Genomic DNA, 72,089 nt, shown 5'->3' with positions numbered 1-72,089 from the left:
AAAATCATTGTGGTGACTCATGGTGACGGGACGATCAAAGGATAAAGCTTGAAGCGCTGAACAACGGCGATGCCATAGCCGTGGCGATGCAGTTTTGGATGACGAAGCGACAGGCTCAACCACATCATTTACCGGAGACGTACGGTCATGACCTGCATGGCGGTGTTGTATGGATTCGTCACAAATGGCAGAACTGCGAAATGGTGCGCAAGCATGTCGCCCAAGGTCCGGTTGAAACGTTTGGTGGTACCATTGATCTGTGGGTGATATGCCGTGCTGGGGCAAAAGATGGGGGTACTGTCGGCTTTGCGGAGTACCTAATAACTTCGCAAAGGCAAACCCTTTCTCGGCCACTGAGGAGTTCACTGTGGGCCTAATTCCGCGAAATAAAGCACCGAAGGAGGAAGAAGACAACTTCGCGTGCAGTAGCAGAAGGCAGGGCTGCAGCCTCCGCATACCGGGTCAAGTTGTTGACAGCGACAACGAACCAGCGGTTATCAGCCAGGGAGTCGGAACGAAAGAAAAACGAAAACGTAACGATATTTATTACTTCGTTCAAGAGCTAAACAGAGAAAATTTCGTTTCGGTTTTCGGTTTGAGCGGGAATTTAATGTGTTTCAGGATTCATTATTTTTCCATTCAGCGAAATGGGAAATTGCCTTCGATTGCTGGCATGAAATCGTCTTTCGTCTCTATGGCGCCCACTCTCCTTCAGAAGGCTTGCTGCCTGCACCCATACTCTCTCCGTTTCTGCCGATAGGTGTGCTGCTGAGGTTCACGCATGATTGCCACGGGCATCTGGCTTCGATGCAGACGTCGGGGTCTTATTTATTTATTTATTTATTTATTTATTTATTTATTTTTATTTTTATGTATTGATTTATTCATTATTTATTTATTTATTTATTTACGTAATTTTTATTTAGTTTGATAAAATACCCAAATTATCCCTACAGCATTGTTTAGGGGGTGTGATACATAAGAAACCCGAATATTGTAAAACACGACATAAGGACAAGGAACAAAGCGTACAACCTTTTGCATGAACACCAGCATACACCACTAGCAGCGCAAAAAGCAGATTACAGCCACACACTGAGTGCAAACAGCTACAAGCCATGCTGCACTAGTAAGCAAGTGCTGCCAGAGCACAGCGAAAAATATTTCACAAGGAGCGCGGAAGCAACAATGTTGGGCAGGGCAATCCTATCTATTATAGTATTTTAGAAAAATACGCTTGCAATGCGGAAGAGCGCAATAATTATTCACCAATTATTGTTCTGTTATCTCTTCGTTCGGAAATACACGGTGGAAGTGGGGGTGTGGGGTTTTGCTTAAGGTACTGTAATCCATTGCTACTTACCCGCACACAATCTCTTTTAAGATTAAAAACAGAAGTTTTTCAGTGTTCCGTGAGACAGACCGTTTTAAATATTGAACAGTAGCATAACAACTATAGAAGTTTTCTTAAAATTATATTTTTCAAAACGATTATTAAGCATGACTTCGTCTTCTTTAACGTAATTTTACAATTCTCAAGTCTTTTTACAATTTCATAAATATCAATTTCTCTAGCGCCAACACGAACCGTTATGAACCGTTACGAATACTTATTTTTTTTCGTTTCGAAGCGGAAACGAAACGAAACTTTCATTTATGAAACGAAACAGAAACCGGAACAAAAGATTTCGTTCCGAAACCCTGCCTGCTGTGCAAGAAAGGGGTCCATAAATGTCGACGCCAACACGGTCGAAAGGTAGTGCTGGATATAGTAAGGGCTGCATAGATCAAGTTTATTGGCGTTTGGAGGTATTCTGGGTTGGAATTCACACAGGAACGAACGCACTGATGAGCTAAGACAGGAATGAACGTATCGACGAACGAAAGAGTACATGCCTCGCAAATAGTAACGCAAGCGCAAGCGCTGGTAGAATTTTGTTACACCAGCATGGGCGCGATTCCGCTACTTATGGAAAGAGCAACATATTTCTGAGCGTAGGTAGTGCGAAATTACCAAAAGCCCCTTCTGACATTTGGGTAAGTAGTTGCGAAGGAACATTATTTCTTCACTAATGGCGAAGTGTGGCGTTTTACAGCGCAGTGTATGAGATGCACCATTTTCCAATGAGCCTCGGTCACTGCCATGCTGCTACGGAAAGACGGAAAGATCATCAGCGTCATGGAGGTTCTGACCTAAGTGATAGGTGACATGAATGTCATATTCTATGAATCACAAAATCCAGCGTGCAAGTCTACCAGATGAATCTTTCAGCAAGGGCAGCCAACAAAGCGCATGGTGGTCCGTAGCCGACAGGGCGGCCGTAGTGATGCTGGCAGAACTTCTAATGTGCCCAAACAATATTCAGGCATTCTCTCCCAGTCACGGAATAGTTAGTCTCAGCTTTTGTTAGCGTGCGACTCTCGTATGATACGACATACTTGTCATATTCTTTCTTGCATTGAGCACGAACTGCTCCAGACCAACTCCGCTCGCATTGGAGCGTCAAGATCAATAGGCGCAGGATTGGCGGACATGCGAAGAGATGGCGCAGTTTACTAAATGCTTCGTCACATGCCGATGGCCAGTCAGAGCGACCGCCATCCATGGTGAGGAGCTGTATCAGAGGTGCGATGACAGATGCAAAATTGCGTAGGAAGTGTCTATATTGCGAAGAAAACCTAATAAAGCTAAAAAATAAAGGCGGCAGGTGGGAGTGTGTTACATATATTTGGACCATCCGTAACCTTGCCTAGGCAACTTCAGTGTGTCTGTTGTGTGAACCGGCGGTGTATGGTCACAAGAGCGGCTTTATTAGATAGTTTGTTGTCCCTCTCTTGATTCCAGTGTGCTTGTCATGTTTTTCAAAGCTGTTGTGGGATGTGTGGCTTGACTTCAGTGTACCTGTTCAGTGTACGTTATTGAGCAGTAGCAGCGGCCATCTGATTCGCGGTCTCCTTCCCAGCGATCCCAGTGTGGCCTGGAACCCAGCAACCGATCACATCGAGGTTTAATGCATAAGCTAACATAATGGGTTTATATACTACGTTAAGAACATGGTTTTAAAGAATTTTTTGGATGATAATGCAAATACGACACTCTGAGAATCCATAAAAAAGATTGACTTGCGTATTTCATGTTGTACTATAAGACATAAAACAAGCAAAACTGTATAGGCTTGCGTCGTAAAAATGCCGCATTTGGAGTTCGGGGTCTTAGAAACCCTACAGTCGGGTCCGTGCGCGGCCCACGACACTGGAAGGGCAGTTTTTGATGCGTTCCTAAAAAATTCGGCACACTCTGTACTTGTCTCCCAGAAACAAGAACTACTGCCGAATTGCAGTTGTTGGCACTTGATGTCTATCCAAGCAACAAACGACAAGTCACACGACACGGCACGAAGCTTCCATGGATGTAAAAGGGCAGACGGAGATGATTTGCAGGTTTCTCAAAAGGTGACACCAGGATTACACGCGTCATCTTTCACTCGGTGTGAGAACGGATCAAGATTACATGAACGGTTGTATTACAGATGACAGGTTTAAAAGGATGGCGGGGCAATGATTAAACTTTAGGGTCGTATGAAGGTGCATGTATGTTCGCTGGTGATCTAACCACCATTTGTCGCATTCGACATACAGGCTCTGTATTGGACTAGTGCAAAAAGCACCGGACGCAAGGCGAAGCCCCAAGTGCAGATGAATCCCACATTTTCAGAGCTATTATTGGTGCCGAGCCGTAAACCACACTTCCATAATCCAAGCAAGAACCCAGCAATCTGGTAAAAATTTGTAACAGTAGCTGCTTGTCTGAACCATACGACTGCTGATAGAGGACTACCAGTATGTTCGTTTATACATTTATGTAGAAGTTGCTTAATTTGCGCAGTGAACGTAAGTTTTTATTCCAGAATTACGCTTAAGAAGTTTTGTTCCAGCTTTAGACGAATTGAGTCACTTTAAGTTTAGTGTCATGGTCTGGCTGGATACCACGCCTTTCTGAAAATATGGCGGAGGCACCTTAGGTGGGGTTACTTTAAAGCTATTTCGATCTGGTCAACGGGGAAGCTTATTAAAGCAAAGCTGCACTCGTTCACAGACAGACAGATTACAAGATTTGAAGGGTCATTGCCCATCGTCCAAATGCACACTGCCTGCAAGCAGTCGGTGCTTATGGCAACAGCACGCCAACGAGAACTCGCTAGCGCGCCAGTGCCAGCGTGCGCGCGTTTTGTGAACTAGTTCGTGGAGCCATGAACGTTGCGGCCCAAAAAAAGGTGAACTCAATATAGAAAACATGGGCGGAAAACGAAAAAGCTAACTTACAAAAAAAAAAGAAAAAGCACGTAACAGCGGGGATTCGAACTCGTGACTTGCGAAGTACTTGCTGTGACTATTCAGCGCCCCAGACCACTCGGCCAAGGGGCGGGGTCCGCTGGCCGTGGTAATATAAGGTATATATTGTACACCAAGTTTACACTTTTATTTAGTTTTGGCATTTCGAGCAGCCTCGGTGACTATTTGTTGTATTGCGCTCGTGCAGTAAGCGTCGCCCGAGTTTCCACAATAGCTCACGTCTAGCAATTGCATTTCGTAGACGGAAAAGCGTTCGCAGATGCGTAGTCGTGCTGCTGACCTCTGTGCTTGTTCGCCCAGCGCAAAAAAAGTGCTTCCCGCACCCTAGTTTTACGCTGTAGGGTAAAAATATCAGTTCATTTTATTTCCTTAGTACCTATATTGACTTCGCTGACTCTTCTCCCGCCTTCAAGAGGCCTTATATTTTCCTACTGGCGTACCAGTCAGCGAAGCGTCGCATGTGCGCTTGTGCAGCGCTTGTGCGAAGCGACCTTGACTTGGAGCTAGATACAGTGTACAAACTAACCAAGTAAAGAAAGGCCCAGTCTTCCATTCACAAACGTGTCCTGGCTTCGTTTCAACTGAGCGAACGAATTGCGACGACCCGTCGGCGGCCGGCGGACGAAACGCTGGGCCGACTGACTCTGTCTGAAGGCCGGGGAGCCGTGCAGTAGCGCAGCCAATTACGAGCTCGGCTCCTCGCGACGTCACACGAAAACGCCGCAGAAAATGGGCGAGCGTAAAGAGAGGAGGACAGCATTTTCGAATTAATTTTTCTACTAAATGAAATCGCGTAAACGCGCCCAGGGTGGTCGAAACATGGCCTGGGGTCTCCGGACTACAATTTGCGCAAGTAATCCCGCAATGTTTACATATCACTTAAGTGTCCCTTTAATTATCTCCTCGAGCAGATTAGATCTATTCGGCAGATCTATTCTGCACCCTCCAATGTACTGATGGACGGGGAAGCAGTAGCGCGAGCGGCATTGGTCCCGATGAAGACGGTTGGCATCACGACCGCTGCTCGCTCAGTTAGCGTTGGTTTGATGATTTGGGCTGCATGAGGCAACCCAGGGGGGTGCCTCATGCAGCCCAAGTCCGGCTCGGGGTACTGAGTCCCTACCGAAACCCGACACCGCCCCACCTTTCGGAGAGCTGCGTCGGAGTACTTCCTCAGAGAGAAAGAGACTAATTTATTTCGCCCCTCTAGGAAGGAGATGTTTTCAGTGACATTGACGTTAATTGTTTTCTTTTTCTTTTGGGGCTTCCGGCATTTGCTGGAGTAGGCCATGTGTGGGCCTAGGCAGCCAGCACAGGTGAGGTAATAGAGCTGGGAGTCGAGATGTGCCGGGTACCACGTGATAGTATGTGGGTGGAGTACTCTACCATGGAGGATTCTATGAGCTTCTTCGGCGATGGAGCTAGAGGTGTATGCCCTGATCACCGCCCTCGAATCAGTGAACATTTGAGTTCTCTCTTCCTCCAGGCGTGCCAAAGCGATCGCTGCCTGCTCTGCCCTAGCCGGGGTGGAGCCTCTCATGGTGGCTGCGCAAGTGTTCTGCCTTCATGATTGACTACTGTTGGACGAAGCTAGATGTGCGCGCGTACTGAGCCGCATCCACGAAGCTGACCGTGTCAGGGGAGTCCTCGATCTGCCGGAGCAGTGCCACAGCCCGTGCTCTGCGTGTACCGGCATTGCGTTGCGGGTGTACGTTTTTAGGAAAAGGAGCAACCATGATGGTGTCCCTTAGGTGATCCGACATAGCGCACTTACGTTCCTCCACTGCGGTGGGGCTGAGTCCCAAAATCGCGAGGATCTCCCTCCCCACGGGTGTGCTGGAGAGGCGTGATATGCGAGCCGTTTCCTGGGCTTCAATGATTTCGTCAAGTGTGTTATGTACACCTAGCTGGAGCAGGCGTTCTGTACTGGCATTTACCGGAACTCCTAACATTTTATTGATGCTCTTACCGATTAGTGCTTCCAACTTGTTCTTTCAGATGCGTACCACTTGTGCATTGCATCCACGTAGATGATGTGGCTCATGAGGAATGCGTGGAAGAGTCAGAAGGTTATCCTCCTCCAGACTCCCCTCTTATTAGGGATTCTAATGATCAGGCCGATCATTTATTCCGTCGTGGTTGTGATTTTACTAAGTGTGGTAATGTTAACCCCGCTAGATTCAATGAATATTCCGAGTACCCTTAGAGTGTCTACCCTAGGAATGTTGGCACCACTCCTGGTGTGAAGCGTGATGTTAACCTCGTCGAGGGGCTTCCAACCCTTGGGCCTGGGACATTTTCTGACAAGTCTGTACAGAAGGAGCTCAGACTTTTTTCGTCGAGCACCTTAGCCCTGTGCCCTCGAGAATGGTTTTGGTTCGGTCGTCCGCCTCCTGGAGACTCGATTCCACCACCCCTTCACTGCCTCCGGTACACCAGCTGGTGATGTCTGCATAGCATGATTAACTCTTTCGATTCCCGAAAGGGATACCAACAGTTGCTTCGTAGCCAGATTAAACAATATGGGCGAGATGGTGTCCTTCTTGGAACGAGTGAGTACTCTTCCGATTTGTGTTCTCCGACCTTTAACGTAGCCTTGCGACCCTCCAGGAATGGCCTGACATAGCCGTGAAAGGCCTGGCTTAGGTTCAGTTCCAAGACGGATTCTAGAATGTGTCTGTGCGATATGTTGTCGAAAGCCTTCTCCAAGCCAAGCCCAAGAATGCCCCGCACGTTCCTAGTATCGTAGTCTATGATTTGAGTCTTGATGAGTTTCATTACATCTTGTGTTTTGAGGCCCGGTCTGAAGCCGACCGACCATGTTATAGGACAGAAGACCATTCTGTTCTACGTGATTTTCTATGCAATTGTTAATTACATGCCCGGCTACCTTCCCGACACAAGACGTGAGGGAAATCGGTCTCAGATTAGTCAAGTTGGGAGGTTTTCCGAGCTTCGGAATTAGTATTACCAGGGCTACGTTCCAGTACCGTGGGACCTCGCCCGTCTGCCAGGCCTTGTTGATTTGTTCTGTGAGCCATTGTATGGAGTCGTCTTCTAAGTTCCTGAGAGCCTTATTTGTGATGTAATCGGACCCCGGCGCAGACCTGGCATCGAGACATTGTAAGGCCTCCATGACTTCATAGGTTTTGAAAGGGGCGTCTAGCGCGGGGCACGATCTACCCTTGTACGTTGGGTAGTCGCTCCACCCGGCCGTGCCCAACGGTAGGTAGCTGCAGGCCAGGTTATCCAGGATTTTCGGCACGTCTTCTTTTCGTGTGGCGTCGTGCACGATATTCTCCAGTAGTTTTCTATGGTTGGTCTAACATTGGTTCCGTCTAGCAGGTGCTTGAGGAGATTCAACTGAGCGCCCACCCTCATTTGTCGATATACGGAGTTACATACCTCGTCCAACTGCTGTTTGATTAATAACCGACAGTGATCCTCTATGGCCTTGTTGACCACCGCAATCTTATTTCTAAAACGTCCATTGAGCTTTTGCGTTTTACACCTATTGGTTTCCGATTGCTTTGTTTCAAGAAGGTGAGCCAGCCGACTATCCACCCTTTCGACCTCGAGGTCTGTGTGGACTTTCTTGGTTGCTGCCTTAATATCTTCCCTGATCTGTTGCGTTCATTCCTCCAAATTAACTGTATTTTCCTGCTGTTTCCTGATTTTTCTAAAGGCGTCCCAGTAAGTGACAACGAATTCCATGGCAGCCTTACATCCTACCTCCAGAGTCGTAGCCATAATGTTTTGGTCACTTCCCAGATTTTAGCTGAGATTTGTCCTCGATGCAGAATTGAAATCCTGACGAAACATAAGTCGGGAGTAGTATCCCACTAACGTGTATTGCCAGTCCTAGTCGGGAACGCCGGATCCGTCAGAAGCAGAAGGATGTGGTTGGTTGTGACCTGCCACATGTCTACCCCTTTGTGGGTGGAATGCGGGTAGCCACACGCTTGGTGCGGGGCGTTGAAGTCTCCTGCCACCAAAAGCGGACTCGACCCCGCCCGACTGACTGCCTTATTTATGATACTGGCGAACCTCTGTTTATGGCCGCTGCGCCAGCTGTACATGTTAAGAATGAAAATGCTGATTTTAAGATGCCTTCCAGGTATGATTTCAATGAGCGAGTGCTCAACCTTATAGTATTCTGAGCCGATGTTGTGTGCGATGAAAGTGAGGTGACTTGCTACCAGGATACTGGTGCCCCTTTTCCCCTCGTGCAAACAAGTGTGAGCTTTGTAACCAGATGCCGAAACCTTGTCTGTCAGAGTTTCCTGAACCAAAATAATTTGGGCCTTCGTCTATGTGGATCAAACAAGCTGATTAAGGACATCAATTGTTCAGGTGAATCCTCTATAGTTCCATTGCCAGACTTTTATGTTATTGTGTTGGGCCGCCATGTTTAATGTTGTTAACGATTGCCTGTTGACCTTGGAGAATGCACCAGTTCAAAACTGCCGTGTCTATCCTGTCGCACCTTTCCATGAAAGTTTCAATAGATTCCACGACTTTGTTTAAAACGGCTCGCATTTCCTTGTCACCTTCTCGATCTTTTCAAAACGACTATCCGTCGCGGTTTCCAATTTGTCGATTCAGCCGGAAAGGACGCCCTTCGGCTGCCCTCCCGTCTGAGAGAGTGCTCTCCTTTTGGATTGAACGCAAGGCACCGACTCTACTACCGCTACTTCCATGGGAACCTCGTCCACAGAAGAAGGCGGCTGTTCAGGATGACTGTCACCCTCCCCTAATGTCTTTTCATCGTCTGTATTAGGTGCTGTGAATTCTGCCCTAAGCTGTTCGAGAGCAAGTCTCAGTAACGCGTTTTCTTTTTCTAGTTGTGCGTTTCTAGTTTCTTTTCGAGTTCTAGTTTCTTTTTCTAGTTTTCTTTTTCTAGTTGTTTCGTTTTCTGTCATGTTCTGGAGGTACACCCCCCGTTACTTTCTCGGGGTTGGTGGCGGTAAGTCCATCACTCGATCAGCCCAGCTGCTTTCCTGGCTGCTGCTGGCTGGCACCTGGATGGGAACAGCAGGAGGTCCCTTGGAGCGAGAGCGAGACCCCCCCTGGAGCCGTGTCTGGTCCTCAAAAGCTTGCGCCCCTTGGAAGACAAGCGCTCTTTTGAGCGTCCTCTGGATATGTCACCGGAGCCCCCTAGATCACCTGAACGGCTCCGTGACGTATGTCTGCTTCAGGTGTTGCTGCCGCCGTCGCCGCTCTTGCGTCTCTCTCTACGGCGTTGACGGACCAGCAAGGGCATCTGGTAACGTTTCTTACAGGTCTTGTCTGCTGTCATGTGAACCCCTCCCTCCCCCCTTCCGATGGTGCATTTTGGAGAGCAGTCGTGCTTGTTGTCTGGGTTGTTTTCGCCACACCCCCAGCAGATAACATCTTCGGGTGCCGGACATACATCGGCGCGATGGCCCAGTCTACGGCAGGGGTAGCAGATATCGGTGTGTCTGAGGTAGAGCGAGCACTTCACGAGGTTTGGGCTATATTTAACATAATCAGACAATGCCGTCGAAAAGAATTACGGTGATGCTCTTATTCTTGATTCGCCTCACCTCGAGGACAGTGGAGTTTTTGGGCTGTATTATGAGGCGCCGTAACTCCTGGTGCTCTATGGCGGGATCGATGCCACGTGTGACCCCCTTGCACGAGTTCTCGGGTGCAGAAAAGTAAGCATTCACCTCGTAACTGGCTAGGCCGATGTTGATGTCCTTCACCCCAGTATAAGCAATGGCGTTGAGCTTCGTGGAGGTACTCGCTACCATAATGTTCTGCATCAGGTTTGGAGATATGATGTCCTCCGTGACGTCCATCTCCTGCGCTCCTGCAGGTTGGCGGTGGTGATTAAGCTTGGGCGACCCTAAGATGGCCCACCTTTCTGATGTCCAGGCCTCCGCGGGGGCGAACGATGATTCGAATAGGCTTCTTTGGCAACGGGGGCAGCCTCGAAGCGGCATTGATACGTTTCTTCACGTTCACCGGAGCAGGGCCTTTGTTACCGCCTCGCAGTGCGGAGGAGGCTTGGTCGCCTTGCTCGGGTGTGTCCTTGCTGGCCGACTTGCGCTTGTTGCGCTTGTTGACCATGGCCGTAGCCATCATGGCGTGGCCGATCGGGGCGCGAAGCTCACCCACCGAGCGTTCGCCGGGGAGCCGGGCCTAGAACGGTAGGTTTAACGCTGCCGCGGCGTGGTCATACAGAAAGTTTTCTTGAAAACAGAAAAATACACCTACCACCACAAACGTAGTATCGACGTGGTGGTGCGGACTTCATGCGTCGCATGACACAAAAAATTCTGAAGATGTAAAGAGAATTTCTGGCCGAAACCATTTGAAGAAGCGCGAGCCGATGTCTCGATGTCTACACTCGTCGGCGTCGCCTTAGCGGCCCACGTTGGCAAAGGAGAAAAAAATAGTTCGGCGCTGTCGCTTTTCAGGGCCGATCACGTTTTGGGGGGTTAGAAAATGCCATATGTTGTAGTTTAAAGCAGGTAGCGGGAATACTTTCATCTACAGCCTTGCCCCAATAGCTGAAGAGTTCCCGCAACGCTCTGCTTCGTACTATGACAGGGAGCCCATCCGCCGGAACTTGACCACGGCTCCGACGGCCACCGCTTGTGGTTTATTATTCTCCACCTTAAACCTCCTGGCCGTGGTAGGATACAGCGTAAGTATATTGGCTCCGAATTCGTGGTGTCGCCAACGCCGTTACCTTATATACGCAAGGTGCTCCATGGGGGGAGGGGCACCCTGCTGGTCGTCGAGCCCTTCAAACTGCTCAGGTCTAATGAGATGCGTCCAAAAATTTGGAGAAACGACCACAATTTCATTCAGCTAACGAAGGCATCTCTGCAATTTGAGTCTATAGAGAATACTGTCCATCATCCTCTCGAAGATTGCAGGCCCATTGCAGAGGCCAAACGCAATAACTTTGAACTGATGGAGGCCATCAGGTGGAATAAATGCCTTTTCTGCACAATCACTGTGGTGAATGGCCACGTCGGCAATTGACCGCGGGATGTGATGAATGGCCACGTGAGAGACTGGCCGCGCAATTGAGCCAGTGAGAATAACAGCGACGACGGCAATGAAGAGAAGAGCCGCGTGAAAGTGATCGCGAGGGCTCGAACTTCGACGGCTGGAAGCCAAGCGGTGGAACAGGGTTCGGTCTGTGGAAACTACCCCGTGAGGCGCCTGGTCCCCGGGCCACCTGGAACAAGACCTTTGCTACCCTCTGTCAAGGCTCGAGAGCACGTTTGGGCGCTTTCATTGTGGCGCAGGTGCGCCAATTGCGGACGCTCCGTTCCGGCTGTTGGGCGCTGCCGTTCAGCATGACCGTGCTCGAGGCTTACGCAGACTACACGCTTCATCGCCGTGTGTCTACTCGTCCGGACTGCTAGAAACGTATCCCAGCCAAAAGGGAAACCGTTTACATACTTATTGGTGACTGTGATTCCTTCTTTGACTTTCCCATATGCCAGACTGTGTTGGGCCTTTCTCCGTCGTCGATGTTGCTCACGTCCGGTGCTTGTCCTTCATCTGGTTAAATATAGTCTTCAGTGTGTTAATCAGCATTCGTCTATGTGCCTGCGTGGTCTTTGCCCATTTCTTACAATCAGCTTCTGGCACTGGGATTCGGCAATACCCTGAGCGTTATTCAAGAAAAAAGAAAAACCTTAGATCTCACAGACAATCGAAGGCTTCATCAATTCGCCGCCAACAATATACATCCCTGGAAGTTACCTTTTTAGCTGTCGTTAATCGATGCGAAGCCAAATAGAACCGCCCTTGTAAGCACCACCGACGACGTACATAAACCAGTGGATGGTCGAATAACACCACGTTGGGCTTGCCTACACTTGTTCATCACGTAAGTGGCGTTCAGTAGGAGAGACACGATGATAGGGACGTTGCCCTAAGGGCACATGACTCCTTGTATCAATAGCGCATTCGACAACTTTAGTACGCCTCAGACCAGTCTTTACAGAATCAAAAGACGTCAGAAACCAGTGCAGCAGTGAAAGAAGTCGGCATCATTCAGACAACACAAGCTCGGTATCAATGGCCTGAGAGAAGACATCTACAGTATAAGGAATGTCGTCGTTATAGGATAGCACAGTCCACTGACCTCAATGTGCATTAAAATCGTCCGGTACAGAGACAGCGGCAATAGAATCGACAGGCTTGACGTGGCTGACGCACTCTCCGCGTAATAAGCTGCAGGGAAACCAGCCGTCGTTAGAAATCATAAAGGTAGTCTGGTATAACGTATAGAAAGCATCGACAAGGAAAGCAGATGGCTAGGATTGTAAAACATCTACGATTCCGTAGAGAGTACTGTGGCATTGGGCAGAGTTGGGAAAGGTACGTGAGGGAGGATGACAGAATGTGGAGGAATGCTGACTGCTTCCACAAGGACAATTTTTATAGCACAGGTAGCAGCCGAACCTTCAGTGGGGTGGCCATGGAGCAGAAACAGCTCCCCTTCAGGGCGGCAATAGTCGATTGCATGTCCATGCTACGACAGGAAGTCCCACTCTGATATGACACCGTGAAAGCACGAATGGCGGACAACAAACTAAATAGCGTATATGACTTCTTGAGAGAGAGAGAAAGAGAGAGAGAGAGAGAGAGAGAGAGAGAGAGAGAGAGAGAGAGAGAGAGTAAACTTTATTTGAAAATAGGAAGACGGGAATGCGGAAAGAGTTATGGGTGAAGTCCTATTTCCAGGACTCCAGTAGCAAAGGCTCCCAGCTTGGCTCTCTGTAGCAGCTCACGCTGTGTCGAAAGGTCCGAGCGGGACAGTGCTAAATCCCAAGACTCTCTGGAGGCTTGGTGAATAACGCTACGGGCACTGCACACACCAGTTGGATAAATAGGACGAGCTGATGACCTGTAGCGGTGCGTAATTATAGCCGTACGTGGAACATCGTGACGCTCTTCTGTAGACAGGGGCTAAGAAAATGGCGCACTTATGGTAAATCAATTGTATTCGCGGGGACGGGAATAGGTCTTGGGCAGATGTATGACGAAAAAATTCTTGCCTTCTGAAGTGCGGCGGCTAGTTTTCCACTTCCGAGGGAAGAAGACGATGGCGCATGGGAGACAGCGAGCGCGGTCGCGCAGAAAGAGAAAGAGATAGGCTGCTTGCGAATTCATGTGTTTCAGAATGTATAGACATCATGGGCAAATGAGCAGCTCCCTGCTGACTGAGCCGTGAAGGGGGTATAAATAGACCGCGGAAGAGTTGCGAGCAGTCCTCATAAATCCGCGACAGTAGTGTGCGACGTGTCCCTGAATCCCACAGCAAAAACATTTTGGACAATTGTTCAGCGTCCGACAATGTTTGAGAGCTGAAGACATGGACGTACCGGTCGACACACAGGTCGGGCAGGTGGTATAACGATACGAGTCGGATTCACCAAATCTACGTTGCCTTCAGTGTAGGGTCTCCGTAGGATTGCGTCCGGAAATGTCAGTGGATGGGGCTCGCAGTGGCTAGAGCTTGCGGAATAGTGTCGGCATAGTGCACGGGAGCAATGACTCGACTTGGCTGCCATGCAAATGGAAGGGCGTAAGAGACTTTATGCTTGATAATGGTCCTGAATTCAACGTAGAGAGAATATTTATGCTTCGGAACGCAGTGCTTGATGCGCAGATAACGAGTGATTTCCTCATGAACAAACTGCTTCATCCGGAGACACAAGGCACCATTGTCATCATTCGCGTCTAATCATCACACTGACTCCCCTTGTTCTACAAGTCGCAGAGTTCAGAGCGGGCTGCAGCCGCAGCTCGAGGAAATTCTGGCAAAACCTAAGACGTCTGCAACCGTTTGAGGGTTTTTCGCCAGAAGCATGTGGAGATAGTTGTCGTCGATGCCTGTAAAAATATTTTTGATCCATGCTACTTCAGCCATAGCGCAATCCACCCGGATGCGGACATCGACGACGTACTCAATGTAGCTAGTGAAATTTGCCCCTTCTGTTGAGCACGTTTTCAGCAAGCAACTCTTCGAGCGTAGTTTTCTGAGAGCTGGACGGCCAAAAACGTCCGTACAACCGTCTTTAAATTATAGCCATGCCGTGAAATCTCCTTTGTGATTTCCGTTCCAGAACTTTTCGGCGTAAGGGAGAAATCTATGTCGCTCAGTTTTATTTCATCACCCCATTTCTTGTGAACCCTACTCCTTTCGTAGGAGGAGAGCCAGCCTTCTACGCCTTTATCGTCTCTACCGGAGAAGATTGTAAGGTCGGGTTCACGAAGGACATCGAAGCGTATGATGGGCGGATGCTGTGGCGACACCTTTTCCTGGTCGAGTTCTCGGGATGGGGGCGTAAGCACTTGTTTGCTGCGTCTTTGAAGTTTGGGATTGTTTGGGGTGTATGACCTCCACGAAGCTGTAAGAACGCTTGAGGACTTTAATCAGCAGGTGGGGAAACTAGCCCCGGAGAACCGAGTTCGTGTTGGCTGGTGATGATGATGATGATGATGATGATGTCCTTAAATTTTTTGGCACGTACCCACAAGGGGGGATTGGCCAGGGCTAAATCGGTTAAAAACGTGGGGACTTCAATATACTTATTTCCGGAAAGAGGCTGTAAAAGGAAGCTCGGTCTACCAAGAACGAGCCGCTGCTTCGTCTTCTTCCCAGTGATCGCGATGCGGGTGCCACGAGTTGTTGGCTCTTCCGTGTGTGTGATATTGTGGCTTGTGGCTTGTGTAGCATTGTACATTCAAAGAGAATGACCAATGCTGGCTGGGTTTGTTAAATGAGAATGGCACCGGAATCGGTGTTTCTTACATTTTGCGGAAAAAGGCTTATGAAAATGTTTATCTTTCGTTGGAAAATTTTATGCTGGCGGATAAAAATATCTAGGAAAGTGTAGGTGATGATGGAATCCTAACATTCAGTGTGGTGCACCTAAAATGTTTCTTCCCACCATTTGCAGTTAATGTCATATCTTGGAGAAAACAAAAACTGGAAATACTGGAACTGTCTATATACAAAATAACTCATATCCGAATAAAAATCCGAATTTCAGAGACTTCCACAAAAAATTGCAAATGGCAATGCTTCGAACCAGATTTATTCAGTTATTGTAGGGTTTAACGCGCCGACACGTCACAGGAGAGGGCTCTGGATTAATTTTGACAACTTCGGGATCTTAAACGTGCGCCGAAATCTCTAACACATGGGCGTTTTTGCTTTTAGCATCTATCAGAATAGCGGCCGCCGCGGCCGGGAAGCAATGTTTTACACGCACAACTAATAAATTTCAGAGCAGTATGTATGACGTGAATTTTGAAATCTTTGCTTAATGTTTGTCCTCGATGTCTTTATCCTCAATCGTAAACAAAGCTATGCGTGTAATTTACAAGAAGCATTAGATACAAACTGTTTGGTGAAGCATCTTTAGTTGGTGGAAATACGATACCAAAGACTCAACGTTTTTATTGAGCCCTTAAACTCGGAGGACATACGTACCGAATGCACTGGCTGGCATTAAAAACCCCAATTACATTTTCAGAAAACCTATTATATTTCTTTGGTGGAGTTGAACTTCCTAAAAGTCATTTGGGTATACAAATCACTTGCAAGATTTCAACCACTGAAAGCAGCATCATACATCACTCTGACAAGTACACAGACCGACTAATATCAAAGCAGTCGAGGTTAAAAAGTGAACAAATGATTATTCTGGCTTGCAGTATTTAAATTGTGTCGGGCTAGCAAAGGCGTAAAAAAGTTTACAAAAACGTTGAATGCATAAACGAGTTAAAAGGGGATGATGCTGAAATGCAAGCAGCGAATACAGGTATTTGGAACTTTGAAGTACACCGCAAAAGACGAATTTATGCTTCTTCTGTATATGACAATGTCGGTCTACTCTACGTGAAAAATGGCTGATTATGGATGCAGGCTAAGCTCTTTTTGCAGAAAGGGGAATAGTTTTGAAATAAAATATTACGAAAATTGCCCCTATGAACACTCGCACTGAGACAGAAGAGTGCGGAGGCCCAATGTGTCTCTAAAATGCCTTCAAGCAAGAAGTTAATTATCACAACAAAACACCGTGTCAAAATTACTTAACGAATAATCTGTTTATTTGTTGCTGTGATCTGAAAAAAGTTTCCTGAATTGAGACGTCTTTACGGCACTGTAATGTCTGGTCAATTCTTTTCCCAGTACAGTCAAACCTGAATGTAAAAAACCTCTATGTAATGAATTCCTCGATTTAACAAAGTTTCCAAATTCTTCATAGTGAACCCCATTTAAGCCCGTATCTTTGCGACCTCTCTGTAGCGAAGGCGTTGCGTCGGTTAACCTTGATGTAACGATTTTTCTACGCCTATAAATCACTGTTTTTGTACACTTTTTCTGGCACATCGGCAGGAGAAATGCACTATTTTAGCGAATTTTGTCCGCGTGAGTGCGGTGTCGATTGGGGGCTAGGCCTGCCTGGCGGCATCTAGTCGCGCATCTGCACTGCTATTTGTGGTTTAGGCTCGTCAGTGATAAGTTCTGCTGCCAGAAAAGAAAAAGGTTTATCTTTTGAAGACAAGGGCGCAATTTTAAATGCCGTCGTCTACGGCGAGCAGGAAAAATGTCATTATTCGCTACGGCATCTCGGATGCCGCATGGTGATCATACGACCTCAGGACGAACTGATCTTCGCCCGTTACAGGGCAGCGGCCCTTGTGCTCCCAGTAAACAATGTAGCGGGCCTCACGCAAAGGGAAGTAGACGCGGCTGACTTGGAATACCTGCCTGCGCAGAATATTTTAGGGCTAATCACAAAAAAGAAACGGGGGCCAACAAGATAGCGGCGCTCAAGAGCATATACATAGAAGGACAACCAAGGAAGGTTGAGCATGCAACAAGTCACGTGAAAATTCGTGCAAGGGGGGGGGGGGGGGACACATGAAATCAAACCAGGCACCACGTATGAAACACTGCAGAAGTACCTCCGAGTCCCACACACGGTCATTATAAGCGCCCGCATGATGGGAAGCTCAGAAACGGCAATCATCACTTTCGAAGGCACCTATATACCACTGATGGTTCTTTATTTGAACGCTCCGTACCGCTGCTAGCCCCATCAACCTAAAGCCCAGTTCTGCACAAAATGCTTGGCTATAGGGCACAGAGCAAACATCTGCCCTCCGGTAGACACCATTTGCTGCAAGAAAGGCGGCACCAACCTCCAAACAGAAGATGAAGACCGCCCCTGCAAGAGAGCGTGTGTGAACTGTGAAGGAAAACACCCCGCCGATGACGCAACATGTCCGATCCACAGGGAAGCTGACCGGGAAGCAACTAAAGCCACGTACAGGAGAAGAATACGGATCAGAGAGCAACTACAAGAACATACCTCCACACGCGTCACTATGAGCGCATCGCTACCCGAGAGCCGCCATGAAAGCCGCAGTCAAGATCGGAGCCGCAGCCTGAGCAGGAAGAGGCGCCAAAGCCAGAGCAGCAACCAGGAGAGGAGCCAGAGCCGGAACAGGGAAGGCAGTCAGGACTGTAACCGGAGAAGAACCCCGAACGGCGGCCGGGGCCAGCATCCAGGACGCAGCTCGAGCCGGAGACGTCAGAACTACGCCTGCGAATGCAACTGCGCCACGGCATGCGTGCGCCAGACATCCACCAGCCAAGGCCGTAATGATGAAGACGGCCGAGCAGACGACGCCCCGGGAGAACAGGTGACTCGGCCAGCTGCTCCCGCATCCTAACGCTCATTCAAACACTCGACACATGACACACCAACACATAAAAGCGTACCTGAGCAGAGTAGGCTAATATGGCATACAAAAGCGTACAAAGAGGGTCTACTTGGACAAGCCTCTAAACTAACCATAACCGAAACCGTTGCCGGTTCTGATGAACAGGCACAAATGGACGTCCAAACCACGCAGGAATAACAGCACCATGGTGAAAGGAAACCCACCGCTAAACGGATAAGGAATGAGGAACTACTCGAAGCAAAAATCTAGCAACTGGTAGACCGACTGAATCAGCTCACGGTACCCCTCACTGCACTACAGACAACTACTGAGGAGCACGAGCGTAAACTAGCCACCCTTTTAAGCCTAGAGCGGTCCACTGCAAAACATGTCGAGGTTGTGACAACAATGCAGACTACTCTCGATGCATGGCAAGCAATACTGAGCAGACTAGAAAACAATACCAATCAAATAGATGGGCCGTCCAAGCACATATACAAGCGCATGCACCCCTACAAAACAGCCAACAGCGCAAGCTCAATCGGAGATGACCGGTGAAATACCCAGCGTCTCAGCCGAAAGCAAGAATGACAAACACCCGCCCGCACCCAAACAGCAAAACATCGTAATCTGGCAGTGGCTTCAGGAAGAAAAGGGGCCTCATCGCGCAGTACCTTGATTCCCTAGAGCAGAAGCCAGACATAATCCTCTTGCATGAAAGGATGGGAACTCCAGATATCCCAGGATAGACAACCTACGCAGCCCAGGTAGACGAAGGAAACTAAGTTAATATTGCCACGTTAATTAGCAAGGCCCTCACAGCCAGGAACACCAATTTTATGAGGCCAGTTCGTGAGGCCAGTTATTGGCAGTTCGTGTTAACATTCTGCCACTACATAAAAGGCAGGGAACGCTCCGGATAGCGAACGTTTACAACCCTCCAAAGGCATATGGGGTCACCTTTATAAAGGTCTTCGAGAACGCCTCAGAAAAAGGAGTTACTACCTTTATCGGCGGCGATCTAAATGCACCACACCCTGCATGAGGCCACCCTAGAACGTCGGCAAAAGGACGCAAACTTGAGACGCAAATTGGTAACATAGGCTACACCATACTGAACAATTTAAATGACTTCACACAAGAGAAGGCACCTCCGTAGAACGGGATTTTAATCCGGACCTTACGCTTTACAAACTGAAGCGGACATGCCTATGGACAAACACCCGAGAAACGCTAAACCACGACCATGCTTTCCTAGCGACAGAAATAGACATTAGCCGCCTTTGGAAAGAACGCAGACTAGTCCGCCCCACAAACTGGAGTGTATTCAGGAAACAATCATGTGAGGAAGAACCTGAGGACACGGATGAGAACGACAAAGCCAACACTGAGAACGGCAAAGCTAACCTAACAATTGGCATATTCGTGAATCAGTGCAACCAAGTTATTCACATGCTGGCTAGGATCACCAACAGTCACAGGAGTCATAGAGAAGATAATCAAATAGGCGCTGACCCCTTCCAGATTATGGTACTGTCTACCGTATCAAAATCCAAGTAAAACTGAAATTCAAAACTAGCAATCGTTCTACGCAAAACACACGAAGTAGCGCTAGGCGTTCCTGCCTACACGGCAACCCAAGCTTTGGAAGACACGGGTACCACGAACTCGCTCGACAAATTGATCACTGCACACAAGATCAGCCAGCTTCAGCGACTCCGGGATTCCGAACAGGGTATCCAAGTATTGAGAAGCCTCGGGTAAGAAGTGTAAGAAGAATATCAGCGCAAGACGCAGCTCACTACATAAAATAGCCCCCCTACCAATTAACATGAACACCACAGGGCACAAGAACCGGAGAGCACAGCGCACAAAGGCCCTCCTGAAAGTAATGAGAAATTAGATATGGATACTGGCATACTGTACACAGACGCCAGTTTCTCAAACGGGACAGATGTCATAACAGTTGCCAACAGTGAATTGGAGCTTGTCACAGCAGCCACAGAAAAGAAACTAAAAAAGCAGACGACCTTGAAATAAGAGTAATAGCAAGATCGATTGAAAGCCGCACACAGAAAGACGGTGGAATAACCTTCACTGAATCGTACGCGGCGTGTCGCCAGCTCATTAAACACCAGCTTAACAGGACTACGGCTCAAAACATAGAAGAAGCGATAGAGGGTAGCTCAACTCGATTCGAGCTGTTCTGGGTCCCTGGGCATGGGTGCATCCCTGGAAATTAGCGCGATAATGCTCTCGCCTGCGCACTCAACACCCGGCCATTAGCGGATGGTCATCCGAGGGCAATGCCCTTCTCAGGGAGCCGCTACATTGACACAAGAGAAGCTTTTCGGGAGGCACGCCTTTCCAGACAACTGTTTCGGGCACCTCACGGCATACTAACATGACGGCACTCAGCTATACTTGGACAAATACAGACCCTGACGCTCCCCACTCCTTACATGATACACAAATTCCGAAAAATGGAGGGTACACCCCAATGTCCACACTGCGGGGAATACCCGGACATGTATCACACACTTGGCACTTGCACGCAGAATCCCGCTGTCCCGCCGACACCTCAAGCCACTTTCGCCAAGTGGGAGGAGAGGCTGGCCGACTGAACCGCTCAAGGCCAGCGACAGCTGACGGAACGGGCAGAGGTGGCCCTCAGATCCTTAACCGGAGCCCCGAACTAGGGGCACCGTGTTTTAATAATGTTATCTATTTCTCTCTCGCCCGCCTCAAATAGTTCAGATAAGTTTCTGAGCTCGCAAAGTGGTTTACGTTTTCAAACTTGCGCTGTGCACGGTAGTCTAGCTTATTGAGTAATTATTTCAACGTATTTTAATCATTTTATACACCGATACTTAGCGCAGGCGCAACTTGTAGTTTGCCTTGATTCCAACTTTAGTGAGTTGAAAGTGAGTGAGTGTAGTGTAGTGAGAACGGCGCCACGGTCATTACGTTTTCATGTTTGGAGCTTTACAGGTAATGCCTGCAGTATTCTCAAAACCTATAATGTAATTGGGAACGCTTCACCAGAAAAGTAAAACTTTCAAGCTACTTTGAAGGAAAGCAAACAGCTGTGAGCAAGAAAACTATGTGTGATCTGTTTCGATACAAATACACCAGGTGTCACCACGTGCACCACCGTGGCCGGTAAGCCAGAATGCACGTACTGCAAATGGTGTGGTAAAACGTCTCCTACCGTTTTCAGCGGTAGATGGAACTCTTGCTTCCAGTAACACAATAAGCGGTAACGCAAACACGGTAACTGGTAAGACTGTCCAATTTCATGTGACGTTGAAAGGAAACACTGCTAGAACATGCGTTTCCTATACTCTCTATGCATTCGTGGAGCAGGTGAGATTTCTCTGAGAGCTCTGCAGAAAATGATCTTCGTGGGTGTTCATTCTTTTTACTTTCGAGCGTCGGAAGGACGCAAACATTCGCAAGTGTTTCATTTGTTGTTCTAGCAGATAAGCGGGGTTGCCAAAGTCAGGGCAGGAATCTTGAGCTCGCAAATCAAAGTATATTGCGTATGATTGGGGGAAGCGTATGTGGTGCGTAGATGTTCAAATGCGATGCCACATAACAGACCTTTAAAATAAATCCGCCCCTCCAACTCGCTCAGATATGAAGCACAATAGACAGCAGGTCATAATCTGCGAATGGGATCTTGTTCCTTATTGTAAGATTCTGATGAACCAGCTGCCTAAGCCACTTTACTTTTCACCAGAAGACACTACTCGGGTTTCTCCTGCAAGTCTCCCTCTAGCGTGCAGTGGAATTAACCCGTTATTTTGTTTCGAGGATGCTGTGAAGTTCGGGCTCCGCATGCAATTAATGAAGGCCGCCGGTGGCCCATGTATTGGCGTCGCCTCCGCTGGTAGCTACGATCCTGTGGCCCTTTCATGTAGCCGCACGGACACCAAGTTGGGAGCCGCGGAGAGCGTGTGTTGTGCCCGTGCTTTTGTGTGTCAAAGGACGGGGGTGCTTAGCTTGAGTATCTCTGTCGCGCCGGAGGTGGCTGGGTCATTCGGCATAACAAGCTGAAGGGAAGCCAGATTATCGTATCTCTTAGTGTTGAAAGCGCGCGCGGTGTAAGTTTGGAAAATCTTCGACTCCGGCAGCGGCGTTGGTCGTTGACGGGTCAATCGCCTCGGAGACCACCGAGTGGGCCTGAAGCGCGTCTTCCGGGGGGACTGGCGGCAGGCGGCGGCGCCCTTCGTCTGGGAGGGAATTAGCAACCCTCTTTGTCCCGCCGCGTGCGCAGACGCGGGAGGATGTTAGTCCCACAAAGACCGCTGTAGGCCGTCGGCTGGCTTTTGAGCAAGGCCGCCCGCTAAGCGTAATGGCGTGTCCACTTTAAACTGCAGATGTCCTGTATTTGCTGGTCGGGTGCAACAGCGTGCGTGGGAAACGCAGTGTGCATAAGAGAGAGGGTTGGGTCACGTGACTGCAGGTGGGGACATGTGTGTGATTGGCTGGTTCCTTTGGCCAATCAATGATTTGTATTAATTGTTTAGAAAGGTTTTTCTCTCTTTCTTGTACGCCCCCTTTTTGGAGGCGGGGATTTTGTTATCAAAACCGGAGTGTTGGGTTTTCTCGAGGGTCGGTCGAGAGGGATCTAAGCGTATAGATCTCGGCCGAACAGGCTGCTGCTGGCAGAGTGACAATGTAGCCGTCACTCTGTCCTGATGTAAACTTGGAGTCATGTAAATAATGTAAATAAACCTAATATCCAGCAAGGAAGGCAGTCCTCATCCCTCACCCGCCCCAAGCATCGGTCGTCGGTCATCGGAGCGAGTCGAGATCGTCCTCTCGGCTCGCGCATCAAAAGAACATCCCTATTTCGCCTCCATCAGTTCGCCAAGAAGATGGAGAGTTGAAATTTAACTGATGCTAACCTCAACCGCGTGTTAATTCTGGATTAGAGAGCTTTAACTCACCGTTTTTGACAGTCCGCTCCGCTCCCGACGGCCCGCTCAGCACAATCGGAGCGTCAGTAGCAGAACGACCGTTAGCTAATCAAGAACCGTATCTGCCCGCACGGGGAATTGTTCCCGTCACCATTCGTGCCTTGTGCCTATGTACACCAAAACTTCAGCCAAAAGAAAATGTAAGAATTGGTATTTTCGTCACTGAAAAAAAGAGAATTACAGGGTTCATTGTTTTAATAACCTTCTATGTATAACGTATACGCTGACACGATATAATTGATTTAAATAATCTAAAACAGACTCTTCAACTGTCAAACAGGCAAGACAAGGCTGTCTTTCAGGGCGCTGCGTAGAACTATTCTTCAGCTTCGGTCAACATTTTAGGTGGGGAGTACCTTAGGACCGCACAATGTCCGTCCGCGTCCATGCGCATAGCATTTACAATCTGAAAAAATCACACAGGCACCGGCAGGATTAGAGGCTGTGTCTGTAGACCAGACGGAGTTAGTGTCAGTCGTCTTACCCATTGGGCTAGGGCCGTAAGTTATTACCCGAGAGCCAAACGGCTTACTCTCTAGCCTGTAATGGTGCGGCGTACCTTAGGACCTCCCAACGTCCGTCCGCGTTCATCTGGGCACGCACGAAGATCAAGCGAAAAGTAAGCGAAATTCAATTTGAGCCGTGAGTTGCAGCTTCATTTAGGGAATATTCAAGGTGCAACTCACGGCTCAACTCGAATGACGGCAGGGACGCAAATCGGATGTCACTCGGGCGCAACTTAGTTGTCAATTCGTGTCCCCGTGCTCCGCACCCTCGCCATCACCCACGAGGTGATGGCAGTCTTTGAAATATTTGCCGCATGTGACATCTCATGTGTCATCTTTTCGATCATGTTTCGAATGCAAGAACGGAGTTTGCAGTAACGCATGCGCCTGGCTGGAGGAAATTCTCCGCTTTAACGGAGGATGAAGCGACGGTCCACTCAGCTAGCGGGCCTCGCGAGCAGTGAGCCCATGCTGCTCCTGTAACGCCGCTTGCTGCGGAGCGCTCCACCCTTGTAGAATGGCGCTCCCGCTTGCAATCGGTGCTGAGCGGACAGTCAGAAACAATTAAAACTCTTTATTATCAAGACAGTAAATAGCGGAATGAAGATACACTGCCCTTAATAAACAAGGCAACCTGAGGTTTTCACCTTCTTCCCCTTTTCACGTTGTTTAGGTAAGGTTCTGCAGGCCCTTTCAGTTTGAAACTAAGATTTTTATCACACTTTTCATGACCTCCTTACCTGTTGTAGCGATGGACATGCAAGAAAGAATATTTCGCAACACTATCGGCATCATACAGCCACTGGTTGTTATCATCCTGTTACTGAAAGTATCATGTCTCTCGTCACGAGAGGACACTCATACCGCAATTGAGACTGCGTCTTCTGCCAATGCGTAGCTGGAGTTAGAGCCAAAGAGCGTGATTGTGAGGGAGTTCATAACACCGATGTAATTTCTTATCCTCACTAAATTTGTGCACGGGTTTTAACACTCGTGGCTGTGACGCGAAAAAACAAAACCTTCCAACACCTCAGTCGATCCTCTGGATCGTGATAAGGGTGAATAAACGAAAACAAATCAAGATGAGGATTCTCTCATGATCATGTTCCACATTTCGCCTTCACTTGTGCGAAGCGAGAATGTTCGTGCATTTTTGTATTGCAGAAATTAAAACTTTTACCTTTTTTTTAAACATATGCCCTAAGGGATAAAACGCCTTGGACCACTGTACGAGAGGTGAAATTTTATGCAGCGCCGAAACGCCGCATTGAAGTTTTCCGCAGTTTCAACTCTTCTTTGTGATTGATATGCGAGTAAAAAAATGCGTTTTACATTTTTTTCTCTCTAGATAAACTCTTGCAGTCTGCAACCAGCTGCATTCAAAATGACCCACACCGGATTCACATGTGGAAAGACAGCGAAGTTACTGACATGACTCACCTTCCGTGGCGAGAAGTCCTTTATTTTCAGTGCTATTTGTTTCAATAAAGATCCGATTACTATAATGAAGACTTCTTCCGTCTTCCATTGCCGTATAGATTAATGATACCTGCAGGAATGACTTAGTTACAAAGGCAAAATATATACAGAAATGCTCCGACTTCCTCAGCAATGCGGATATTTTTAATCTCAGTGTATTCATTAGAAGTTTTTAACAGCAGATTCGGCTACGAAGGGCTAAAGTAGGCAACATTGTTTTAATTATTGGTATGCTATATTGAGAGACCATGAGCTTCATTACGTTTTATTTACGACGTATCTATTACGACGTATATTTTGTACGACGTAGCACAGATGTCGAAGAATTGTGCAACTTGGAGAAACTTTGCGTAGAAGCAAGAATATGAGCTTCTCCTGATGAGACCCTTGCAGAATCATTCAAGGGCTGCAAAGTTTTCGCCATGTCTGCAAAACATTCCTGTGTGCATTAAGCAGCGCTACCAAATTTTACGGGGTCTGAGGCACTGTACGACGTATATGCTTCCGCAGTTATCAAAAAGTTTATCGTAATAATTGCACAATGCCACATACACCTGACAGGGTGCATATACAATGCACCGCAGTTTGCGAGCCGAGACTTTCAAGAATTCTCAAGAGCGTTTGATTTTAGGCACACGACATAGGCACACGACATAGAGCAGACGACATAGAGGATAAACATCTTTATTGAGCAGCAAATTTGTATTGCGTCTCCAGCAGGTGGAGTCGTCAGCTCAGGACCCCAAATGCTTTGCCAGCCGCTGCAGCCCACTCCACCAGTCCAAGCTGCGCGGACAGGCATGAGCTGGGCAGGGCGCACCCCCGGAGCTTGGCAGAGTTTTACGGATTCGGTTTGTGGAGAGGGTAGTAGGGGCATCCACCAACCATGTGGAAAAGTGTGCAGTCTGCTCCACAGAAGGGGCAGCTAGGGGACGTTATTTGTTCGGAGTAGTGGCAGACACTTTTTGGGTGCGGAGAGGTATTTGTGTGCCAGGCGCGGTAGTGGTGTGCCTGCTCGATAGACAGGTGTCGGTGCGATGGGGGAAGGGTGCGTTGCGCCTGGCGTAGATGTTGGGTCATTTCTGTGAATGTCAGCAGCGGAGTAAATCTCTCCGAGGCGGCGGCTTCACTCCTCGTGCGGCGTGTCATTTTTCGCGCAAGTTCGTGGGCCGTCTCGTTCGCTCTCGCTGCCACATGGGCTGGAGTCCATACAACCTGGTGGATCTGTCGCTGCGGGGTGGAGGAGTAGAATTTGCGCGGCCGCAGCGTGCACCGTTCCTGCATGGAAGGGCCGACAGGCCTGTTGGCTGTCCGTCACTACAGTAGTAGCCTGGGTAGAGGAGATGCCAAGCGCGATTGCCGCTTCTTCAGCTTCAGCTGGTGAGCGTGTTTTGACAGACGCAGTGATAGTCGGTCCTCCTTGGGCGGGGCTTACCGCCAGGGCGAACACTGGGTAGGAGGGGTATGCCGCCGCATCTGCGAAAACTGCATCAGCATCTTGACAGTACTGCCGTGAGATGGTCTCCGTGCGAGCCTTACGTCGTCCACTGTGGTGTTCAGGGTGCATGTTACGCGGTAAGGGTGGGACTTGAATTCTTTCTTGAGTATGTCGGAGGAGGGGCAATAGCAGTGGGCCGTTGTAGCCTGGCGTAGTTATTTCCATCTTTTATGCACTAGAGAAGTTGACTGAATGTGCAAGGACCAGCCCACTTTCTGTGCGAGGACAAACCTTCACCGTTTTTACCGACTCTTTGGACGCCCTCAAAAATCTGACGAAGACACCTAGAGCCGGCACTTTGGCGCACAACGTGAAAGTCGCTTGCGCAACCCTTCACGAGCTCTCCGGCGTGATGGTGCGGGTGGACTGGGTCCCGGGGCATGCGAGCAGCATCGGAAACGGCGCCGCCCATGACGCCGCGAGCGAGCTGTTATGTTTCCGCTCGTCCCCCCTTGACACAGTCCCTCAGGCTCCGCTGCTCTTTGACCCGGACGAGGAACGCGAGCGGATGAAGGTGCAAGCCAAACGAGAACTGAGGGGGAAGGTGCTGCACAATCCCCACCCACTTCCCAAAGTGCTTCCGCGCGGTGCGGAAGTGCTAATATACAAGGCTAGCACAGGTGCTGCCCTTACGGAAGATGTTCTGGCAAAGTGGCGAGCACACGCTGCATCCAAAAAAGCTCGTGGCGGTGACCCACAAGCGGACATCACCGATCAGAACGAGGAGGGCGACCAGGCAGCTACTGCGACGTGCTGCACGTGCAATACCGGCGCCTCTCCAACGTTAAGGCACCTACTGTGGGACTGCCCCGGCCTTTCACCGCTTAGGAACAGGCACAAGGGCGCCGGCGTTACATCATTGGAAGAATGGACAACCCCGCCCCCTCACTTGGACGCCGCGAGCACGATCATTTCCTTGTGGGAGTTCGTGCGAGCGGCAGACCTGACCGGACGACTCTGATGGCCGCCCCACTCCATTTCCCTTCTCCCCTCTTCCCCAACTAGGCTACCAAGCCCCCTGTATCATTAATAAAGTTTAATTCATTCATTCATTCCCAACTGAGACAGGACACGGCGGCCGGCCTTGGGGAAAGAGAGCGGTTGGAATTGCTGTAACAGATGTCCCTCAACTAGTTCCCGACGTATTATGGATGCTGAGTTGAAGGAGGAGCGACGAGGTGGATGTGTTGGGGGGAAGGCATAGCACTATGCCTATGCCATAGTACTAAGATCATACAAGCGGGCACGTGCGCGCTTATATGATGTACGGATGGTTGTATTCACGCATTCTTCTTCGTGCTTGTTGAGCAGAGCACATGAGACTGCGTAAGTGACGCGGGAAATAATGAAGGCCTGCACGAGACGTAGCCCCGCAGGCTTCCCAAAGCTGCGCCTCTTCATGATGATCCTGCGCAGCATATAGGACAAGTGGTCCTTAGTTTGTTTTAGGCGAGTTACGATAGTGGAGTTTCGCTTGTCTTGCTGGAAAACCATTCCAATGATCTTGATTTGAGGTGTGGGGCGAATAGTATTACACTCTAGGTGTATCTCGACCGGTGGGGGTGGGTCCCGTCGGTCTGGCAGAGAAAGGATTGCCGGTAGTGAAGAGCATTCTAAAAAAAGACCAGAGAAGGCAACAATCGTTTTTGGTTGGGAGTGCTGAATTACAGAGTCTGACCATTGAATCACTGCAGGTGTAATACTGCACACACCCCAGCCTGCTTTCAACGGTGCGCCGCGAATAGCCGTACTGAAGCACAGCCCTTCGCGCCAAAGGGGTCCTCCACTCCAGCCCTTGCGCAAAACGCAAGTCGTCTGCAGGCGTGGTAAGAATCAGTTGGTTAACAAAGAACAATGTCAACCTGACGGGACCGAGGTCGTACGACGTCGTCACGGAAAGAGGCAACGTTTTGAGGCGTAGCCGACAGCACCTGCGCGCACCCGCAGAGCCTCTTAGCGCCTCCCCTGAAGACTGGGCTGTTGAGAACTGCGATGCACTGCCAGAACAAGCTAGACCAGTGGCCCCACCTTCTAAGCGACCGCAAGTGCCCCGAAGGTGGACCCTAGACGGGAGAGCACCACAATGACATTGCTATGATTAAAATTTTGTACAAATACCGCAGTTACGCTTCTGGAAATACCATTTTTTTCTCATTGAGTCAAGGGAGGATGTACTGTGTTTAGAGGGGCATCGAAACAAACGCACGTGCGCAGGCAGTGGAAAGAACGAGCGCGCTATAAACCGATGGCCATTATTCGCTGGGAACTGACTTGTCTGTGCTCCTGGGAAGCACGGACGAAACAGCTGCTGTCCTGAGACGCTATTCGAGAAGGCCCGGGATAGATCGTCCCCGAGTTTTCAGCTTTCTCGAGTTAATAAATTAGTGATTGTGGAACATCCGATAAACCTCGAGCTAAAGCAGCGCAATCGCGCGGAACACGCTTAGCAATATCAGCGCACCCTGTTGGTGTCTCTCACTTTGAAAAGTCGCGCCTTACGTAAACGTGCACGTTCAGCGCCCTCTGGAATCGAGTTGCAATGTGCTCTCCGTTGCGTAAAGTAGATAACCGCGGCATTTCTTTGAAAACTCCGTCGTGGTCCCAGACTTCTTTCAAAGTTTCGCCCTCTAGAAGCCGCGTGGGGCATCTGCCGGTTTTCTCGGTGTTCTGTTCTTCCACCGAATTGTGTTCGCTACGTGGTTTGAGGGTGGCTCCAGTGAGGCTCAGCGGAAGCCTAAACGAAGTAATCGAGTGAGTTCACTGTAGCGAAGGGAACGTGCCCTTCTCCGGACTCTCTAAACGCGGCCTAGTTTGTTTATCCGCGACGCCGGGTGTGGTATTGGAAATTGCCCCAATTCAGCGTGCGTGTCATGAGCGTGTATGAAGATTGACGAGTGGGTTTGAGACGTTCGAAGTGTTGCCACCAGTCATTTATTGTGTTTCCACTCTGTATGTAGACGGCTGCACTGGGAGCGTCTTGTCTTGGCCGGTCCTATCGTTCGGACTAGAGCGAACTCTTCATTCAGACCGAACACCCCCGCGAATATGGCAGCTTTTACTGATGGTTGCCTGTGGATTTCGTTTGTTCATTGTTTGTTGCTAAGCTTTTTTACTCGAGCATAAAATGCCATTGATTTCGTGATAGGGACGAGACCCCTATCAGCGAAGTCGACACCATTGTTGGGTGTCGCATCGGTCGCTACACCGCACCCAAGGATGGGCTGTGTGTATGATTGACACAATAACTCGGAGGAAACTCGGGATTGATACTGCACGGCCGTGTTGAACTCGGGAGGCTCCTTTATGCGGCTGCTGCCATGTCGTTATTTTTTCCCGATCGCCATAGGAGGCATATTTCTAGCCCGACAAATCTTTTTTTTCACGGCCTTCGTTTAAGCACTGTTTCACTGTCTTATGATGGCGCAACTACCTGAAACCCAAACGTTAGTTCTTCAAGGAAGTGCACTAAATTATTAGTCGTACTGTTGCCTAGGGTATCAGCTTTGTGTTCTTTGTGATAACGTTAGAGGGGGACGTCTGCTGGGAGATGGAAGCTCAAGTCGTAGGATGACACCTGCCTTTGGACTCGTGATAGTGGCGCTTACGATAAAACGTATAATGTGTTAAAGAACTGTTAACGATTCTGACTGGTAACTTAATAACACAACCCAGGCCCACACTATCATATAACTACACAAGACAGATTACGGAGTTGTTTAATTACATCTATAAAGACCTTCAACCACAAAAGCGGTTACACGTTTCTATTACAACTAGGCCAAAAAGCTTTGAAGCATTCAAAAGAAGTATGACAAGTTTTACTGGGAGGGCAGCACACTTGTGTTATACCTTTGGTGTTGAGTGCCAAGATTCTATTTTTAGATCACTGGTTACACGGCGCAATTCAGAAATTAATTTACAGTGCACGTGTTTTTCAGGGCGGTACAAGATGTATTTTTTTGATGAGACGGGAAAGTTAACCAACGCTTCCTAGATGTATAACTGTAGCTGGGGCACGTGCAACGAACGTATTTTATAGCATTCCCACGTCAAACTTGAAGCCAAAGGTATGGAGATATGTTTTCGTAATTATACCTAGTTTTCCCTAATTGGTAATTTAGAACACCACTTTTAAAGCCATAAAAATTCTTTCTTCCTAGATGCTCTCTGAAATCTTGGCGTGTGCTGTATGAAAATTTTCAACATTCAAAGTAGAAAGAAGACAGAAGCTAAGCAGTGACGGTTAGTTCAGCTTTGCATGCCGTAATGATACCGTCCTCCCTTCATGATGTCTGACAAGAATTTTTCCTTTGTTGTACCAAGCAAGAGCAATTTCTTTTCGCTTGCCTGTGCTGTGTCTTTAGCCTTCAACAGAAGTGTTCAGATTGACATGGTTTATCATTAATAAAAAATGAGGGGCTTGGCAACCCTTAACATTTTCGCCATCATACATGTCGTCGCAGAATTATTGTATTGCAAAAATAGCAAGTATTTTTTCAATCTTTGAACCCAAACGAGGCGCCGCGGCGACGTCACTGTCTCGGAGGTGGGTGACCTACAGTTGAGCAGACTTGATTTTTTTCCCCGAGCACATCTTTTTTATCTTGTGTACACGATTCCATTCCAAAATTACCATTCTGTCTGGTCATTCGACTTAGTTGATGTCTTTTTATGACCCATATTTTTTAAGTTCTTGACTGTGTATCAGCGGGCTGAAGTCACAGTTTTAAAATTTTGTTTCTGCGACATGTTTGTGCAAGTGTCTCAGCAGCGGGTCGCCCTTGTCGGTCAATATCTGAACGCTGCACACAAGAACACTTACTGTGGGCTCCAGCCTTCAAAAGATTCGCTATATTTCAGCTACTAGGATGACTTTACAGACCATTGGATTTTTTGTGTCAAAACTGCGGAGAATGGAACAGTGCCACTGTATTCAAATAGAGTCACTTTGTATTTGTGTGTTGCCTTCGAGGTGCCCTAACGGGCTTCCCTATGATACAAACAAAGGCTTACAAACTTCAAAAAATCCTCATCTGTCGTGGTGGTTGCTCTGTCTTCTCAAAGAGAGGGACCGGGGAGAGCCGTTGGTTGGTTTAACATAACGCAAAGTTATTCGACGAGAAAAACACCAAATCACACACTTGCAAACGAAACATCAAGAAATCAGACATTATTCCTTTAAATAAACATCATGAATAAATTTTAAAGTCTCAGCTACAGCTGCTACAAAGTTTTATGCAAAGAAACTACTTATCTCCTATGACTATGCCTTACCATCGAGCTAGCCCATCCCGGCCAGCAGCGCTGACGTGGCGTAGACGCGACGTCGCCCCGAAGCTATCATAGGCGTAGTTGACCGATGTCGTTGTGTGGCCGCCGTTGCCGCATGCTGTCGTTGCGTAGGCTGCGTTGACGCCGCACATCCCGGCTAGTGTGGTCTGTGGCTACACCTGTGGTAGCCTACTCAGGAATAGCGGCCACTAGTCTGGGGACTGTCGCTGCTTCAGTACGAGACATCCTGAAGGATCCGGTAGCATAGCTGAGCGGGGACCATCAGAGCATAGGCTAACGGCTGGAGATACTGTTGGCCTTGCGACTCGGAGGTTGGCATCGATGCGATTTCGGCCCACTCCAGCCCAGGATTGCATGGCGTTGTCGAGGCATGGACACGCCCCCCTGGCTCACTCTTCGCAGACCATCCACGTTTCGTTTGGCCTGCTCTTGCCGCCTTGCTCGCCCTCTCACAACCCGCTTATTCTGGGCTTAACCGTTTCTGCCGGAAGTCGTGGCATGCTCCGATAGTCTTCATTTGCTTCACCTGCACTTGTCATTGTCCTATTCGCCACTGGATCACACTTCTTCGCCGCGGCGTTCTCAAATGGGCCCACGTATGGGCTGCATATTTAAATTCCCATTTCGCCTTCTTTGTTTTCCTCCCTCTTATTGCACACGTCCTCCCCATCACCTTCGGCGATATCACCTTGAATGATGACATCGTTACTGGTTTGTTTTAGATGATTGCAATCAACACATCTTACTACATCATCCGTCATGGCATTCACTCTAAACCACAGCTACTGGCAGGTGGTAAAGAGCCCTACAAGCCAAATAATGTGTTAAACTTTGAAAGAACAGTCCAAAACTTCTAATGTGATTTAAGGAAGGGAGAACGGCAAATGGAAACGGCGAGGAGTAAACCATGTGTAGAGAGCTTGGTTCCCTACCCGGCGCGTGGGCAGGGGTTTTCAGGTGATAAATGAGAGGCCAGGTGAAAATGGGAAGGGGGCGGGGACGCATGCGCACTCTAGTTTATGTTTTAACCACTACAGTTGCTAGTGTTTGTTTGGGTCGTTCAGTAACGTGGAATAGATTTTGCTACTTTCGGTGAATATAATGGGAAGGCCAATGCCCTAAGAGGACCTCGACGATGAGCGGCTCATTGTCTGATTAGCTCAGATCAGCGAGCATGGTTATCTCCGATGAATATTAACGTCAACGTCAAAGCACATGTTTAATTGTTGTTTCCACACCACAGACGTCGCCGTTGGCGCTACTCGCTATCACTGTGAGAAGTAGGCTTTCGTGAAGGCCACTCCCAACCACAGTCTTTAAACCATGGTAGGGTGGGATTGAGGCAGTCGGCACGCAAAATGATGGTGGAGTAGAACATACTTATACACATTCGAGATGCATAAATTATCTCTGTAATCTTTTGGATCGGAACATTGCTGACGCTAGGCGGGACAAGGACGAAAAATTACACACACACGTGAAGTGGACCGTGTGTGTGTAATTGCTCTTTACGTGTGCGCTTCACGTCTATGTGTAATTTGTCGTCCCTTTCCCGCCTAGCGCCAGCAATGTTCCGAGTGAGAAACCAACAAGCCCAATTTCAAGCTCTGGTTAATCTTTTGGATAGTGGCATTCCAACACACGAAATACCGAAGCCCCCTCGTGGCTATGGTCGTTAAGAGCGGAAGCAAGACAGGGTTTCTAATATCCTAGCCTGTCCTAGACACCTGCATTACCGTAAATGTTGCCAGTGACGTTGCGATTACATGGGAGCCACTGAACTACATTATTATTGCATGTTAAGACAGCCTATTGAAACGTTTCTCAAATTTTTACCTCAAGTTGCTGTAAAAAACCGCAATGAAGGGCTGCACACGTACTTTCCAGGCCACGTTCGACTAGCCATCGATTTCGATTAGGCACTTTCGAGTAGCCATCGACTTGGTTGCATCGTAAACAGGGAATCGAATTGCGGTTTACCGACATGGTAGGGCCACCCTATCTGCCTGAGCAGCAGCCTCCTCACAAGGCTGCCGTTTCACATACTGGCGCGGCACCCTCGGAGCCAACTGCGTTCTTCATTTGCAGCCATTCTTACAGCGCACAGCGCTGTGACCCCGTCTAGGTACCTGCATGCGGTTACATAGAGCTCTCTATTGTTGTTCCGGGCAACCCCTGAAATTTGTCTCAATGTTCCGGGTATGAGGAAAGGCTTACTTTACAGCTGGCCTGGAAACAGCTCGCCATAGCTGTCACTGCACCGACGCACGGACCAAAAACATTTATACACATATAGTTGTGTGACGTGAAGACTGCGCGAGAAATGACGCATGATCATTTTGGTCACCTGTTGCTCCCCATGTCACAATGTTTAAAATACGTAATGCGCCTACTCCGATTGCAACTGGTCAGAGATGACCAAGTTTGACATTTCCTGATCATGAACTATCACCGTTAGTTTCCTATTGGCATGCTTCGCTGTGCCTAATTTACAATTTTCAAGTTACCCGCAGGCGTACCTTTTTTTAAATAAATTCCTTGCATACATACAGTGTTTGGCCCCGTAGCCTTGGTGACTAGTTTGCGCTCAATTCCCGAAATATGCCTACTAAGAACAGAAAATATCATTGTACGAGGCAACTAAATAACCGTTATAAAAGCATTTTGCAGGAATAATGTAGGATAAACAGGAGACTAAGTTACAACCTCAGGGGAAACAAAAATAATAACAATGTGAGCATTCCTGGCAGAAAAGTTTCAAGCATTGTATAAATTTTTGGTTATTCTTCCCTCTATGTGGCAGTGCGTTCCACATTATAGCGCCCTTGAACTCAACGAGTATAATAAAATTTCGAAAAATGTTAACACCGACGGAATATCGTTGAGACGAAATCAAGAGATGAGCATTGCAGAACGCCCGTCGTAAGGCTGACACGGGGCTAATTAATTATCGCATACTGCTTCAGCTCCGAGAAATTATTTAGAGGATACGAACTTTTTAGAGGATACGAACTTCTCCCCACAAAACCAGAACTATAGATACAATCTACTGCAACAATATTGTATGATTAGCGGTGTAAAACGCGTTTTTTTTAGAAATAAAACAGCGGCATTGTTATTTTTATGTACGGCTGTATCAGTCGATCGGGTAAGTCTAAAACTGGAGATTTTGTGGCTTTCTGAGGCCGGAACCAGCGCTGAATGAGACAAATATCATTATAATTGCCCAAAATGCATTCATGCGTGTACAATTTATTTTCTCAAACGAAGTGTGAAATGCGTTCTGAACAGATATTCATCTGTAGTTCTGGGGGCAGAAGGATCTCCATTGTAAATTTGTATTACCTTTGATAGTTTAAGGGCACCATGATATTTACATTTACCAAAAGATGAATAACTACATCCTGCAGTTCAACAGCTAATATATCTCTATTGTCTTTAAATAACCTTAGGGGAATTCCTTATAGTCCCGGGGCCTTACGTACGGAGAGCGTTTTTACTAACTTTAAAATTTTCAATAACCTATCCTAAAATATCCTAAGTGTGTAATGTATCGCTAAGCTATCACTAAGCGGTTGTATTGGTAATGAGTGTTCACAGACGGGAACAAACTGAGCTGGTAGTGACGGCTATATGTCACAGACGTAGTCACGGGAAGCATCTACCGTAGCTTGATCGAAGAGTTTGGTCAATACAGCCTGATTCTTTAGAACAAACTACGCCATTACGAACTACGAACTACGAACAGCCCTTGCAAACTAGGCTACTAATATTGCGCATATTTTGTGCATGTTTCCGTGGGTATGCTGTACCAACGAGGGGTAATATTGTTTTTTTTTTGCAGACGATATACTGGTGTATTCGTGAAGCAGTAAAATCGGCTCCTCTAATAGGACTTAGGCCAGTCTTCCTTGCATTTGTGGTACCGTTTGTCATTTTTCTTCAAAGTAAATAAATATTCAATGGTCATTCCAGGACAGATTGGCTTCAGCATGGTGATCTCATCTGGCGAGTGCTTTTAATGAAGTGCCCAATAACGCGAGAAAGGCTGAGAGGTGCTCATTACTTATACAGGATACACATAAAGTTATCCAAAAACAAGAGTAAAAGATTGTGGCCCACCCCAAGCTACTAATTGCTCTCATACGAGCAGCTCTGTTGTTCACCTCAATACCGCTCACCAAAAGTAACCCGCATGAGTCTTTGGTGGTTGAACTTCTTGCTGCAAGGGCACAACTGGCAACACCTCCACTCATTTCCCAGTTTCCTAACGTATTGTGAAAGAATCGCCGGTGCAGTATCATTCGCACGCAAGTATTTCGCAAACATTTGCACAGCGTGACAATTTCCAGAAAAAAGAGCCCTTTTCCACATCAGCGTAGCTGCTTATGGGTAAGACAACATAAACCTTTGTGTCTGGGGGCAAAAACAGCCAGCGCCATGCGTGTAAAAGCCGCCATTGCTCCCTAGTTTCTAATTATCCATCAGCAGGTTTTGACAGATGGCATTGCGAAAACATTACAGATAATCAGAACCGCTACACAGATGGCGGATACCACATACCGCGCACCGCAGGCACACCGATAATGGATTAAGTTGCGTCTGAACAATGACTGTTGCTAATCCCCAGTCAGCAGATTTTGACAGATGTCGGCGTTACCGACGCTGTGCAGCAATGCATTCAGGCGCGTTTTCAAAGCATTCACCGGTTCGTATGGAGTCTTTGCTACACTGTTGCAAGAACCTATTTTTGTAGTCCCTTGAGGAACGCGCTGCGACGGGAAGACCACGAAAGATTAGGAGGAGAGCGCGTACAAGAATCAACAGCGGAAGCAGCGGCGGAAATGTGGGGAGCCACGTCGCGGAGGAGCGAAAACGAGCGACGCCGGAGATCTGGCTGGAGGGGCCACCGTAGGTGGCGGTCAAGGCAGGACGACCCGTCTCGGGAAGCAGGCAACGCGGCGAAAAACACAAGGGCCTTGCCGCCAAACTCGAAAACTCCCAAGGAACAGGCGGAAAATAAATTGGAGAGTTGCCGGTAGACGGTGTGGTCGGTGTCCCATTTGTCTTGCGCTTTAGGCTTCGGCAAGTACACGACGTGGCGGCTCTTACCAACATTTTTTGCTGAAGTAAACATCGCGCAGTGCCGTACGGCGAAATTTCAATTGTGTTTAGCATGCTAACTCTCAGTGTTTTATGCATGCGCGACTAACCGAAATTTCGCAATACACAATGGCATTGAATATTTTTGGTCTTTCGGGGTGTTTTAACGTGCTTGAGGATAATTCCACCCCGAGTAAACGTGGGAAATTTGGTTTGCCTACGATGAACTACGTACGTTACTTGGTTTGCCTGCATCCTTGAAGTTTGGGCTTTTCGAATCGAATATTGTGGAGCTACTTTATTGAACACCAAGTCGTCCTTGACTAATGACAATACTGGTGAGGGTAAAGGGGTTGCTGACCTCACAGATATCAGGTATTTATTAGTCATTCACCTCTCACAACCCTGCTCCTTGCATCAGGAATACGCTGCTCGCCTCACACTTTTGTGGAAGTGACTCACGAGTTGTGCGTGTTTGCTTCTGTTTCCTTATTACTGCGACCTTCCATGCATATATATTTTTTGCCGGAATTCAGAATTATATTCCAGTATTCTTTGTTTTAGATATAGTGTTTGTTTCTGATAATTTAGGGAGTTTCTTTCGTTCCTGTTGATGCGTTTTATTTATGCTTTACCGATCTCCCTGCGCTAGATTTTCTCTCTCCTTTTCTTGCCTTTTCAGGCTTGTGTGTCTGCCCGTCTGTCTGGTGGAATATGCGGCAGCTTTGTTGGTTCCTATTGAACCACTAATGTTCCATCTATTGCTGAAAGGTTCGCTTTTTCCGTAGCTTTAGTATTGTTGTGATTCAGTTCGTTAGTTAGTGAGCGCAACGCATTATTAAAACGACAGATTATATAGTGCGGAGGGATGTAAGGCTGGGGGAGGAGGAAGGTGAAAATGCTCATAATGGGCGCTGTCCTAACGTTGTGGTCCTACTGCAGAGTGCAAAAACTTAGTCAAATAGTGTTCCCAAGTATACATGGTTCTCACTGGAGAAACTCGGGGTGAAATAGAAATTGAATACGCAACGAAGCGATCTAGCAACTTATCGAGTGGTTTTAAACGTCCGGTTTGCTAGTCCTTCAAGCGAAGCATTGCTTCTTCGATTCACTAAAGCTTTAGCGTTCCGGTTCCCCCATGGATTCCAGAATGGCCGGTATCGTTGCGTTATATGTACACGATGGCGTACTGAGGGAGAACACTACTCATTTTTATAACAACATCCTCGGATATTGTGGCGGCATAGATAGCCTTTTGATTTTGCGTGTTGTTGCTTTTATGTCGTCGTGGACTTCAGCATGTGTAATGTGCTGGTATTTGCGGTAGAGCTTTCTGAAAACAACTACCGCGAAGGTCAGAAGAGCTGAAGTCATCGGAGGTCAGTCGCGTCAAAAACTTCGCAGCTGTCTTTGTGTATTCGTGTTCTGTTTTTCATTATAAAACTGGCTGGTAGTTGAACACGTTCTTTTTGTACACTAAGAAAAAATGGCAGTAGAGGTAGTTCTGCGAAAACTGCGTTTAGTTGAGAGAAATATGCTTTGGACCTGCTTGAAGAATTGAGAGGTGTCTTTGGGCACTTTAGGTGGCTGAGGCGTTTGTTTTTTTCAGCTACCGGCCAGATGATCCCTTCATGGCTAACGCTAGCAAGAAACGGCACCGGGTTGTAGTTAAATGGCCTAACGAGTGAAGTGGTTTTTCCACGTCCGAGCACTAAACCCACAGGCACCAGCCGTACGTAGCATTCAATGAGATAGGAGCAAAAAATGTTTAGCGGAATTTCAACGAGCTTATTAAGCTATATTTGAAGGTACAATTGAAATACCTACTAGCAATTTGGCGCTTGTGAAACTACATTTTTGCAGGTAGTTTCCCATGTCCATCGGGCAACTTTTGCGTAGAGAGAATGCACAGAGCAGAGAGCGCCGCCAGTAGTTCCACATGTATAAATTTGAGCACTTTCTCAAAGCATACACCAGCATTCCTTTCCTTTTACCCTGTCAATTTACCACCGACGACTCATCTTATTCTCGGGGAAAATATTTGGTAATATTGGTTATCTTGCGCACAAATCATAATTTGTTCAATTCAAATTTAATCAAGAATTATACTTTTCACGATGGCTAGACATTTTGCGCTGATGTGAATTATTACACGATAATGCTTACCCTTCTTGTAGGGGTACACAATATGGCTTTGTACGTCACGCCACCCCATGGATACAACCAAAAAGGATTCTTGACAGTGCTCAAAAAACCATTCTAGAGACCACTTCTAATACCCTCCCCAAACCTAGAACATGGTGGAATGAGGAGTGCAAGCGTGCACGTTCCGAACTGAATAAAGCATGGGCACTCCTACGCCGCTATCTCCCGGCAGACAACCTGCTCAAGTTTAAGCGGGCAAAAGGCAAAGGAAAGCGGACACGGGCATAGCAAAAACAAAATTTGGACAAGGTTTATATCGTCTATAATCTCTTACACAGACTCTCGCAAAGTATGGACTAGAACAAAGAAACTGAATGGCTACAAGACCAACCCTACTCCCCTTGTAAGTAGTGTGGGTAACACAAGAAAAGACCAAGCAGACGCTCTCGGCAAACACTTTGAGCACACAAACATTTTTACAGCACAAGACAGCAGCTGAGCGCCTGCCCCTTTGTGTGAACCAACGCTCAAATGAAGGATACAATGCCCCATTTACGATGCCCGAACTAATTACTGCACTGCCCACATGTGGTAAGTCAGCCCTTGGAGCTGACAGAATCAGCTATGAGATGATCAGGCACTTACACATCGACACACTTTACACAACACTCTCTCTAACAAAATATGGCAGAAAGGCCGCTTTCCAAGAGCATGGAAAGAGGCAATCGTTGTGCCTCTTCTCAAAGAGGGGAAAGAACCATGCTTTGCTGCTAGTTACAGGCCTATTGCACTGACCAGCTGTTTGTGTGCGCTCCTGGAAGAAATGATAAACGGCGACTTTTTTACTTTCTGGAGTTTTATGGTGTTCTAGACAAACATCAGGCAGGGTTTAGGCCTGGGAGATCAACTACAGACCACCTGGTTGCGTTTGAATAGTACGTTAAAGACGCGTTTGTCCCTAAACACCACTGCGTCTCTGTATTCTTTGATATAGAGAAAGCCTACGATAGAACGTTGCGATATGGTATTCTATTAGACTTCCAGTCGTTTGGCCTTAGTAGCAATATACTCAATGTTCTTCAAGACTATTTGTCTGATCGCACATTTCGTGTCCGTGTGGGGACTACACTGTCTAGAACATTTGTTCAAGAAAATGGCGTACCCCAGGGAGGAGTGCTGAGCTGTGCACTGTTCATTGTTAAAATGAGTTCTCTTAAAACGGTGCTGCCTCTTTTTCGTACTCTGCTACATTGATGATAGCCAAGTTAGCTTTAAATCCTGTAATCTGTGGATATGTGAACGTCAAATCCAATTAAGTGTCAACAGGCTGGTTACATGGGCTGAAAAAAATGGTTTTAAGTTTAACGCTGATAAAAGGGCTGTTGCTGTCTTTTCTAGGATACGCGGTGTCCAACCTCTTCCTTGTATCACGCTAGGAGGTAAGCCCATACCAGTGAAAAAGGAACACAGGTTTCTAGGTATTTAGCCCGACCACAAGCTCACATTCATACCACACATTAAATTACTAAAAGTAAAATGCCTGAAAACAATGAACATTTTAAAGGTACTACCTCATCAGTCCTGGGGAACGGATACAAAATGTCTGCTGGCACTTCTTAATAGTGTTGTTAGGTCAAGAATAGACTACGCTTGCATTGTATCCCAGTCTGCAACCAAAACCGCACACAAAATGTTGAACCCAGTATACAACTTGGGGCTTCGCTTGGCCACAGAGGCATATTGAACAAGTTCTATTCCACCCCTTCATGTCGAATAAAATCAGTGGTCTCTAAGGTACCAGCGCGCCTACACTGCTCTGATGTATGCCGCAAAGATGAGTTCTCTGAAGGAACACCCTCTGAATACCATAATGAAAAATAACACAACTGATCATCTGTTTGAAAACCGACCATCTATAGCTCCACCTTTTCCGCGGGCAGTGTCACACCTCGTCAGCGAGTTCCACGTTCCTCTTACTGATGTCCACTGTACCTAAATGTATGATTTGGTCGCTCCGTGGGGCACTTTACCAATTCAGTGTGACATGTATTTTAGTGAAATACAAAAGAAAAATCTACCAAACTTTGTCATCACTCAGGATGTTCTGTTCCTCCGTGACAAATACAAGGCAGCTGAATTTTAGACAGATGCCTCAAAAACTATCACAGCCGTATCCTGTGCTGCAAATGGCCCTCTACTTAATATGTTCAAAACAATGAACAGGAACACAAGTATATTCACCGCAGAGGCGCACGGTATTCTGCTAGCTTTGAACCACATTCTTCAAAACAACATTAAGAAGTCAGTTATATACACAGACTCTCTCACTGTCGTATCAAATCTTTCATCTCAGAAGATCAGTAGAAACCTTACTTTTAATTGTGTTTTTGAGCTCTCTACTCCGCGTATGGCCTGAAACTAGTTTTTACAGTCTTCTGGGTTCCTGGCCACTCCAGCATTGCTGGAAATAAAGCTGCCGACCGTAGTGCTGCAGCTGCCGCCCTTTGAAGCAGCATAGACATAAACAACTTCTCATATCAAGACCTGAAGCCGTTTGTAAAAAGGAAGCTGCGGGACCTCTGGCAGCAAAAATGAGACAGAGAAGTAGAGAATAAACAACAGGTCGTTAAACCCAAAATAGAAAATCCCCCTGCTGAAAAACATGAGAGATTTGTAGAGGTAGCATTATGCAGATTGAGGATTGGCCACACACACATCAAACACTATACCTTTTAACAGTCGCACAAAAGCCACACTGTCATCGGTGTGGGGGGCAGCTCTCCGCTCTTCAAATGCTTATTGAACGCGAGATGTGCAACATAGAGAGAAAACGTCACTTTCATGAAATATACACTCATTGCATACCCTTGCATCCTTCATTATTTTTATCAGATAGTGCCATGTTTTCTTACAGAAGAGTCTTTACTTACCTTGCCGATGTTGTCTTCTTAAAGTACATATCATACTCTCCATGATCTAACTTGGCCTCATGTTCCGTCACAAAACAATGGCGGTATCGTGGGGTTTTTAACTCCTTGCATGCCAACATTTCTTACTTTTAATTATACCTATACACCAACTTCCATTGTTTAATTTTAATGTTGTAGATTTTTTACAGCTTCTCTTTAAATATCGCCTCATAGCATACCACCATTGTCATAACGCTCTTCGCCCTGGTCCGGCTTGCACCATAAAATCCTAAATGCTCATCATTCCTAATGCCTACATTGCAGCGCTCAGCGGTAGTAAAGTGCAATCGCTTTGTTGCGACGACGTTACCGACACCAATTCCAACACAAAACGCTGCGAGCCAGAAATATCTTTCGGCGAAAGTGCGCGCAGCGCCTCAATGATTCATGACAGTGAGAGTATCAGTGCATTATGGCGTCAGACGTCCATCCAAATCGTATTCCTAAATCAAGAGTTCCCTGGAGAGTTGATTCCACGGTGCCTTAATTATAAAGGGGAGTAGCCACATATTACTGAAGCTAAAGGCAGTCGTTCCATTAACTAGTGCTGTGCGTACGAGTGGGTATTGCCAGCAGCAATTACCACGGCAAGCGGCTCCTGCGACGAATGCAACAGCGAGTGATGCTCACCGCGGTAAGACCCGCACATCGCGCAAGAAGCGCGAGTTCGCTCGCAGCTCATGAGTGGTGAGCGGGGCTTGCCGCGAGTGGAACTCCTACTCGCGATTGTTCATTGGGACTCACGCGAGTGGAACTCGCACTCGCGAGCGGTGAGCGGGGCTCGCCGCGAGTGCAACTCGCACTCGCGAGTGGTGAGTGGGGCTCACCGCGAGTGCAACTCGCACTCGCGAGTTGTGAGTGGGGTTCACCGCGAGTGGCTTTCGCACTCGCGAGGGCTGAGCGTGGCTCGCCGCGAGTGGAACTCGCACTCGCGAGTGGTGAACGGGGCTCACCGTGAGTTGCGCTCGCACTCACTCGCACTAGCACTCACCAGGCCAAAACGACACTGAGGCTCACTCACCATTCACTCGTGATTGGTGAGGGGGGGGGGGGGTGTGAGTACACTCATGAGTGATCCTGCCGGCCTATGGCCACATTTATTAAATTCCTCGTAGCCAATCGCGCCAATCGGCTATCTAAAAATAATATCTTCCTACGAACAAACCCAAGTTCCTCGCCGCCGCATGGACACGTGCAGCACTCAAGGAAGCGTACCTGAAATCTGCGAACAATCACTTCCTCAATAGCGCACTTTGCTATTTTCATTTATAATTTAGTTGGGTTTGCGGGAGTGCCAAGTCCCCTTTATACCATTCAAATAACTTCACTCGTCCTGCCTGGGAGACTATTTATAAATACCAGAAATTGCTCCATTTTACTGCGGCGCGTTCGGTCCTGCGCAAGACTGTGCGCAATACCGGCCTCAACAGGGTGAATGGGTCAGGCCGGGAAGTCTGAGTTTGGTTCTTGGGTGATTGTACAACTGTTTTAGGAACTGAGTAAGTTAAATAATGGTGGGATATTTAAGCTGAAGCGCGATGGTGCAGTGGAATTATACCACCTTTCTAGATAAGTGGTGCACTCCGACCTCAATTTCCCAGCCACTGGCCCCTGCGGTGGTGGAACGGCGGCTCGGGGAAAGCCTATCGCGTTCTTTATTGCAGCTGAACGACGAAGATTCGCGATTCATTTGTGTCCACTTCTTGTAAAAGGTGATGGCGCATATTTGTGGTACGATGGCGGCGCTAGGTTAACAATGGTCATTGGGACGTATGAACACGTCTTCGATGGTTTAGCGGACGCCAATACTTTCGCAATTTGTGCTGGCTATGAGGTCGGCCGGGGGTTGCGAATACCCACCAAATACTTGAAGCATTTCAATGTGACTAACTGGATTGGAAACGGGGCAAAATCACGGTACAAAAAACGACGATACACAGCGCTGTTTCTCACGTTGTTTTGCGCTGTTTTGAACTCACTTAGTATGCACTAACTAGCCCAAACCACCATTCTAACGCAGTTAAAATGTGACGGAGGATGGATTTTTCGGAAAGCAGAATAAACCCCCTTAACAGCAGGAATTGCCGCAAACATTAGCGGACCACCTGTGACGTTGTTCCGCACACATAACCTTGTGGATGGAAGTCGAATTACCGAGAGGGGACGGTGAAGTGATTTGTAAACATGGCGGGACTGCTTGTGGAGATGGTAGTCTGGAGTCCCAGACCAGGATTCGACCACACTGGGTGCGTTCACACGACTTTCTTAGTAGAAAAACTAATTTTACGGTGCTCTTCTATTCTCTGAATCCTGCTTGCCGATTTTATATGACGTTTCGTATGATTCTTACTCGTCTAGCCTCAGTTTGAATGCGCATACTGCGGCTCGCCAATCCTAGGCCAGCCGCCGGCGGATCGTCGCAATTTATTCGCTCAGTTAAAACTGAGCCGTGACAAGAATTTTGCCCGGAAGAATTGGCTTTATTTCGCTAGTTTGTAAAATGTCCAAGCCAATGTATCTCTACGCTAGCGCACATGCAATACCTATATTGACTTACGACACTTCGCTGAGTTCGCTTCACGGGAGCTGTCAGCTGCATTTGTCGACACAACTGGTACGCTAGTAGTAAATCACAGGCCAATAAAAAGTGGAAGAAGATTCAGTGAAGTTCATGTAGGTAATAAGCCAAAAAAGCAAACCATACTCTCTTTGTAAAGTGTAAATCCACGGCACGGGAAACAAGTTTCCGCAGGGTGAGCTAGCACCAAGGTCAGCGGCAAGATCATACATTTGCGATCTCTTTTTTCCGGCTCGAAGAACGCAGTTTCTAGTGATTACATATTTGTGGGGATTGGACGGACGCAAAAAAAATTTCTTTAAGCTGCTTACGTCAAAACTCTTTGTGAAAACATGCTTGCGCGACGAAGGAATGCCCAGCTCTTGCTTGGATAATTGCCGCTTATATCAAATGGAAAACATTAATAGTTGCTTTGTTTTGTGGCGGTATGCGGTGTTTCTTGGAATGTTTTGCGACAAACTGTTAGAAGAGACATAGACATTACCATTCACACAATGCGGTTCTTGCCTTTTCGAGATAATACTGGAGTGCCCTATGATATATTTTGTGTGATGGGATTTCTTAGCTTTTAGAAGTGCCACATGACTTACCGGAATGCGGAACCGCCGCCGAACGAAGCCCGTTTTTTTGGCAGCAGGCTGCGTTTGTGCAGAGCATTTATGCGGTGGAAGGTGACCCACCAGAGCGGCTGGAACTGTTGGACGCACGTGCCTGCTTGCTGAAGTTTTGACGGCTGCCTTATTGTAGCTGCTGTGGTGTTATCCTTCTTGTAATACGGTCAACTTTCGTATTGCATATTAACCGCAAGTTTTTCTTGCCGAACAGAAAAAAATGTGGCATGAACGTATGCTCTGGAGCACTACATGCTCTGGACCATAGCAGGAGGTTCGAATCTCCGGTTGAATGTTTTTTTTTTTTGGCATTTGATTTTTTTTGTGTGTGGGTAATGTTTTCTCTACTGCAGTCACCATTTTGCGGCAATCATCAGTGCGTTATGAGTGAGTTTAGAGACTGCGTGCAGGCAGCCACTGACGCGCTGGCGAGTTTTTGTTGGCGTAGTGTTGACATATCACCGGCCGCTTGCAGGCACAGTGCTGGATCCGCCGACTGCCGGCCTCTTGCGAACGCGCCTCTCACGACAGCGAGGAGCAAGGCAAGCTCCCATGTTGAGGCACGGCCGGACTGGAGGAGCGGCGAGCGCGCTGCGCGCCCGCTGCTCCTCCAGCCCGGCCGTGGTTGAGGGAGAAGCGCCTCGGAGTTGAGCGTCTCCGATGGTGCGGAGGGCGTGTAGCCACTGAGAGCGCCTCTGCTAGTGAATTTTACGATTTTAAGCGCGGCTGGCAGCCTTATCTAATCTATCATACAGCCGACAACGACGTCAAACAAGCGATAACGTTGGACGCGAAGCATATTTCTGCGGGGAACCGAAACCAAAACTCGTTTGAACAACTCACCAAAACTAAACGGCAACTACTTTCCGATACATGTTCTTGTTACCAATACTAGTAAGATTTATTCTAAAACAATAACAATGAGATGCAATCAATTGCGTATACATCATGTTTAAACTCTTTAGCATCGTCCAAGGCGTGTTTCCGTCTTCAAAACGCTGTAACGCCAAAACTTCCGGTGACGTCACACAAAAATAAAAAACAAAAAACAAATACGCAGAAGCCGTCTATGCATTAAGTAGTAATAAGGATAATCATAAAAAGTAAACATATTACTGCGCGTGTAAGCATTTGCATCGAAACGTTGCACGCATTAACGAAAGTGGGGCGGATGCGCCATGAGCGCCTACTAGTGGTAGAAAGCACCCGTAAAAAAAAAAGAAACAATGGCGTCTTCTAATGTGTGCGATTTGTCCACGAAGTTTGTGTAGGAACTGTTACGAATGTAGTGCATAATAAGGCTATAAAGTTATTCTAGTTCACTATACTAAAGTCGTCTGCGCCGTGTGTGTCTTGCCAAGTCGTCATTTGTACGTGAGGAAGTCGTGGTGGGCTGTTTTTACTCGTAGCGTCGTCACCTATCTCCTGCCGAGAACGTCCTGGCTTCATTTGTTGCTGTTGTGTTGTGTGTCTGTGTAAAATCTCCCTGATGTTATTTGAGTGGCTTTGTTCTACGACAGCAGTGGTGACAAGCTACAAGGGTACTTTTTCTGGCTGTGAACATGGGCTCACCCGACGTTAAACGTGAGGCCTACGTAGCTGGTGTTACAACTCGCATTCTAGTTCACTACTGACAACGGAAGGTATCCTTTACGGAGTGGTTTCGCAGGTTGCTCTGGGTGGTAGTACAATCGTATCAACGATGCGTTTTTATCCTGTACACAATCGTCTGAGACTGCGTATCTTACAAACAAAGCAGTATGAATGAGCGCGAATATTGTTCAGGTAATCAAATGCGCTGGCGTTATATAGAGTGTTTCATGACTGCTATGGACTATGGTTGTTCGTAAGCATAAGTAGTTATGTCGGCTGTACAGATACACTGCACTGCACATCGTGTGTGTGTGTGTGTGTGTGTGTGTCTGTGTGTGTGTGTGTGTGTGTGTGTGTGTGTGTGTGCGCGCGCGTACGCATATTACAGAGGTGGTGCCACATGTTGGCATCGACGGATAATATGGCGGCACCTGGTGCTTCTGCGGGCCACTACATCTTTCCCTCCCGGGGAACAAGCAATCATTAGACTAGACAGTCCTGTCTGCACAAATCACCAATACGGTCACCGTTTGTGTGCAGAAATCACCAATACAGTCACTGTCTGTATGAGCCCTGACAGCTGTCGAATCACTGCACGTAATCTTGGAAGTGCACTGGAGGTATGCGATTTCTCCTGGGCCAGTCAGGTGGTGGCCCTGGCATTGAGTCCGTTTCCCTCTACTGGTACACTGCACTCCTCAGTGCCAGAGCCTGGAGCCAGACTTTGTGGCTGCGAACCTTGCGGCTGTGGTGGGCTCGGTGGCACATGTGGTGGTACAGCGCGTGAAGACTCAAGTTGATCTGCGGATGAACTCGCAGATTTTGTTTGTGGCGGACCCCCAGGTGCAGTGATCCAAGTCTTCGATGGTGCAGCTCTACTTTGGTAGTCCGTCAACGGGGGCATGTTGTACGTGCAAGAGTTGTCCTTAGTTTCTTGCCCTGGTGATGCCTCTTTTGGTACCGCTGATAGCTGTGAAGCGTTCCAAGTTCGACCGTCTTCCAGATAGAAGGACCAGCGGCCAATTTTTTTGAGCATCTTTAATAGTGGTCCATAACTTGGAGCCAGGAACTGGTTCAGGAACTGGTTTCTTCACTCGTATGTAGGGGCCAACTTGGAACTTGGGGACTCTTGCAGCTCGCTGTTGTTCAGCGTATGCCTTACTTTTTCGTTCATACTCTGCGACTGTTTTTCCGAGCGGACTCATCTCCCGTGAAGGATTTGTGCTGAAGTCAGCTGTCAGCTGACCAATGACGTCCAAAGAAGTTCTCATGTGTCGGCCATGTAGAAGAACGGCCGGGGAGAGACCGGTGGTGCTGCGAGGGGTGGCTCTGTATACTCCCAAGTACTCAGTCACAGTTTCCTTCACTGGACGCTGCTCTAGCAGAGCCAGCTGAATGTACGACTTCAGTACAGGATCAAATCTCAATCAGACCACTTGCCTGTGGGTTGTACACGGCAGAAAAGATGTGGTTGATTCCACGGTCTTCAAGGAAGGACTCAAATTCCCTTTATGTGAAGTCGAGCGTGAACAGACACTATTTCAGTAGGGTAACCCTCACGTACGAAGAGTGCTAGAAGCAACTTCGTCACCGTGTGAGTGGTAACGTCAGTGCAAAAAGCCACTTCTGGCCATTTTGAAAAATAATCAACTACTGAAATGGCAAATCGGTAGTCTCCAGGTTCACGCTGAAAAGGAGCAACAACGTCAATAGCTATCTTGTCCCAAGGTTTGTCAGGAAGAGGAATTGGCTGAAGTGGTGTGGGTGAGATCTTGGCACTTTTTTCCGCGTGCTGACAAATGGAACTGCGGATAGCTGTTTCATCATGTTTGCCTAACTCTGGCCATCATACTTCTCTCGTAGGCATTGTTTGGTTTTCACGATACGAGGGTGGGATTTGTGAGCCAGCTGGACAAAAGTCGCTGTGAGTTTGACAGGAACAACGATGCGCTTAGTACGGAAGAGCATGCCATCAACTGCTGTCAACTCCTTTCGGACTTCATTGTATGGAGTCAGCTTAGGTGCCAGATTCTTGCGGGGCGGCCATGATGTCTGCACGTAACGGGAAACTTCTCGGAGAGTGTTATCCTCCACTTTCGCTTGGCTCAGTTCATCTTGATGTACATACGTCACCAGAGACTATTTCTTCAGACTCGCGGCGTGGTTTCGTGGTGGGCGGTGACAACTTGTTTGAGTGCTGTGGATACATTTTGGGGCCTTGTGTCAACGTTTTACTTGGTTTGTGTCAATGTTTGGCCATAGTAAGGCAGTGTAATTCTGTGCCCACAATCTGGAGACCAAAAGCTTGTACGGCATCAATACCCAGAAGTGATGTTCCACCTTGGGTAATGTGGAAGGTCACTACAGCTGTTTCCGATTTGTGAACAGTGAGGGCGGGGAACTGTCCACGCACAGGAATTTTTCGACGTGAAAAATCCAGTAATGTTGGTTGCGATTTCTTCAGCTCAACTTGGTCTCTGAATAGGTTTTGAAAGCTTTGTTCTCCCATTATCGATACAGCTGAGCCAGTGTCCACTAAAAATTTTATGATGCGCTGGGGTGATGCCAGAGAAACAGGTTGAACCCCGACATAAAAGTAGACACCCGTACGCTTAATTATCAGTGTGAACAGTAAGAATGTTCATGACACTCTCAGCGTCTTCCTCTGGAACAATTTCGGCGACTCAGGCCCGTCACCAAAGCTGTAATTATCGATGTATTATTAAGGGTATTTACTAATTAACAGTGAGCGGTAGCGGTATGGTAAAAATGCACACAGGCTGCCTTCACGCCCGCGACGCAAACTTCGACAGTACTGTTGAAAGTGACCTCGAGGGGGCCACACGTGAAGCAGGTTCAACCGCGGGCTACGGAGGTAGACAGTTGTCAGTTTTGTGCGCTGCAATTTCCACACGCGGCTGTGTTTCCGGAGTACGGAATGATGGCGCCACTACATAGGACACTACAGTAGTATTCTTTACAAGTTATGAAAAAGGAACCAAAGACATTGCTGGATTTGGACCCCGTTATTGCAGAAATCTGAAAGTATGTGGCCCCGCGGCATTACTTCACGTGTTTTTGATAAATTGATTTAAAAATCCACATACACGCAGTGTTTTATTATGCCTGCTACGCTGCTGGTTCGTTGTTCCCGTTGCTAATGAAGGTGGCATCAAAGGGGCCGACTGAGGGTGTACTGATCTCAAATTGCCGTTATTTTGTTGGCAGTGTTGGATTCTGTCCGAAGTGTCGTCAGCTATTAAAGTAATTATGGAATTGTGCAGTGAATTTTTGAGGAATGAACCCAGCAATTTATCTTTCCTTTATTTTTCTTCAGAGTTTGTAGAATGACCTTCGTGAGCAATAAAAATGTGCTTTTGAAATTGTGCTTCATAGTGATGGCTGGAGTTTCATGATTACATTTTGGTGCTTGTGCAGTTTAACAGTAGAGTATGAATTTTTCCAAAGGAGTTTACAAAGTGTATTGGCAAACAGTCAGGTGTCCAGCGTCCCCTTACAACGATAGAGCCATTATTCTACCGAGTGGGACAATTTTTTTCGGAGACTTCCCATAAATCTTTAGTTTGTTTAGATTCAACACCTCTTCCATGCACTTGGAAGTTATTATTGTTCTAGCAACTATGACGAGTTGGAGGGGCTTCAGAGTGCTGTGTCACTGATTTTCAAGCATGCACAGTTGCATCTGATTATGCAGCTGCGTTAAGAATAGAAAATGATGCGGCATATCAGAATAGTTCAGGACCTTAGCGCTTCATGTTGCTGCATTTCAAGAATATTCTGGCTGTACAGCTGCAGTAAGAATAGGAACCAGTTGCCCAGCAGGTTGCAATGGTTTGATGTCAGTCCTTCGAGGTGCTAATGTTGCTCCTTTGCAGAGGTGGGCTGTTGCTTCTGACTAGAAGGCTACGGCAGTGCGCTGGAATGGATTCATGTGAGGCCCTCGGGCTGTAAAGCCGCTTCTTCTCAAGCACACCTCTTGTTTACAGCCATGAAGCCGCGGTGAGAGAACATGCCAGGCCTTGAGACTGTGAAGTTAGTGCTTCTCATGAACACAACGGTGTAATTTTTGTATAGGACCCACACCTCCACCATGACCTTTGCCAGCTCTCCCAGTATTGGCATTTTCAATGTGCGTGCACAGCCTGGACAGCTTTCATGGTGCGGAAAACACTACTCGAACACTGCGCCATGAAATAATTTTCTTTATGTTGTGGGACGGCTTATGAAGATACGGCATCACTTTCACCTTGTTTTCATCGGGCCTCTGCACTTTCGTTTTGCCTTTTAAACTTGATACGGAGGCAGTCTGCAACCGCCTTAAGCACTGGTGTCAGGAAACCCTCTGCAGAAAACCCTACGAGTCTGGCGGTCAATGTGTTCCTGGATTACGTGGACACAACTTTTCTGCAGTGCACTGCAGAAACGTAATGTGGCTTTGCCTCATCAGCGATGGCTCAGAGGTACTGCACTCGCCTCATATGGGGGAAGTACTGGGTTCGAATCTGCGCACCGCCGGGCCCACTGGTTTCTTTAATGGGCGCAGGTGTCCCTGGTAGAGTGCGGACCTTTGAAAGGATAACTCACGCCTGGAAAGCTGCCTTTACCCTTGCGAGGGGCTTCCGACCTTTGTCAATCTGGTGGGGCCCCGGCCTTCTACAACACCGCATTGCCAAAGGGAGGAAGAGTCTGGCGGCATGTCCTACCACAGGCGGTTACTGAGTAGAGTGTGCAGCGTAGCTGTGGAAGTCACCATGTGCATTCGTGTGCCTTGGTGGTGCCGGGCACCTATTGAGAAAATAGGTACAAGCCTGGTGCTCGGCCCTTGTTACCACTAGAAGATGCTCCTGGCGTGTGACTACACTTGAAAAGTTGACCCAGCTTGTACAGGAAATCGCCTCTATGCAATGAGGTGGCTGGAAAGTGCAATTTTTTTTTTTGGTTTGTGTCCCCACACGATTGATCAAATCAATATAAGAAAAAGAGACTGCTAGCACACATCTTCACCTCAAAAATTGCAATTAATGAGACAAAAAGTCTACGCAAATTGTAGCGAAAACTGGAAAGCGGCAATAAAGTACATAAGTAGTTTACTGAAACACTGGCACTGTCGCCAGTTACTGAAATTTTAGAAATCGGAGCTGAGCTGGTGGTAGATAGTGGCATTGGAGCTGTAGAGAATAAGTGAAAAAAGTTTTGTCAATGGCACCTGCATGATTTCAGTGACACAGGTTTTGGGAATTACATTCTCAGATGTAGGCTATAATTTATATTTTAAGCACCTGCAATGCAGCCTACTAGGGAATGGTGCTATGAGATGCCCCATACCCTACACTGTACCAACAAAGTGACGTGACTCTGGTCTCTGAACCACTGTTAGATGGTACGGACAATAAACAAAACCGTTCGCAAATGACAGTCAACAGGTGCAGTTTAATTTTAACGCTCTCTTTATCTACTTTTGCTGCTAACCTTCCAATTTTGACACATACGCGTTCTGGGGAAATATAAATTTCGAGAAATGTGAGCACGGCCCCTGCAAAAATGGTCCCAAATCAGATGCTGCAGTATTATTCCAATATTATTCCTCCGATTATCTCACAGTTTGTTAGCTGGCTGAGAAAGAAATCGTGCAATGTACTTTCCGCCCTTGCATTTCAGAAATACAATACCCAGAACTACAACTTTTTCGGAGGCTGTGTTTTTGTTAGTGAACTTGACTGAAAATAGTTACTACAGGTGCAGGATGCGCTCTTTATCAAGCGTAGATAAGGTGACGGGGATTTCGAGAAAGCCCTTGCTTATATCGTTCCGTACAGGCGGAACGCCAAACAGCGTTAACGGCTCACAACTCGCAGTGAAGGCAGTCTGTGTGCATTTTTACCATACCGCTACCGCTCACTGTTAATTAGTAAATACCCTTAATAATTACATCGATAATTACAGCTTCGGCGACGGGCCTCGGGGCAAGCAACCGCACTGAAATGGTCCATGTAAAAAGCTTGGCATACTGCTGAAAAACAATGCGATCACAACCATCAAAACCATTGTCACTCGAGAATGTAAACACAAGCAGCGCGCCATCGCCTCCTGTACGATGATCGCGCTCGCCCGCTGTTTATTATTATTATTATTTTTTATATCTGCTACAGACACACAACACACCAGCAACAAATGAAGCCAGGACGTTCTCGGCAGGAGATAGGTGACGACGCTCCGAGTAAAAACAGCCCACCACGACTTCCTCACGTACAAATGACGACTTGGCAAGACACACACAGCGCAGACGACTTTAGAGCCTTATGATGCACTACATTCGTAACAGTTGCTACACAAACTTCGTGGACAATTCGCACACATCAAAAGACGCCATTGTTTCGTTTTTTTTTTACGGGTGCTTTCTACCACTAGTAGGCGCTCGTGGCGCATCCGCCCCACTTTCGTTAATGCGTGAAACGTTTCGATGCAAATGCTTACACGCGCAGCAATATTTTTACTTTTTATGATTATCCTTATTACTACTTAATGCATAGACGGCTTCTGCGTATTTGTTTTTTGTTTTTTATTTTTGTGTGACGTCACCGGAAGTTTTGGCGTTACAGCGTTTTGGAGACGGAAACACGCTCGTCCAAGCACATCGCGTGACGTTTCCTATGAAGCGAACTTGTCTTGCAATACAATTGAACGCTGTTTAGCGTTCTAAAGTTCATGCATACGCTATTGCGCTTTTGCCAATGCTATTTTTTCTTTAGGAAAAACTTCAGTGATATTGGCCTGAAGTGAAATCGTGAGAATGTAGTTTTGTGGTTTATTTTTGAGTTCTTTCTGTTTCGGTTCCGCTGTGCAATAATTCTATGGTTTCTGACGCTTTCTTGGATCGCGCATTCGTTGTACTTCAGAAATCACCATGACCCGCTATTCACATGTTGTTGACTGCAGAAGTGGGTCGGATAAGCCTCTTTGCACCGCTTCAAGCTAACAAGTATCGTTTTGTACTACGTCCACTTCGGCCGAGCCGAGGTGGACGTAGTGGCTGAACTCCGGTGCTCCTGTTCATCGGCTATAACGAACTGCGGGACGTCACTCTAGGATTTACTGATCTCACGTAGATGTCTTTTTTTCGCATTGTCCGCCACGGCGTCGGCCAATTGGCCAATTAAACAGTCTAGGCCAATAAAAAACAGGTTTGTACCCCTAGATTTGGGCCCACACAGTAGATTCCATTCGCTTGGTGCTTCATCATATTAGGCTACGAGAACATGCAAGGATTTTTACAAATAACAAGTATGTATGTCGAGGCCCACCCCCGTCATATTGGACATTTCTGTTTACTTGTTGGATTGGGGTACTTCTAGCTGCTAAGCTGAGCATTGCTTGAAGGACGTTTGTGCAGCAGGCTTTACCTTAGCCCCAGCAAACATCCTTTTTTTTTAATCGCGAGAGATTACCCTACAGCATAACATGCAGTTTTAAAGGTACAATATTGCAGCAGTTTCGCGCGCAAATCTAAGAAGTGACCGGCACTGGGGTTCCCAATATCCAACGCTTAAGATCGGGGGGTCTCCCAAGATGGAGCCCTCTGCCTCGGAGGTGTTACATTTGGGCGTTTCTGAGGCCTGAGCAAGTCCACAACAGGAGTTCAACGTCAGCTTCTGGCCCAGGAGTCACACGTAAGGGGCAGGTGTCCGAAAACGGAGCGTGCTGTCGGGCAGGCCAAGCGTGGGTAACTGCTAGGGATAACTCCATCCCAACTCGAACCCTCCTTAGCAAGACCTACTCCCAATGAGCGAGCCCACTGGGGAGGTCAGTTCCACGCGGTGGAACTAAAGCACGCGTGGCGCGGCGGAGGTTCTCTTTTGCACCATAAGTTCTTCTACCGTAGATAATGGAACAAGAGGTAGACGCCATGGTAGGTCTCTTCGGTGGCAGCGCGATCTTCCGCAGCGTGGGGAGGAAGCAGGTCCCGGGGAACCCACAACACGCGGACAGCGCACGGGTAGGTGTCCATAATCACGTGAATGCATGCAGCCAGGCTTGTACACCATGCAACGCGAGATAAATCCCGACCCGCTGCAGTTGAGTGCCTGAAAATGTGCAGCTTCACCTCACTAGTCACTGCCGATTCAAGCGCCTACAGATCATCCCGAATGGCGGTGCGTTCTGCTCGCCGGCTAGGAAGAGCACGGAGGGTCTCGTACACGCAGCTTTGGTTTAAGACACGGTAAGGCGGACACGTCAGGGCCATGGTGACGATGAAGTCATATGCTCCGGTGTGCACGAAAGCCTGGACAACCGGTTGCGTCCCAGGCGCCCTGTCAGGGACACGAAGGACGGTGTCCCGGGGCTGATGCAGGCCAGAGGTACGGACATGGAGCCTTATCAGAGGTTTGTTTGTTACCCGCCGCAAATATCTGATGAGCAGCTACTACATTTCTTTTGGCAGTATTATCGAACGGAACGTTGTCGTCGTGCTGAAGACCGGTCTGCTATTTCACCCGGCGGAATGATTTTACTTTTTACGGTAAAAAATTCAGTTGGTGTCATTGTCTTATTGCGTATATTACTTCGCTTTCAATTTGCTTTAGATTTTTTATAGGCGTACACGCCGCACAGGTATATGCAGCTTACGGCGAAACGTTGTACGTCAATTATATAAAACAATACTTGTTCGCTAGAAACAGTAATCATCATAATCATCATCATCATCATAAACCTAGTCAGGTCCACTGCAGAACGAAGGCCACTCCCATTGACCTCCAACCACTCATGTCCTGCGCGTCTGGAGTCCATAGTTTACCCCCGAATGTCTTTATTTCATCCGGTGTATTCGGCCCGTCTCTGAAGACAAAAACATGCGACCAGGGTTTCAAGGTGACTCCTGAAGTATGGCTAATGCACGATCACAGATATTGTTGGAAACTATGGGCGTGTTTCACGGCGAAACCAAAACCGAAACTTGTTCAAACTCTCCGAAAATACACCACAGTAACTTTATTACGACACATACTTGTTGCGAATAGCACTGAAGTATTTGCTAAAAGAAACATCCTTTAGACAAACGCAGGTGCGCATGCATGAACTCTAAAATCTTGGTCGTCTTCGATTACATCTCAAGATGAGTTTGCGTCGTTTCGCATTACTGCAGCAGTTGCTGCGGCCGCTGCAGACCTCGCAAGGTATTTTTTTCTTTCGGGCTGCATAAAAGAAGAAAAACATGTTTTTTTGCGCCCGTATATGCAATGAAAACACAAACAGAAGTTAAATAAATAAAAAAAGTGATTGGTTGCGTCTTAGCAACGAATTAGCTTGGGTCTCTAGTATTCTTAAAATTCCAGCTCGACAGGTCAAGAAGCTGCCGGTAATGATAAGGCTGTGACCCGGTTTATTTTAGAGAGAGAGAGAGAAAAAAAGTGAAGTACGAAAAAAATATTGAGAGAAGGAAAAGCAAATTTTTGAATAGAACGAGATAGCCAGGAAAAAATTGCGAATGAAGATATAGCTGTCTAGCAGAGCATCCGGCCTGTTGAACTCTTGTTGTTGTTGTTGTTGTTGCGCCTTTAGGTATGGCACATACCGAATCAGGGGATCGGCCAATCAACAGGGGATGGTTAAAATGAATGTTGAACTCTTAAATTTTGTTTCCTTCTTCTTCGTCTTCGCCCATTCTTTCGCACACCTTATCCCCATCACATTCTGGGATTGCTCGTTGAATCATGACAGGATCACTGTGAGGTATTGGACGATTGCAGTCAACACAAGTTACTCCATCGTCCCTTGTGGTCTAAACCACAGATACTGAGGGGGGGGGGGGGGGAGAGGAGGCGAAGAGCCCTTTGACATAAATTAATGCCTTTAAATTTGAAAGAGATGTCCAAAACTTGAAATGTCAATAAAAAGGGGGGAATCAAATGTAAAGGCTAAATGTAAAGGGGGAATCAAATGTAAATTTAGGGATGTGTATACAGCCTGGTTTGCGAGCCGACACTGGGGTAGGGGTGTCTCGCACCTGCCGTCTCGCAAAGAGACGGCATGTAGAAATTGGAAGTTATGGTAGGGAATGCGTACGCAATCTAGCCTCTGTTTGGCCACTTTAATTCTTTGTGTTAGTTTGTGTCGTCCAGTAAACCTATAATATATTTTCTCGCTTTCTATGAGTATGATGGAAAGGCCGATGTCCTAAGATCGTCTCCAGGGTGAACAGTTCATTGTTTCATGAGCTCAGATTAGGGAGCACGTTTATTTTGATAAATATAAGGGACAACGTCAACAAACATGCTCATTCTTGCTTCCCCGTCACAAGAGTCGCAGTTGGCGCTGCTAGCCATCCCGGTAAGTAAGGATAGGCCTTCGTGAAAGCCACTCCCAACCACCCTCTTTAAAGCAATGTAGGCTGGGATTTTGGCAGACCAAACATATTATAGCTGTGGAGTAGAGGGTACTGAATGTAGAGGCCAAAAGGAATGAATTCTGGTGTATTCTTTTGGATAATGGTATTCCTGCGCGCGCAAGAACGAAGCACCATAATGCTGTGGTCGTTGAGAGGGCAAGCAAGATGGTGCTGTAAATATCCTGGCCTTTCCTTGACAGCTGAATTACCTAAACTTTTGCCAGGGATCCCACAGTGACTTCGGAGTAACTGAACTACATTATTATTGCAAGTTAAACAAAATTACACCATCTTCCCGAAGGGGAACCCTGAATAGTATGCGAAGCAGGCATGGGGTCGATTCAAGTGCCCATTAGATTTCAGTTCGTCGTTTCCGTCAGGTTGAGGTACGCAGCTACCGTTATATTTACCCCTTGGTTTCCATGGTAACTACCACACTTTTCACTTACCGGAACTACGAAATGGGAAATTGCGTTGACCCCATGGCTGTTTCGCATAATACTCTTGGTTCTCCTACGGGAAGGTGGTGTAATTTCAGATGCGACTGCGTCTCATTCACTCGCCTTGTCCATGCAGCGTCGTCGGCGTTTTTGTCGTCTGCTCCTCCCCCTACACTATAAAAAAATAATAGTTAGCGGCGCCCGGTTTCGATCCCACGACCCTGTGGGCGGAACGCGAGGGGATATGGGCTCTTCCCACTGCGCCAGAAAACCGAGACAGAATGGAATGCTACGAAAGCGCCATATATCATTGACTCATTTAAACTACGTCAAGATGCTACTGATACAACGCATGATGGGCCAATGATTAACACTTGAAATAAAAGAAAAGAAGCTCCCACTTACAGCAACAATGATGGAGTAAAGGTTACTGCGACAGCGAACCTCCAAGCATACCACTTAGAGAGATTGGCCAAGATTGGCCAATAAAACATAATAATAATCATAAAACATAATATTTCATACGCGTTCCCGACACGTTTCACGCGATTTCAGAATCAATCCAACGGAAACACCAAGTGAACCCCACGATGCGTCGCACCTACTCAGGGTTCCCCTCGCGGGGAGGTGGGCGCAATTTTTATTGGTGGGGGGGAGGTGTTAGAGTGGAAAGGCATTAAAGAGAGAGAGATACGTTGTACGTGGTATGAGTTTGTCTTTATTCAAGCATTATCATCATCATGTTAAGGGAGAGAGAGAGAGAGAGAGAGAGAGAGAGAGAGAGATTTTTAATGAAGTCTGGCGATGTTAGCTGGGCAAAAATGCCTAACTTGCTACGCCAGTTGATGACGTGATGAAGATGATGGCGATGATGTTCAAGAAGTTGATGTGTACAGATACGGCGAGTTATTCACAGCGACTGGTCTAGACCTGTGTATTTCAGGTACTCTATCAGAGCTTTGGTAGCCCGTAAAGCACGTTTGGGACAAGCCCATGGTCCTAAAACGTCCTTTAGCTGCATGTCCACGGAAAGCGGCAGTTCCAAAGACACTGCGATGGATAATCTTTGAGCACTGACTCGAGCACATTCACAGAGCAGGTGCTGCAGGGTTACTCGCACATAACAGTGTGGGCAGAGTGGCGACGTAGCCTCTTTTATCTTGAAGAGGAAGTTGCGCGTGTATGCGACATTCAAACGCATGCGATTTAGAATTGCTTGTACACGCTTAAGGAGTCCTGGTGGCATTTTAAATTTGCAGTTGGGATCGATGAAAGATAACGGAGCGTAATGACGTGATACGTCATCCCAGGCTGCTCGCTGCATGTTCCAAGCCACGCTGGATGCAAATATAGATGCATATTTCCTGTAGAATGGTATAGCTATTGCCGATGCACTATGCTTATGCCCAACGGATGCAGCAATGTCCGCCTTCACATTGCCAGTTATCCCACAATGGGCTGGAATCCACTGAAGTGCAATGTGATGGTGTGCTTGTAGAGCTTGAAGAAGTAAAGCGTGTATGTCACACACAAGCTGGTTTTTTGGAAAAGATGCTAGACATTGAAGGGCAGCCTTTGAGTCTGTGAAGATGGCCCACCCTCGAGCGGGTTGTTTGACGATATGAGCGAGAGCCACCCTCAGATCTGCAAGTTCAGTAGCCGTAGTTGACGTTCTGTGACTGAGCATGACGCTGATGGTAGTACGGGATGACGGTATCCACACCCCCATAGTGGATGATGTTGATGGCACCGACCCATCAGTGTACACATGGGTGTGATCTCTGTATATCCGCGACATGTAGTCCAGGGCGAGGAACTTTAGTGCGGGAGCCGGAATATACTCCTTCCTCGTCATACCGGGCACAGTAGTCGCGACTGGCATGGGCAGGAACATCCAGGGCGGGTGCTCAGGAGGAGAAGGCTCTTGATACACCTTCGGCAGAAATTCACGCACTTCTTTGGCCCAGCTTGTCGCTAGAGGATGGCCCCGCTGTCTTGGCACAATCCACAGACGCGCACGGAGAAACTCCTGCGTGCTTAAAGCGAGTGGTGAGAGCTGCCTGCATTCTGTCAGCGTTCCGATGGTAGAGGTTGTCTTTGGAACGCTAATGCAGACCCGCAGGACTTGTGCTTGTATGCTCTCTAGCGCTTTGACAGTTTCTTTTGATAGAGGGACCGAAGCAGGGATGCTGGAACCCATCAGGCCAACGCAAAGCGCTTTGTATACTCGTAGAAGAGAATTGACTGAACAACCGCCAGTGTTGGTGGAGAGCATGCGGAATATGTGGGCCAACGAAGTAATCTTGTCCTTGAGGTGGCGAACATGAGGCGACCAGGTGAGATTACTATCAAATGTCACTTCCACGTTGTACGTGGTGTGAGTTTGTCTTTAGCATTATCATCACGATGTTCAACGCGGGTGACGTCGAGCTGTGGTTGGCGTTCCGCTTTCATTATGACCGCCTTATGGTCTGTGAAATGTAAAGTCAAGGGCTGTTGTAGTGGATGAACCCTGAAGTTGGTGAAGATGAGGTCGATGCACATTTCCTGGATGGTTGTAGGCTGCTTGTAATCACGGCCCGTCGAGACTTGCCGACGGACGCCGCTGCCGACGATGATGAAACGTCGAAGGCGCGTGAAGCGTGCTCGTCTCGTGCCAGCCCAGGAAGACACCGGAAACACTGTCGCTCCAGGAGCCCTTAAAGTGGAAGCGTGCTCGTGTCATGCCGGCCAAGAAGACACCGGCAACAGTGTCGCTCCAGGAGCCATTGAAGGGACCAGGCGTTCAGCAAGCCGAGCATGCACAGTGGGGGTGTGGACGGCGCAACAACGACAACGACAAGGGAGGGACATAGCCCCGACCATCAGATGCTTCGCACCTAAAAGCCTAATAAAACCTTTCTCAAATTTCAAGCTCAAGTTGGTGAAAAGAACCGTAGCGCAGGACTTCACGCGTTCTTTCCAGGCCGCTTTCAAAATCTGAAACAAGTGACCACTTTTGTCCCGCACATTCAATAATGAATATATAAGTCCTACGATTGGCTGAAAGTTTAGTAGCGTCGGGTGCGTTGCATAGTTAACAAGAAATCGAATTGGTGTTTACCCAGATTGTATGGCCACCCCATCTCCCGGTACACTCCCGGTACATCACAAGGCTGCCCTTTCACACACTTTGGCAACACCCTCAAAGCCGGCCCCGTTCGTCAATTGCAGCCATTCTCACCGGCCACAAAGCTGAAGCCCCTTCCAGGTGCCCACATGCGGTTACACAGTGCCCTGCATTCCTGTCACTGGCAACGCCCGAGATTCTTCTTCATCTTCTCGGCATCGGAAAAACGTCTTCTTCCCAAATGGCCCGAAAAAATCTTGCTATGATTTCAATGCACCAGACGCCATGACCGACAACATATATACAAATCTAGTTGTCTGACGTAAAGACTCCGCTATCATGACGCATGATCATTTGAGTCACGTATTGGTCTCTTTATCATGGTATTTTAATGCGACTGCTTTAATGCGTAATGCGGCTGCTTCAATTGCCAATGGCTCAACAGGACCAAGTTTGGCATCTACAAATCACGAACTGTCACACTTGGTTTTCTATTGGCATGCTTTGAAGTGACAAATTTAAAACATTGAATCTACCTTCAGGCGCGCATTTTTGAATTCGAATAATTGCATACAGGCAACATGCAATACTGCTCGCACCGGTAACATTGGCGGCTAGTTTGCGCTCCAATACCAAAATGAACGTACAAAGAACAGCAAGTGATGTTGAACGAGACCCATAAACGCGCCTTATCAAAGCATTTTACAGGAAAAATATACGATAAAGAAGAGATGAAGCCACGGCAACAGGGAACACAAGTACAAAAACAATGCCAGCATTCATGAAAGACGTTTAAGCATTGTGCAATTTTTTAGCTAGTCTTTACTCCGCTTGTAAGAGTTCGCTCAATATTTTAGCCTCCTTTAACTCGACGAGTCTTTGTCCATATACACCATGTCATAGTGTTAAGTAAATAGTTTTTGGAAGCTACCCTCTTAATGGGCACCGGTAAATTGAATACTACGGTGGGTAGCAGAATATAAAAGCGTATTATAAAAGTAACTTCCTGGTCCACTCTTTATACGCCTTATTGAACGGCAGAACACGAAACGATTGGTTTATTTGTTTCAACATCTTTAGGAAAAGTAACGGTTCGTAGCACACATTTTTGAATGTAGACGACACGTTCTACATAGGTTTTGTACGTACTGCCTCAAAACCCTAAACCGAAATAAGGTGACTCTGTACAATCGCAAAATCTCTGGAAGGTCCTAACACTGACTGGTTTTTAACAATACATGACAACCATACGACAATTTTGAACATAGCTACCAATTTCATACTTCCGATGCACATTCGATTCTAAGGAACTTGTAAGTTGGTGAAAAGAACCGTAGCGCAGGACTTCACGCGTTCTTTCCAGGCCGCTTTCAAAATCTGAAACAAGTGACCACTTTTGTCCCGCACATTCAATAATGAATATATAAGTCCTACGATTGGCTGAAAGTTTAGTAGCGTCGGGTGCGTTGCATAGTTAACAAGAAATCGAATTGGTGTTTACCCAGATTGTATGGCCACCCCATCTCCCGGTACACTCCCGGTACATCACAAGGCTGCCCTTTCACACACTTTGGCAACACCCTCAAAGCCGGCCCCGTTCGTCAATTGCAGCCATTCTCACCGGCCACAAAGCTGAAGCCCCTTCCAGGTGCCCACATGCGGTTACACAGTGCCCTGCATTCCTGTCACTGGCAACGCCCGAGATTCTTCTTCATCTTCTCGGCATCGGAAAAACGTCTTCTTCCCAAATGGCCCGAAAAAATCTTGCTATGATTTCAATGCACCAGACGCCATGACCGACAACATATATACAAATCTAGTTGTCTGACGTAAAGACTCCGCTATCATGACGCATGATCGTTTGAGTCACGTATTGGTCTCTTTATCATGGTATTTTAATGCGACTGCTTTAATGCGTAATGCGGCTGCTTCAATTGCCAATGGCTCAACAGGACCAAGTTTGGCATCTACAAATCACGAACTGTCACACTTGGTTTTCTATTGGCATGCTTTGAAGTGACAAATTTAAAACATTGAATCTACCTTCAGGCGCGCATTTTTGAATTCGAATAATTGCATACAGGCAACATGCAATACTGCTCGCACCGGTAACATTGGCGGCTAGTTTGCGCTCCAATACCAAAATGAACGTACAAAGAACAGCAAGTGATGTTGAACGAGACCCATAAACGCGCCTTATCAAAGCATTTTACAGGAAAAATATACGATAAAGAAGAGATGAAGCCACGGCAACAGGGAACACAAGTACAAAAACAATGCCAGCATTCATGAAAGACGTTTAAGCATTGTGCAATTTTTTAGCTAGTCTTTACTCCGCTTGTAAGAGTTCGCTCAATATTTTAGCCTCCTTTAACTCGACGAGTCTTTGTCCATATACACCATGTCATAGTGTTAAGTAAATAGTTTTTGGAAGCTACCCTCTTAATGGGCACCGGTAAATTGAATACTACGGTGGGTAGCAGAATATAAAAGCGTATTATAAAAGTAACTTCCTGGTCCACTCTTTATACGCCTTATTGAACGGCAGAACACGAAACGATTGGTTTATTTGTTTCAACATCTTTAGGAAAAGTAACGGTTCGTAGCACACATTTTTGAATGTAGACGACACGTTCTACATAGGTTTTGTACGTACTGCCTCAAAACCCTAAACCGAAATAAGGTGACTCTGTACAATCGCAAAATCTCTGGAAGGTCCTAACACTGACTGGTTTTTAACAATACATGACAACCATACGACAATTTTGAACATAGCTACCAATTTCATACTTCCGATGCACATTCGATTCTAAGGAACTTGTAAATAGTTGTAGCGGCATACTCTGTTCAACCAGGCGATATTAAAAAAATATAGACGGGAATCATAATTAGTTTCCGTTCACCGTAAATGGAAGACTACAAAGTTGGTTTTGTCGGTTTTAAGGGCTAACGGATTCTCCATGAAAAGTCGGTTATTTGTATTTTTAGTGTAAGCCGATTCTGCATAAGCCATTCTGTGACACCACCGAATTTTTGAATATAATTTGCCCGCAGTTCTTTAATTGTGTCATCGTATAATAACGCCGTACAATTAAACTTCAGTACACTTTAACAACAACGGAAGATCGTTGACGTGTAGGTAGAAGAAGACGGGACCAAGGGCTGAGCCTTGCTGAACGCTCATTTAACACACAGTGAGCGTGAGAGAAAGTTATTAATTACAGTATCCTGCTCCCACTCCGAGAGATAACTATTTAGAAAATCAGATATTCTTCCTCTAAAACCGTAAGCAAAGATTCTGCTGCAATATTATCGAATGCATAGCAGTATAAAACGCTTTTTTTATGTCTAGAATTACAACCGTAATGTTATTCAATGTAAGGCTGCAATAACCAATTGTGTCAGTGCAACAACAGAAGATGATGTGGATCTTTCAGTCCAAAACCCGCGCTAAAAATTCCTGCATGCGCAGACAAATTATTTTTGACAAACAAAGAATAAACATATTCAGAAGAGATACTCGTCTATACTTTTAAGGGGCAGAAAGACCTTCCGTATAAATTGGTCCTACCTTGGATACTTTAAGGGAACCAGGATATTTCTCCTTCACGAAGAAGTGAATAGTTATATGCCACCGGTTAGCACCTAATATCTTTTATTTTTTAATAACCTCATGAAAAAATCCATCTCTTTCTGGCGCTTTACTTACAGATATTATTTCTAGTACAGTTTTTTTTATTCGAAAGTTTGCCCTGCGGCATAATAGATGTAGGCGCTTACAGAAACAAGAACAAGTTAGTTTCGTGTATAAAGTTCAGGAGTTGTCGGTGACACGGTCCATGCACCCAGCGTTGCAGGTCAGGAGGGCGGCCAGGGTGGAGACCGGTTGCACGAAGGTGCCGCAGGAGAACTTGATGCAATCCCGGGCAGGCCCAGAGCAGGTGCTGCACATTCACGTCCCCAATGGCAGTGGTGCAGAATCGACTGGTTGATCCGTGTGGGCCGCGGTATTCCAAATATCCAAACTCTATATAATGTGCCGGAAAGCTATCACTAACTGGTTCTGTTAGTATAGAGGGCTCATAAGGGGGAACAAACAGTGTTGCTATTGACGGCCCTATGTTCGAGCAGTACTCACTAGAAGCCTCTAGTGTGGCTGGATAGACTATTTCAGGCAATACAGGCTCATATGATTTGAGCCGTCGCAGACGGTGTAATTTACAGTGACGCAAATATTGTGCGTGTTTCTATCGACTTTTTGTACCAACGAAGGGTAATATTTTTGTTTCAGCAAGAGATACTAATATATTCCTGAAGCATTTAAATTGGCTCTTGTAACAGGACTTAGGCCTGGGCTCGTTGGTTTTGTGGCACCACTTTTGTTTGTCCTTTAAGGTTAACTATAATTTCATCGTTGATCCAGTGACTGATAGGCTTAGTGTATTTGTTACGCGTTTACTTTAGCTCTCAGCGGCAACATGGTGATGTCATGAGGACGAGTCTCTTTATTCAAGCGGGCTATATCGTAGGAAACGCTGAGAGCGGGCTTTACTTTTACAGGACTCCCATAAACTTCTCCAAAAAGAATAGTAAAAAATTGTGGCTCACCGCACAAGCTAACATTGCTCTCACCAGTTCTGTTTGCTCACCCGAACTCCCTTCTCCAAGAGTCACGCGCGTGAGTCCTTGGTGGCTGAATTATTTGCTGCAAGAGCACAGCAGTCAACACATCCAGTCAATTCCCTATGTCCTAACGTATTTCGAAAGAATCGCCGGTGTAATGTCGTTCGAACGCAAGTATGTGGTGACAACTTGCGGAGCGTGACAATTTCCACAAAAAGCTAACTTTTCCCATGTCAGCGTAGCTGCGTATGGGCACACACGTTTTGTGTCCGTGGGCAAAAACTGCATAGCAATGCGTGTAGAAGCAGGCGTTGCTCTCCAGTTCGGTATCACCCATCAACAGGTTTTGACCGAGGAAACTTTACCGATAATCATCATCGCTGCACCGATGGCGGATCCCACAACCCGCGTTACGCGTACACAACGATGCTGGATTGCGTTGCGCCATAACAAAGGCTGTTGCTCATCCCCAGTCAGCCGGTTTTCACAGACTTCGTCTATCGGGTGCTCCGCGGGGATGCATTGAGACGCCTTATGAAAGTATTAACCGATTCCTAGGGAGCCGTTGCTTAAGTAGCGCAAGAGCCAATTTGGGTATCGCTGTCGAGAATGCGCTGCGATGGGAAGACCACAAGTAACCGGTTAGGAGGAGTGGGCGTTCTGGCAGCGATGGCAAAAGCAGCGGCGGAAATGTGTGAAACAACGAGGGAGGGGGGCGAAAACGATGGATGCCAAAGTTCTTGATGGGTAGGCCAGCCGTAAGGGGCAGGCAAGGCAGGCTGACGCGTTTCGCGAAGCTGACAACGCAGGCGAAAAGACACACGTGCCATGCTGCTCAAGTGGAAAACTGCCATGGAAATGTACGATAAATAAATTAAAGACTTTCACGGCAGCCAATTCTATAGTGTGTGGCCGGGTTTTTTGTTTGTTTTGCGCTTGACCCATCTGCACGTACACGCCGTTGCCGATATTAAGGAATAAGTTTTGCTGAAGTAAACGCAGCTCAGCTTATTGCGACAACATTTAGGTCGTCTCCAGCACGTTCCGCCCCAACAGATTAGGCATGTGCGCCTAACCACAATTTTCAGCTGCGACAGGCAACCACCACCACCGTGCACAGTTTTCCTGCAATTTTGTTTTTAATTTGGGTGCTTCCGGAAACCAGTTTGCCGAAAGATAATTGCACGCAGAGTAAATGTTTGGGAATTCGGTGCGCTGAGGATAAGCTGTGTAGGGGAATTGGTTTACCTGCCCGCTCGATGTTTCCCCTTTTCGTATAGAACATTGCGGTGCCAATGCATCCTAAAGACGCTAAACGCTATATTGAACATCCCGTTGCCCTTGACTATAAAAAAACGCTGATCACAGTTAAAGGATTGCTCACATCACCGACATCAGGAATTGTTTATTGTTTATTCCCTCCGCACAACACTGCTCCTTGCACCAAGAATCGTCTGCTCACTGCCGAATGTGACTGATGCATTGTGCGCATTTTTTTTTATTAATAACTGCGATGTTCCATGACGAAATATTTTGGAGCAGAAATTTAAAGTTTATATTCCATTTTTTGGTTCAAGATATCGTGGTTTTGATACTTTCCTTTCTTTAGTTCATTTCTTGTGCCACCCGTCCTGCGCTAGTTTTTGCCATTTTCTTTTCTACTACATTCATGCGTTTGTCCGTCCGCCCATATGTTTAGGTGAATATCGGGGAAGCTTTTTTGGCTCTTATTTGATCACTAATGTTCAGTTTTTTGTTAAAACGTACTCTTTTTTTGGTAGCTTTGGCATTGTCATGATCAGGATGGTACGTTAATGAGCGGAACAGTTTATTTAAACGATAGGTGGTATGACCCTGAGTGAAGTTAGGATGGGCGAACAGAAAGGTGGAAGTACACACAATGGGCGCGGTTAGAATATTGTGATCCTACAAAACTGTGCGCAAAGTTTAGCGTGTCAATTTAACTAAATATACACAGTTCGCACTTAAGACATGGGGGTGCAATAGAAATTCAATACGCAAAAAAACGGTGTTACGACTAACAGAGTTTTAAGTGTTTTGTCTGTTATTATTTAGAGGGTAGCGTTGCTTCTTGAATTCATTTAGACACTGGCCTTCTAGATAACACAATGGCCGGTATTGTTGGAATTCGACGTACCCGATGGCATAGTGAAAGAGAAAACTGCTCATTTTTATAACTTTCTCGTGTGAGATCTCGGCGGCATATAAAGCCTTCTGATTTCATGTATTTTTTTGGTTACTAATTCGCGCAACTGGGAGAATTTCATCTATTCGTGGAAAACACGCTTATAATATGCTGTTATTTGCGCTAGAAGTTTCCAAAAGCACATATCCCAAAGGTCAGAAGTGCTGAAGTCATGGAGGTCAGTCGCTTCAATAACCTTGCACAGTCTTGGTCGATGCGTTTTCTGCTTTTGTATATAAAATTGGCTGGCATTTTAAAACATGACTTTTTCTACGCTGAAAACAACGCCCCACTGATGATAGTTTTTTGGACAATTGCGTTTAGATCAGAAAAATACGTCTTGGACCTCAGGTATTTCTCAGGTATTTTTGGACACTTTAGATGGTCGAGTAATTCCTTTTTTGATCCTTTCCTTCTTCATGCTGGTGAGAAACAGCCCCGCATTGGGGTTTATCGGCCCATTGAGGGAGGTGACTTTACCATTACCGAACACTAAACCCGCAGGTACCAACATTACATAACAGCACGAACTCGCAGCGAGAAATTTCTAAAATGTTTTCGAGGAGTTCACAAACGTATATTTGAGGGTACAATTGAACCACCAATGAAAATTCAGCGTTTGTAAACTACATTTTTGGAAGCCGCTTACCACGTTCATTGTACTACTCTGGCGCAGAGATAGCGATAGGGAAGTGAGCGCCGTCACTAGCTCCGCATGTGTAAGTTCGAGCACTTGTTAAGCGCAGACATCAGCATGCAGCTTCTTGTAACTTGTAAAGTTACCATGAACGTCCATTATGATTCTTTGGCAAAACGTCTGGTGATATCAGTTGTCTTTCGAACAAAACAGCGTTTCCATAATTGCAAATATCAACCTTAAGTACATTTTTATAGGCACTAGTCATTTGCAGCTGATGTGAATAATGATAATATTCACGTTTGCGCTTCTTGAAAGAGTAAACAATCTGGTCGTGTCCCTCCCGTGCACCCTTGAATACAATCACAAAAGACAAGTATTCCTGGCGACGTTACGCTTTGAACTACTGGTTTATTACACCTGATCGAAACACAACAATCGATGTATGATATTGTTGCCTGATAATGATAGATTGTATTTAAATACTTGGAATCAATACTTCTACGCTTTATCAGGCTTTTGAAAATAACCCACCGTTTAATTTTTCATTTCAAATACATACTTTTTACACTGTTATATTCGGTATTATCAATTTATTTTCCAACGAGGAGATCCATCCTCCCATCGTGGTGGCGTAGTACTTCTTATCAAGTTTTGATTGGTTAATTGTAGCGTTTTACGCGCCGACGCAACGCAGCCGATAAGGCGCGCCGTAGTGGAAGGCTCCGGATTAATTTGGCCCACCTGGGGATCTTTAACGTGCGCTGAAATCTCGTACACACGGGTGTTTTTGTGCTTCGCCTCCATCAGAAAAGTGGCCGCCACGGCCGCGAATCCAACCTGCGTCCTCGTGCATCAGTAGCGCAACGCCTTATCCACTCAGCCACCGCAGCGGCTCCTTATCAAGTTTTCAGTGCTGTGTAATGTTAGACACGATGCATTCGTTATTGACGATGCTTGGTATTATGTTCGCAGCACTGATATTTGGAACAGTTGTAGGCGTCATCTATCGGCCTTCTAGTTCTAGAGTACAGGTCACCCTTGACAGAATGAAAAATATTCTGAACAGTTTAAGCTTCAGCAATGATCATCCTGAAATAACATCGGGTGACTTCTTATTGATACTTATTGATACCTCAGCGGGTCACAAGTTGCATTAGCTACACCTAGCACAATCGCAAAAGGCACCGCCACGACAATAAACCATGTTTTTTAACATGACTCCGTGTTGGCTGTAGTTTATGCTGAAAGTGTGAGCAACTATCCCTGTGTTTGCTTTCCTTTGCACTTATAAGGACGTTCCTGCCGACAAGAAACCTGCTAACAATGCGAGGATAAATTATGGCTGTTGCAGTGAACTTCAACCCACGCACTGCAATGTCATCTTAGCTGAGGGCTTGTGTGCCGGGCTTCACAAATTTGTTAGTTCTTTAGCATCTCTATTCCCCAGCTGCACAACCCACTATAAGCGGAAGTACCTCCGACCGCCGTGCTCTTGAATGATAAAGTTTACTCTGAATAACAAAAAAAAAGAGGTGCGTGGCACCGTAAATGAAAACTTCAAGAACAGAATGATTTTTACCTCCAGAGATTCCGGATCGCTACGAAGAACGTGTTCAATATTATAATAAAAACAAAGAATTGCAATATATCACAGGTGGAGAAAGTGCAAGGCAATGTTAAAAAATGCCGGAAGTTAATATTAATACTGCAGACAAACCTCTTGAAGTCCTGTTATTCCAGATTCAATTGATACGAGTACCGCCGAAAAGTTTTGTTCATATATTACCTACACAGGGTCGCATTTAGGTAGCCAGGATCCTTTCACGCAATGGCATGAAGTAGGCAAAGCGATGGAAGGCTCATTTACAATTTATGAAATCGACTACCGTGAGCTTGCGAACGTGATATCAAATCTGACAGACAAGAAAGCCGACGGTCTTGATTGGGAAATTGTTCGTGCACTGAAGGAAACAGTGATGTGCCGGGGCTCCAGTTGCTTCGTGTCTTTATTATGGCATATTTCGTGGTGTATACCCGGACAACGCAAACATAGCAAGGGTACCACCGATTTTCCGAAGTTCAGACTACATTGAACATGGCAGTTACTCTCCGATAGCGGTCTTGAGTTTTTTAAGCCGTTTTCGGAAAACGTAGTTATATTCTTCTCCGCAAATATTTAAGCGTAACAACCTTATCACACCAGATAAACACAAATTTATAAAAAGAAAAAATCTGCGTTTTCCACTGTATTGGCGTGAACGAAACACGTGTACGTGCTTACATAGGAGTAAAATAACGGGCGTGATTTTTCTCGACCAAAACAGCACTTTGAATCCGTAACACACTCGGTTCTCGTTAAAAAGGAGAACATTATAATTTCATGGGCGGAACTTACAGTTTTTTCCAGTTACTTGGCAAATCGCCAACGGTAGGTTTCGTTTGCCGATGTTCCGTGGTCACAATTAGAAATTTGCCCTTGGATTGGGATTTGTCCTGTATTCACTGTTACTTTCCCTGTACATGATTTGCCTTTATTTGTAATTTGAGCCATCTAGTGTCTTAATTCACTTGGACGGTACCAAAATTATTGCCTTGAAAGTTCAGCCCAAGACGTAGTGGGTGTGATAAATTAGAAGTTGCTGTGATTACCAAACTGGCCAAATGGGCATAAATTAACGCTAACAGTTAGAAAACAAAGTACATTCTTTTCGCTCCCCACGTAACGGCTTTGATGCTGACTTCCCAGAAATATACTTTGACTATTGTGTGCATAAAGAAACTGAAATATTTAAATATTTAGGGGTGACTTGATTGTCATACCAACTAGAAAGGAAATATGGCAACGACTTCCTTTAACCTTTTAGTATGCTGTTTCGCCCTCTTAAAAGTAGAATGTACTTTATTATTCCAGTTCTGGAAGGCATGTAGTACTCATTCGTTCAGTGACACTTGACATATTGTTGTAAATCTTGGGCATTTTCGTATGAAACTTTCGCCATCATTCGCCTTCAAAAATTGCGCTACATATAACAATATTTTTAACTCCGATCTTCGCAGCCGTCCTCTATTCGCTGAGTTTCATATACTCCACTCCCTGCTTGTCCGTTAAATAAAGGTCTCCAAAGTTGTCAAAACAATTATTCTGAATTGTCGTCTTTTTCAATAAAATTGTTTGTGCTAGCTACCAAGAAAACTAGGAATGCTATTAGTGTGAATTTTAACTTACACGTAACACGAAATACCTATGATAAATGGTCAAATCATCATTCAAGTTAAAAAGTTTGGGACAGTTTACCTATAGTAATAATAAAAAAATACCTTTAGTAAGGTGGCCAGCCACTGTTGTATCCCCACCCAGCGATCGCACATATTTTGCTTCTTTCCACACCTGCCATGCCTGTCACTCCAACCACCGTACCTCCCCCCACAACCACATCCATATGCTTAAAGCGGAAAATTTAGTGCTTACACAACAGCTGTAACAGACAGCCCAACGCACCACAACACTGGAAAGTCGCATTGAGCAGCTCCTCCATAAAATGGAACACACAACTCGCCAGCAAAGCCTAAGGACTCCAAGCTAAACAGCTGACAGAAACATGCAAACAGGATTCCTGACCCACACGCACCAGCCGCTAACAGATACTTAGAACCCTTGTTTGCCATCCCAAACGCTGGTACCTCAGCGTTAGTAGACCTCAGGCACTTAAAGCGCGTTATACACTACATGGGAGACTGTCATGAGTCAAGGCCAATACCCGCCATGACGCACCAGAGAAGGAGGTCGAGGAGGAAAAGGAAGAAGGGAGATCGA

The 72,089-nt window shown here is 46.8% G+C and overlaps 1 long non-coding RNA gene across 1 annotated transcript; it reads right to left on the bottom strand.

The window, feature by feature from the left end:
- Positions 1–25,022: 25,022 nt before the first annotated feature.
- Positions 25,023–70,802, bottom strand: LOC144157852 (uncharacterized). Its single transcript, XR_013319892.1, has 3 exons — positions 70,671–70,802; positions 40,673–40,768; positions 25,023–25,133 (listed from the first exon to the last, which is right to left on the bottom strand). It is a non-coding gene; the product is annotated as an uncharacterized LOC144157852 (long non-coding RNA).
- Positions 70,803–72,089: the final 1,287 nt, after the last annotated feature.

Source organism: Haemaphysalis longicornis, unplaced genomic scaffold (assembly GCF_048455015.1).
Source record: "Haemaphysalis longicornis isolate Haplotype H1 unplaced genomic scaffold, Haemaphysalis longicornis Haplotype H1 scaffold_10, whole genome shotgun sequence".
NCBI classification, from domain to species: domain Eukaryota; kingdom Metazoa; phylum Arthropoda; class Arachnida; order Ixodida; family Ixodidae; genus Haemaphysalis; species Haemaphysalis longicornis.
This window is presented reverse-complemented; position numbering and strand designations above follow the sequence as displayed.